A 72089-nucleotide genomic window follows, 5' to 3' on the forward strand; every position below is an offset into this window, starting at 1 on the left:
ATGTAAACCAGGTTTCAAATTTTGCGTTCATTTAATATTTCAAACAAAAGTTGTAAAATCTACAGGTAACAAATGAAGAGGCAAAAGTAACATAAAGATAAACTTGGATGCAACTAAATAAATAGTAAATTCTTCCCCTGTTATAAGATAGATACAAGAACAAACAGGCTGGAGAATGGTGGAAGAGAAGAGAATACTAATCCACAACTACAAAGCAGTTAAAATGACATTCTACTCTCTAATTTTGCTTATAAAACATTTAATAGAAGACTTACACAGCTAAACTGCCGTATGGGCTTTGTTGAAAACGTAGATGGGCTTTACACAAAAAATATTTCAATAATATTTTTACACCAGCACAATAATAACAGATTACTTTTATTTCTTAATAATAGAAATACAACTTATACATATATATAAGTGTTTACACACATTGCAATCTTTTTCCTCTCACAAGAGTTTCAGCTCTTTTCTTTCTCTCTGTGAACCTCACTATTGGTGTTGTATACAAGAATGCAGGAATGCCTTATTTATAGGCTCTGAGATGATGACCTAATTGCTTAAGTAATATTGTTGCTGACCTAATTGCTTACATAGACATACATTTAATACAAGCATATCAAATTTCAATATCTAGGTTCCTGCATCTGTGTTTTGTGCAATCTTCAACTCAGCCTACCTTATTTGCAGGGCTTCATTTAAGATCTTACAGATGACAAGCAGCTTCCATCCTTCTAGACAATATGAATAGTTTGACATCTTGCTGGACTCTTCCTCATTCAACTCTTATCCTGAAAATATATAGTTGTGCTGCTGCAATTACATTTCACGTACTCTTCCTTATTATCTGGTACACACAGCTGGATACTTATTTAATAGCTGACTTTTTATTTTGCAAATTCTAGATGCCAGCTTTTACTTATACATATGAGGGTTTGAATTCTAACACTCCCCCTCAAACCCGATTCTGCATTCTGAGTTTCTTTTTCATTTTCAGAAATATCTCTGGCTTCAATGGCTTTGTGAAAATATCGGCTAAATTTTCTTCTGTTCTGCAGTGCACCAATTCCACAATTTTATCGTTTACCTTTTCTCGAAGAAAATGATATTTAATATTAATGTGCTTGCTTCGACTGTGGGATACTGGATTTTTCGCGAGTGAAATAGCGGATTTATTATCCACATAAATAGTAACCGGATCAACCTTTGCAAGATTTAACTCGCCCAATATGTAGCCTAGCCACATAGCTTGACATGCGCATGCTGCTGCTGCCATATACTCCGCCTCACATGTTGAGAGAGCAACTGTTTGTTGCTTCTTTGATGACCATAAAAATATTGCTGAACCAATATGAAAAGCATAACCTGAAGTGCTTTTCCCGTCATCCAAATCTCCACCATAATCACTGTCTGAGTAGCCAACTAATTTTGAATCTTGAGAATGAGTGTAAAATAAACCATGATCAAGTGTACCTTTAATGTATCTCAAAATTCTTTTAGCTGCCATGAAGTGATCTTGCTTCGGCTTCTCCATGTATCTACTAACCAGTCCAACCGCATACATGATATCCGGACGAGTAAAAGTTAGGTACCTCAGACTTCCGACCAAACTTTTAAACAATGTCGGATTTACCGACTCCCTCGTTGAATCAATTCTGAGCTTTATGCTTGCTTCTGCTGGTGTGCTCACCGGCTTGCATTCCTCCATTTTGAACTTCTTTAAAATTTGCTCCGCATATTTTTTCTGAGACATAAAAATCCCATCTTTCTTTTGCTTCACCTCGACTCCAAGAAAGTATGACATTTGACCAATATCTGTCATCTCAAATTCGTTAGTCATAACTTTCTTAAAATCATCAAACATACCAGGGTTGTTTCCTGTAAAGATGATGTCATCCACGTACAAGCACACGATCATAATATCTCCCCCTGAATTTGTCTTTGTATAGAGGGCATGCTCGTATGGACTCTTCACGAAACCTTTTTTCTGAAAATATTCATCAACCCTTGTATTCCATGCTCGCGGAGCTTGCTTCAAACCATATAATGCTTTTCTCAGCCGATAGACTTTATCTTCCTTGCCTTTATGAACATATTCGGGAGGCTGCTCAATATAGACTTCTTCTTCAAGATAACCATTCAGAAATGCCGACTTCACGTCCATCTGAAAAATCTTCCATTGATTTTGAGCTGCAATTGCTGTAAGCAGTCTTATGGTATCAACTCTTGCAACTGGAGCAAATACCTCATCATAGTCAATGCCATATCGCTGCTTGTAGCCTTTAGCCACTAGCCTCGCCTTGTGCTTTTCCACTTCACCATCCTGATTTGTCTTTGTCTTGTAGACCCACTTGACACCAATTGCTTTGTGTCCTTCTGGAAGATCTGTGAGCTCCCATATATCATTTTTCTTGATTGCGCCAATTTCTTCATCCATGGCTTTATTCCATTTGCTTTCTTCAGAAGCTTCCTCAAATGTAACTGGATCACACTCAGCCATTAAGCAAAACAATGAATAATCAAAGGTAGTTTGTACCGGACTTGTTGCTTCATATATATTATCCAAACTTCGCATTTTCCTTGGCGCTCCCCCTGAACTGCTGCTTCCTCCCGTGGATGGTGTTGATCCAAAAGTTTGTTGATTTGGACTTGGTGGAGGAGTTTGATCATCGTCTCCGTCATCTTCAATGTTCCGGTTATCACCGTCATCGTCATCACCATTGAAAAATAAACCAGCAACTTTTCTTTCATCCTCACTCCATCTCCAGTAATCTGATTCATCGAACTCGACATCTCGAGAAATGATTAATATCTTCGTCAGGGGATTGTAGAGTCTGTACGCCTTGCTTCTTTTGTCATATCCGGTAAAAATACACTTTTCGCCTTTGTCATCCAGCTTCTTTCTTTTCTGATCAGGAACGTGGGCATAAGCAATACACCCAAAAATTCTGAGATGTCCAACTGATGGTTTGCTCCCGCTCCATGCTTCATTTGGAGTTTTATTTCTGACACTTTTTGTTGGACAGCGATTCAACAAATAAACTGCACATAGAACAGCTTCGGCCCAAAAAGTTCTCGGTATGTGCTTTGCTTTCACCATGCTCCTTGCCATGTCAAGAATAGTGCGATTCTTTCTTTCTGCAACGCCATTTTGTTGAGGAGTATAGGCCGTTGTCAACTGATGATTGATTCCATGTGTTTTACAAAAACTTCTGAACAGATTAGAAGTATACTCGCCTCCTCTATCTGATCTGAGTACCTTCAAATAATGACCACTTTGCTTTTCTGCCAGTGCTTTGAACTCCTTGAATTTATCAAGAGCTTCTGACTTTTCTTTGATGATATACACCCAACTTTTCCTGCTAAAATCATCAATAAAAGTTAGGTAATACCTATTACCTCCAAGTGATGGGATATCAAATGGACCAGCTATATCTGTGTGAACTATCTCCAATGGCCTCCTGGCTCTCCATGATTTTCCAACGGGAAAACTTTGTCTGTGTTGCTTCCCCTTAACACATGCTTCACACAAATTTTCTGGTTCATTGATTTCTGGCAAGCCGTCCACCATCTTCGTCTTTGACAATAATTTTAAACCAGAAAAACCAAGATGACCATATCTTAAATGCCATAACCACGAGTCATTTTTAATGACCGTCTTCAAACACCTCTGCATCTTCGTCTGTATATCAAGTGTAAACAAACGATTCTTTGACATCTCCACATCTGCAATTAATTCTTGATCCCGATTCCTGATGACGAGAGAATTATCCTGCATCTGTATATAATGTCCTTTCTCCACAAGTTGGCCAAGACTGATGATGTTACTTTTCAAAGCAGGTATATGGTAAACATCATTAATAAACTTTTTCTCACCATTCTTCAATACAATCGTAATTGTACCTTTACCTTTGACTGGAATCTTCGATGAATCACCAAACGTAACTTCTCCGCTGATGGTCTCGTCTATCTCCGTAAATAAATCCTTGTGGCCCGTCATGTGGTTGCTCGCACCAGAGTCAAGATACCAAACATTTTTCTTGCTCTCCTCGTCGCCTTTATAAGTGAGGAACATAGCAGTGCCAATATCTTTGTCTTCTTTTGCTACTGCAAAATGACTTCTTTCTTCCACTTTCGATGATCTGCATTCATAACTGAAATGGCCAAATTTATTGCAATTATAGCACTGAAATTGAGACTTGTCACCTCGTTGAAATCCTCCTCGTCCTCGTCCTCTAAAATTCTGACCATGGCCAGATGGACGATAACCTTCAGTGTTCTGGCTTCTGTTGAAGGACTGTCTTCCACGTCCTCTTCCACCACGGTAGCCACCTCTAAAGCCACCTCTTCCACGACCAGAACTGCTACTGCTTGAACTTTCACCAATGGACACCTTACTTTGCAACGCCTTTTCTAAATGGCTTGTATCATCATACTGGTTCATCCGCTGCTCATGCGCTTGAAGTGAACCAACTAGCTCATCAATGGAAATTGTGGACAAATCTTTTGACTCCTCGATAGAAGTAACCACGTAATCAAATTTTCTCATCAACGAACGGAGTAATTTTTCCATGACCCGAACATCATCGAGACTTTCTCCATTTCTCTTCATCTCATTTGTCACTGTTTTTAAACGAGTAACATATTCACCAATATTTTCTGAGGCCTTCATTTTAATATTTTCGAATTCGCCACGAAGAACTTGGAGCCGCACCTTTTTTACTTTCTCCACGCCTTGGAATGATTTCTGCAAAATCTCCCACGCATCTTTTGCTATTTTTGCTTCTGAAATTTTTTCAAAGGTAGATTCATCAACACCTTGAAAAATTGTGTACAACGCCTTTTTGTCCTTTTTACGGGACTCCTTTAACGCCGTCTTCTCGGCATTTGGAAGTGCTGCTTCAGCGGTTGCATCTGCGGGCTCATTAAACCCACTTTCGACAATATCCCAATTGTCGTAGGAACCGAGTAACACCTTTATTTGGATACTCCAATTCCCGTAATTTGTCGCCGTCAACTTCGGAATGTTGGGCTGCACCATATTCGCCATTTTCTTGAACGGAACGCTGGCTCTGATACCACTTGTTGAAAACGTAGATGGGCTTTACACAAAAAATATTTCAATAATATTTTTACACCAGCACAATAATAACAGATTACTTTTATTTCTTAATAATAGAAATACAACTTATACATATATATAAGTGTTTACACACACTGCAATCTTTTTCCTCTCACAAGAGCTTTAGCTCTTTTCTTTCTCTCTGTGAACCTCACTATTGGTGTTGTATACAAGAATGCAGGAATGCCTTATTTATAGGCTCTGAGATGATGACCTAATTGCTTAAGTAATATTGTTGCTGACCTAATTGCTTACATAGACATACATTTAATACAAGCATATCAAATTTCAATATCTAGGTTCCTGCATCTGTGTTTTGTGCAATCTTCAAATCAGCCTACCTTATTTGCAGGGCTTCATTTAAGATCTTACAGATGACAAGCAGCTTCCATCCTTCTAGACAATATGAATAGTTTGACATCTTGCTGGACTCTTCCTCATTCAACTCTTATCCTGAAAATATATAGTTGTGCTGCTGCAATTACATTTCACGTACTCTTCCTTATTATCTGGTACACACAGCTGGATACTTATTTAATAGCTGACTTTTTATTTTGCAAATTCTAGATGCCAGCTTTTACTTATACATATGAGGGTTTGAATTCTAACAGGCTTGTTCAAATGATCAATTTTCTAATGAATTGATCAATCACCGAGGAACTCTAGAGCATTGCCCAAAACCAAACTAGGGGTATATTTAAAGCAGCCTCGGACGGAAGTATTGGAAGCAGTTGTTGAAGTTGTACTAAGGCGCTTGATTGTATCCGTTTTGTTATCATAGCACAAAAACATTCCATCAGCATCATGAAAGACAATCTCACGCCATAAAATCCCTGTGACACCAACGAATGGCCCCAACGAAAATCGAGTGGTCCGACGCTGTAAATCTTACTCCAGACACAATATTCATCCTCCCCATTCAAAGAATATATATCAAGCATACACTTTGAAGAGTTTCGGTCATACACTATCAAATTAAGACAATCATTTATATCCACAGATTCATAACCAAATCCAAATATACCCAGTCTCTCTGTGCACCATTGAAGTCGTCACTTCCGGCATCAAACTTCACCAGAGCCAATGAAGTTATCATAAAAAGCACAATACCATTATTTCTATTTATAGCAAATGTAATAAATATCCAATACGGACAATCCTTTACAACAGTCATAGAATCTATTATGTGAGCCCTCTTTTTTGAAAGAAGCTGCACATTATTAGGAACCAATACATGAGTCCAAGAATCGGAATAAGAGTTGTAAACAGTAGCGGAACTCAAATCCCAGGGCAACACGACAACCTTGTAATTATGGGTTACATGATCATAGTGCTACATGATCATGTTCATAGTGCTTTTTAGCAATGAGACGGTCGTAGTCATTAGGGTTTTGAGTAGAGTTGTAAGCGAGGTGCTCTTTTTACAAACTGGGGGTTAGAGAATAGAGATAACCATGATTTAGATACGCATTTGAAACGTACCGCAGATTTGACAGGGAGTCGAGTGAGTATTTCCCCGCGGACTAGTTCTTCCGGCTGCTCCGCCGCCGCAGTTCTCTTTCTTTTTAATTTCTTCTACGGGATGAATTTAGTTGCAAAGATGTGTGTTTACAGAGATTGGGCGAGCTGATTTGCTGAACGAATATTACTTGCCAAAATTTTGTAGGTATTAGCTGAATATTAAGGAGCAATTTTTAACTTTTCGAGTAAATGGAGGTGAAATGATAAAACTGCATTGACATGTGTGCGTTTAAGGGTATTTTTCTTATCGTGCATTTTGATTGTTGGAGTTGTTTTAAATAGGTCCATCAATATTTATAATCAGAGTACCAATTAAAATATACCAAATTCATGGGAGTTAGTATATATTGTGTGTCGTTGGACACACATTAGAAAAATCGTTTTCTTATTTCACTCGTATCTTGACGTGTACCCTTTTAACGGTATTTTTAAATTTTATAAAATCAAAAAGAAATGGATCAAAATGTTACTTCTAAACATAAAATGGTCTAAAATGTCAATCAATTCTCAAAATAATGGCCCAAATGTTATTTCACCGTATACATCATGTAACGTCTGGAAAACAATTCAAAACCTTACATAATGTGGCGTTTTGTTCTTTTTTCTTTTAACTTTTTAGTAGTGATATCACGTTAGTTCATCTTACGTTTTGTATACTCTTATTTATTTTCTTATTTTGAACTTTGTTTGAGGTGTTGTTCAGCGACATAGAAACCTCTCGTAATATTACGTTTTTAATATTTCCTTTTCTTTAATATTTTTAAAATTTAGAATATATCATAATTCAATAATTTTTAACATTTAGTGTTTATCAATTCCCTTTTGAATTTTAGATTTATTAAAAAAGAAATTAATAAATATTACACCAATTTAAGATTTAGGATTTAGGACATTTAGACCCTAAATCCTAGAACCTATACCCTGATTAAAGGTAGGGCCCTAAACCCTAATAACCAAAAAATATAAATATCAAATTAAACGATTTGAAATTTAAGAGTGTATAACTTAATTCAATAATTTTTAATATTTTAGAGTTCACTAATCTCCTTTTGAGTCAAAGGTCACAAAATTTGGGAGATTCACCCTCTGCCGGAAGCATACTACCAAGAAGGTGAAGATTTGACATTTGACCTTAAAGCAATAGGGTGCTCCTCTATTGTTAATTTTGTGATCTATTTTACCACCACTGGAACACATCGTAAATAATGAATTGTAAAGACGATGGTTTAACTTGAAGTGGATTGTCCTGTCGCTTTCATATAGTTTTGATCTTAGTGGCTCAGGAGGTTGTTTCTCAGGTGGGAGATGAACCTGTCCATTCTTGCAGCATAGAGAAAATGTATGAGAACTATTTTTGTTGGATTTGTTGTTCTGTTCCATGTTCCACATACGGGCACCACACTTAACACATGTTGAGGTTGGTGGACCAATATTAACATAACCATCCCAAAGATCAATCCCAGGCAAATCCACGAGTTCAGCTTCTGCAGTAATACCAAAATAAAAAAGTGCATTAATTAAATATCATTTAATTACATGCGACAGACCTTCCTAGTTCTGAACAAAGTAAGCTCAAAAAATACCCTTCCACATGTGTTCCATCTTATGCGTCGTCAAAATTATTAATCAGGCTGGCAGCCGTGAGAAGGTAATCGGTTGTCGATCGTTTCGGAGTTCCGCCAAAGTGAAACATCTGCAATTAAATTGGAAAATCAGAATATAAATTCTCATGACCATTCCTGAAAATAAGATTAATCTGATAAAATTCAACTTCTCATACTCTGTGAAGCAGGATCAATATTCTCCTTAGTTTTTTCTTTGTTACGTAGTATTGTAGATATGCTAGGGCCTCTGTAACGTCTCTTCGATTCTATTGAAAAGACTTAAACATAATATATAAATTTATTCAAAAATATGTAAATTCGTCATAAATCCTTACCTCATATATCAGGTTTAAAAATGGAAGAACACCATTACCTGAAATGTCAGATTCAGCATGAGCCTTTGACGTTTGTTTTTGTGGAATATATGATTTGACACTTGAAGGCGGAGTGGTACCTAAAGAAATTAATTCATTATGCAAATATGTAGAGCATAATAATGGACTGCTACTGATCAAGGAATAAGAACTGATAACTTACGATTAAATAAACATGATATGTTTGGGCTGTTATTGAAAAGCGGTGTGTGATTCATTATCGCTTGACCAAAGTCTGAGCAAAATAAAATCAATTAAAACATCTAATAAAGTAGAAAACCAAACCCATGGTTAAATCAATTATCTTAAATCGAGGGCAAAAAATATGAATAAAGTTTGAAACCACATACAGGCGCTAACATTATGAGATCTCGATGACATAATTGGTGTATTATTGCTTGACGCGGGATATGCTGATATATTTTTTGTAGGAGTTGATCCTAAAAATATCAATTCGTAAACCATAACAGCAACTTAAGTATAATATATATATATATATATATATATATATATATATAATCTGGATAGAGAAATGATTAATAACTGAACACTCACGATTAGTTATACACGATAGTATTGGGCTGTTATTGCAATACGGACTATAATTCAGTTGAGCTTTACCAGAGCCTGAAATAAAGAAACAAAGTAGACACAAACAGTATAAATCAATGTAATTCTCTAAATGTTGACTACATGTTTGTCTACATAACTTACGGCTATTGGCAAGGTGAGATCTCGATGATATTATAGTAAAGTTCTACTAGATTTTGAATTTCTTCTTATATTACTTTGCTGAGAACCTGATAATTGATGAATGATATAAGATCAAAGATTAGTTGCATCAAATATTTATAGATTATATATGACAGGACAATGTCAGCAAGAAACGTACCAACACCATTTGAAGCAAAATTCTCTTTATCTGTAACTGCTGACTGAACTGCATAACAATGAATAAATATGGAAAATCAAACAAAAGACGATCAACTACGACGTAATATGTTAAGTTATGCTGCAAATACAGAATTCCTAGATTTCCCAGACCATTACGATTCATGTTGAGCAACCTATTACGTAGAAACCTGTCCAAATCTGACTCACGACATCGACAAACTGGGCTCAAAAAACTAATTTATACATTATTAAACACAATCATTCTAAGATACATCGTGACCTTTGACTCAAAAGGGGATTAGTGAACTTTAAAATATTAAAAATGATTGAATTAAGTTACCACTACAAGAAATCAGGCCATTACGATTTAAGTTAAGGAAGTTGTACAAATTTTCCTCACACATTTCTTAGAATGTGAACATGTAGGAGTGTTGTTGTTTGAATTGGTTACCTCATTAGTCTGTCATAAATTTAGCAAATCAAAATTAAAAGTTGAAAGCAGTTACCATATTTTTACTTTTTGCTGTTGAATAGAAATTGCATGTAATAATATATTTTCTTTCCTTGTCAACAGGGAGCTGAATGTGAGAACCGTCATAGTGAAGCTTCCGTGGTTAATTTGAATTTATTGTCATTTCTTGCTAGGGTGCATTTGTACAAATCTTTTTGTTTATCCCATGTTGTGTGGGAATGTATGATTTGTTATCCATTTAGTCATTTGAGCATATTGTAATATATATTTTGATGTTTTGATATGAGTTCTTCCACTAGTTTTGATTGTTTTTTTGTTTAGCATTGTATAGAATTTAAATTGGAAACGAAAAATGGTTGAAAACTGAAAAATCAGAATTTGGCTATTTCAGGAAATACAAACTTACGACGATATTCCGTTGTAAGTTACTAATTTAAGACGTATAGTTGCGTCGTAAATTTATGTTTTATTTTATCAATGGTGGGTCTCACAAGAAAATATACGACGTTTCCTCCGTCGTAAGTTACTAATTTAAGACGTATAGATGCGTCGTAAATTTATGTTTTATTTTATCAATTGTGGGTCTCACAAGAAAATATACGACGTTTCCTCCGTCGTAAGTAACTAACATACGATATTATTATTCGTCTTATGTTGATAACTTACGACGAAATATTCCGTCGTAAGTAGATTTATTATTTTATTGAGAATATAGTCCCCTACTTCCTAATTTCCGACGTAATTTTATTTTGTGACGAAAAATTGAACTTACTACTCGAGCAAAAACGACGAATTTTTTCTGTCATAAATGCCTCAATTACGACGATTCCAGTTCAAAAAAACCGTCATAAATGTCTTGATTTCTTGTAGTGGTAACTTAATTCAATAATTTTTAATATTTTAGAGTTCATTAATCCCCTTTTGAGTCAAAGGTCATGATGTAGCGTTTTGGACTTTTTGCCTAAATGCTACACGATATAGTGTTTTGAGGTGAATTTTGGGCAATTATTTTGAGAAGTGATATTTTGAACCATTTTTATCCCGAAAATGACATTTAGGGATACCAACCCATATTTGACTACATTGTGTTTAAAAGAGATTTCAAAATCTGACCATATTGGGTTTAAAATATTTAAAAATTTTAAGTGAGTTTCAAAAGATTCAAGGGTATTTAGTTTGGATTATTATTAAAATTAAGTATATCAATATTTGAGTGGTGTAAAAACTAATGAAAGATGTCCCAAATATCATTATTTTATGAAAATGACCCACAACTTCACTTTCACGTACTATTACCATAAATGTCACTCAACCAACTTTTAAAATCCCGTTTTTCTTATAGCGTTTTTGTTTATTTTTTCTTTTTTAATTAATTACATAATTTAAAGCCACCATTTTGAGTTTCATTAACAACATTTGATTTTACATTTTTAACAATAAAATATAAATTTAAAAATAGTATTTTTAATATTTATTAATATTTTAAATTTTTTTACATTTTTTCTTGGTTTTGAAAATATTAAAATTTTAAGTTAATTTTTTAGAATTCAAGGGTTGACCCTAATTTAATAATTTTAAATATTTTAGTGGTCAATAATTTCCCATCCTAATTAATCATTTTAGAAAGATTTTATAATTACTAATTCGTTTGATTGTACATGTCTACCGTTACACGGTGTGTGGTCACGATATGGGAACATTTCATGATCATGAAATGCAATTTCACATCCATCATAAAATCTTCGTGACATGACCCCAAGTACAAAATCTAGCGATATCATATTGTAAATTTTACTTCAACACATAAGGTATTGTCCCCGTACGAAAAATACTTAGCCTTTAAAAATTTACCGTAATATAATAGTGAAGTAAGAAATTATTATCAACATTTATTGATTATTATTGTAGTAGTATTTCGATCGTCTTTTTTACGAAATATCAAAGATTATTATTTTGTCAAAGATAACAGGGCTTGGTGAGTGTATGTTACTAGAAAAAAAGCAAGAAATTATTCAAATCAACAAATTTATAACTACAACTCAAACTATTGAAATTCAGACAACTTTAAATTATTACTTCTGGGTATCAAACTTCACAGCAATAATGTAAAGTGCAATAACTATTATATTTTGCGTTTATCTAAGAAATGTTAAAAAAAAAAAACCTTTTACTGGAGTTACAGCCATGACCAATTGTGAAAATTTTGAATTATAAGATATGCTTCTCAATTATAATAGCTGCTGATATCTGGTCCAGCATTGTTTGCTTTAGCATCCATCTCCCTATATATCTTCAAGAACTTCAAATGGCTTGCACTGTAGTTAAAACAAGAAGCTGCACCATATTGCAGCAAGACAGCAACAGAACTGCTCCTAGCCCTTCTAAACCAAGTATATGAACTAGCCATCGAGCAGATTTTTTAGAATCTCAATTTTGCATTCATTTAATTTCACAAAACCGAGGTTAATGTAAAAACACTAGTAACTGAAAACAAAATCATCTAAAACTAACAATCAATTTATTCTTTCCCTATTAGAAATAATGAAACCAACAAACCCAAAGTACAGAATGAAGAGAAGAATTTTAAATCACAAACTACAAAGCAGTCACAATGACATCTACTCTCCAATTCTTTTGACTAAAAGATTCAATGTAAAGACTTTTGCATAAGCTGAAATGCCAAATGATCTTAAGCAAAAAATCAATTTCTTTATGAATTGATTAATCTCCAGGGAGAGCATCAACCACTTGTACTGAGAGTTTCGTTTGCTAGATAAACATGCTTCATTCCTTCTAGAAAAACCAAACTAGGCGTATATCTCAAGGAGCAGCTTATGTAGGAAACATCTGCACTAATGCGCTTGTTGTATCTGTTCTATAATCATAACATGAAAACTTTCCCCAATCATGAAATACAATCTCAACACCATAAAATCCCTGCAACACAACAAAATCAAATCTAAAATCGAGTGGCCCAATAATCTACATCTTAATCCAAACACAGCATCCCTCTTCCCCGTCCAAAGAATATATATCAAACATACACCCTGAAGAGTTTTCATTATCACACACTATCAAACTAAGACAATCATTCATATCCACAAATTTATGTTTAAATAGGCGAGATGCTTTACGTACTTCTAAAACATAGTCAAGTTCAGGCAACAACTCGAACTCGTTACTTCCGGAATCAAACTTCAAAGAAGTCAAATAAACCTTTAAAAGCCCCATGTCCATTGGTTCTCGCACATATCTGCTAAATGACCAATAAGGGCAATCCTTTACAATAGTAATATAATTGTCTAGGGAATTTCCTCTTTCTTGAAAAAGATACACATTGCGAGGAACAGATACATCAATCCAAGAATCGGTATTAGAGTGGTAAACACTGTAAACGCTACTAGGCGTTAACTCACGTGACAAAACCACAACCTTGTAAACATCACTTGCACGATCAAAACTTAGTCCCATAACCCACATACGAGGAACACGACATTAACTTGGTGGAAGAGTGAATTCCTTAGATTGATGTATCGTGGGGTAAGTATCTCCTAACGTATTACTTCTTCCGGCAGCTCAGCCGCCGCTAAAATCTTCTTACTTTTTAACTTCTCCAACACTGCCATACTGATCGTGTGGAGAATAATTAAACGAAAGGGTTAAAATGGTTTTGTATTGTTGGACAAACTTAGTATTTTAGACTAAGTTGTGAATCATTTTGAAACTCTATATGAGTGAGACACATTATGTGTTAGTGGTGTGTATTTATTGAAACGTATTCTTCTCTTCGAGAGGATTCCAACGCATATTAACACGCTCAAAATGAGTAAAAGGTGAATGAGAACTGATGTTCCAAAATTTTACCTTTTAATATGAAAAGTGGTTTTGTACCACATCGAGAGTAACACAAACCTATTCCTTAGTTTTTCTTATAAATACCATGTACCACATCGAAAATAAAAACAAGTCATTTCAAGCCTCTCTTTATAAATAGAGTCTTAGGGCACCAGTTTTATTAAGTCAAGGAAATAAGAGTCATCTCTTTCATTTTTGGTCTCTTTAGTCTTAAATTTTTTCAATATTCCGGTGATAATTCTCGGGCTCAGTTCAAGTTCGCTGAGAGTATATTCGATCTATCGATTATACTAGTATCTCGTTTTATCCTGGGAAGTAGGTCGCTGAACACGGATGGTGCGGGGCGAAACTGCTTTAAGGAGACAGTTTTCTGGACTCGAGATTAAATTCAATCTCTGTTTGTTTTCTCAAACCATTCTCCTAATTTAATTGTTAATTCTTATATGCTTATGTGATTTAAGAATTAGCAATGTTCTTATGAATTAGTTATATATTCAATATATATATAATAATGTCTTTATCGTACAAGATTGATAACAATCTTAAAGCAGATTTCTTCAATTTTCATACTTTCTTGTGAGTAGACGCAAAAGTCAATTTGATTGTTTAAATTGGATTTATTTATGGGTATATGAGTGGCCATTATTTGCCTCATTAATTAAATTAAATTTAGTGCGTTAATTTCTTTGATCACTTGTTGCTATGTGCTTGAAATTAATATAAATTTGATTTTAAGTGGTGCTTTGTTTAAACATAACAGGTACGAGGCAAAAGTAAGCACAAAGTTGTTGGATAATTGGTTTCTTATAAGGCTATTGATGCTTTAATGGTTATTGATTTATGATCAACTTATATTCAAGTGGACATATTTGGTGACATCTCTCTCGGGTTGATCATTATAAATTGGTAGATTAAACCCAAATTTATAATTCGTCCATGTTTTCGCTATTAATGGATAGCTTATTATGTTTTGTTAACATGGTGATTGATTTCTTAATTCTGAATTGATTTTGGAATTATTAGTACACTGATACAAGAATCGTATATGCTATAGTTTACATGCGTGTTTGCAAGTTCATAACATGATATTGCTATGCAATTAAATGATATGGCTACATAAATGTGACCCTTCATGATGGAACTTGATTATTTGGTGATTAATTTTTTAATCATTGTTGAGTGATGATAAGGCATCAATTATTATTGTTTAATCTTTAATAATGGAGTTATATCACAAATTTGTAATACTGGATAGAATGCAGTAACATGTTTGTTGTTAAATAATTTGACGAGGTGGGCAGCTGAAGTGAACCAGATTTACAATTGCTCAGGATTCTCCACATTAAAAAACCTAATGGACCTGGAGTACAGGTTATGGGTCGGCACATAAATTATATTTTTCTGGTTGGATTTTTCCTCCAGTTAAATAGTAATTTCACGTGTTGGTGTCGGTCTGCTGCGGCAGTGACACACGAGCCTATTATAGTGATCCATATGATACTTTTACGGCGAATATTGATCTCAGTAGTTACGCTGAACTTCGGAGAGAATCCGAAAAGTTGTTAACCCTAACGCATCAGTTGATCAAGGATCACTGAATGTGGGGTTATTGAAGATTTATATTCTTCCTTGGGCCTTTTATGGTTGTACCAGTAGGTGAGCCAGAAATGTAGGTTCGTGTGAACCATGTAAATATTTTAGAGAAATTGGGTAATTGAATTTTTAATGATAAGAACCACGGGAAGTTCTTTAAACATGATATTAAAATCTTATAGGTTTTAATGAATGACGTAAAACCTGCTCAGATGAGAGGTAGTGACACGATACGTGTTTACTGTCTGGTTTGATAGTAAAACATTTATCACTCGTACTCGTAGTCGAGTCAATATTGAAGCTAAATAGAGAGATGTGTGCTCTATAAACTCAAGGGCAAATCCAACTTAATACAGATACTTAAGATGGTAGTGAATAAATTTGATGATGAATAATCACCGGGCAAATTCTGTTTGCAACGTGAATATTCATGAGGTCGTTGCACCTTACTCGCATTAAATAAATGGAGTAGATGCAGGCTTGAGTTGCGCTCTGAGAGAGATGCAAAACGATTGTGATCAGCTCAGACTATCACTGAATTTGAGGATATTAGTTACGAAGGGCTAATCGTTCCTTAAACATGATACCACAGAAGGAAATAATTAAATTTCCTATTAGTTTTGGAATATTTTCTGACATTCTGTAAAATATTAAAATTGTGGGGTATCTAAAATAGAAAATTATTGAATTTTCTATGAATAGTGGAATGTAATGAAACATTCTTGAAAATAATTGAAATGTGGGGGTATCTCGAAACTTGATACCAATACCTCTGTTGGCAGCATGAGATCCAAAATTAATTGAGATATTTTGGATGGATACATAGACAATGGTTGAGTCTAATAATATCCGATATATGAATCTAATTTTTGAGATTCGTAAGAATACTATTACAGAGTTTAGGAATGCTTATGCGATAAGCTAGTAGATCCTAGTAGATCTGTAATTAAAAGTCATCTAAATGAACTTACGAGTTATTGGATGAATGTGAGGATGAACCTGCAGAGAGCAAAAGACTTGGATAATTGCTAGTCCCGAATGTCTTGATAATTTGCTTGAAGGTGAACTCGTAAATTTAATAGAAGCAATGCGCTTCTCGTATAATTTCTTGATAAGTGAATATATCAAGAGAAAATTTGACTATTACTGAGAGTCAATAAATCAAGATTTTCTAGCACGTGTACTAGAAAATGGATTGTGCATGTTCTCTCTATGTTCTTTGTGGGGGAAAGGATGTTAAGAAATAGAGAGAGTGGTTCTGTTTGACAGAATCTTGTTTAAAAAATATATAGATCTTCTTACGAGATAGAAGCATTAGGACCCAAATGAATTTTTAAATTGGAAAAATATATCTGGGTCTGAAGGAAGTATAAGGTCAGACTGATACAAAAATATTACAGTCGAAAGTGATGACCTTATATAATTTATGAAATATTCTCGAGTTTTGAGAATAAGGTTCATTAAGATGATACTAAAATTATCGTATTGTGAAATTTAAAAGTGCATCAATGAACATTGAGATGGTCTTTCTAAATAGATATTTGGAGAAATATCTATTTACGTGAACCCGAGGGTTGCTCTAGATAAAGCAAGAGTAGAAAATCTGTATTTTCGGTGATCATGTTGAGTGAAACAACATTGACACGAAATAATGGCATATTAAATTTGATATTGCTATGATAATCAATGGCTTCAAATAAATGACATGGTTGCCATTTTGAGGACGCTCAAAAATTGGTTGCTATGTGAATAAGGATTGCTAGTTTAAGGACGCTTAAACTCGGTAATGATGCAAACTGAAATTGCTGGTTTTTGGGACGCTAAAAGCTGGTAATATCAATAACAAGTGAAGCCTTACGTAATAACTAGTAAAGTTATTTCATAAATGTGAAATATGTCAATATGAGATGTCAAACTGATTCAAAATCAGAGAATTGACAAGTGTGCATGTGTTATTTACACATGATATGCAAGTCATAATTGATTGCATGTGAGTGATCTGATCATTACGAGAAGTAATGACAAGAGGATCATCTCTGAAAATCTTGATGAGATTGAAAAGTTTTATTTGAAGATTACAATCTTCGTGACTTTAAAAGTTTTAGATGATACATGTCACATGTTGGTGATGTGAATTTTGAAGAGATCAACGAAGCTAAAGTTGTCATAGCTGGAATGGATTTATATTTATCCAAGCGTAGATGAACAAGGATCTCTCAAGAAGGATTGCAAGTCTGTTGTACTTTTTAAAATTGTACAAAATTAGACATAGGCTACACAGTTGGTAAATTGGGTAGATGCACGAGTACAATAGAAATTGGTCACTTGGAAGTGATTGCAATGAGATTTAAGGTGTATGATATGTGCTCGTGAGCTTGGACTGTAATACGAAATATATCTAATTGTACTATGTGAATATAGTATGTAAATTAGATATTTGACTTTAAGAACTTAAAAGTCATTCGAGAATACATTTCACACTTAGCAGTCGTGTCATGGAAATCCTAAACTTAGCTCGATTCATGATGGAATACGAGTCTGATGCATAAAATAAATGCAGTTAAAAGGCTGAGTAGCCACTTTGTAAGGATATTCCTAAATGACAAGGAAAATGTGTTTTCAATATGCATATATCGTGTAATCAATATGCAAATTGGGAGATCACATTATTGTGTATGAAAAGGTATGTCTCACATCTATGATGAGGACATAATACCATTAAACAACTATTCTCAACGAGAATTATCATGATTGACTATGTAAAGTCAAATGATAATGTTTGGATCCACTAACCAGATGGTTAAACTGAGCGAATTTGTTTAAGACAAGGGAATCTAGTTAGACCGAGAGATAGTTGTCAAATCATCGAGAGGAATGAGCCTTGCCTATTGCTTAACGGCGTCATGGTGGACACCCAACCTTGCTGACTGGAGATCCCAAGAACTTGGTTCAATGGGACAACTAAATCATGATGACCAAATCACTGTGGGGGTAACCCCTGGCCTATTTCTATGATGATGAAACAGTGAGATCCATAAGGTACGAGGTTAAGCTTTATGCTTTTAATGATCTTTGACGAATACAAGGATTCAAGTTTGAATACATAATATTCGGTTGAGTAAACGCGGGTTACTCTATAAGATAAAGATCACCTATGTAAGAGAGAAGTATGGCCGCTTCAAAGGAGAATTGCGAGGCACAATTCTTTAGAAACTCTTGCAGAACCAGGACGATGTTCCAGGGCCAAAATGGACATAATCATGAGAACTGAATGAGTCAGGAAAGATATAGTGATGAGTATGTCATCGTTTACACAAACGGTCGAACAGTTCAAGGACATCGCGTCATACTGTCTACCAGTAAAGTCGATATACTTATTCGAGCGAAGGTTCAAGGAGCATTCTCTACCTATCGTATGCTATATCTGACCGCCGGAACTATCACCAAGTCAAGCTCCGCGTCTGTCTGTCTATGTGGTGTCTATGTGGTGCGTGCTACTGGACCATCAATCTCATTTGTGGGGGATTGTTAGACAAACTTAGTATTTTAGACTAAGTTGTGAATCATTTTGAGACTCTATATGAGTGAGACACATTATGTGTTAGTGGTGTGTATTTATTGGAACGTATTCTTCTCTTCGAGAGGATTCCAACGCATATTAACACGCTCAAAATGAGTAAAAGGTGAATGAGAACTGATGTTCCAAAATTTTACCTTTTAATATGAAAAGTGGTTTTGTACCACATCGAGAGTAGCACAAACCTATTCCTTAGTTTTTCTTATAAATACCATGTACCACATCGAAAATAAAAACAAGTCCTTTCAAGCCTCTCTTTATAAATAGAGTCTTAGGGCACCAGTTTTATTAAGTCAAGCAAATAAGAGTCATCTCTTTCATTCTTGGTCTCTTTAGTCTTAAATTTTTTCAATATTCCGGTGATAGTTCTCGGGCTCAGTTCAAGTTCGCTGAGAGTATATTCGATCTATCGATTATACTAGTATCTCGTTTTATCCTGGGAAGCAGGTCGCTAAACACGGATGGTGCGGGGCGAAACTGCTTTAAGGAGACAGTTTTCTGGACTCGAGATTAAATCCAATCTCTGTTTGTTTTCTTAAACCCTTCTCCTAATTTAATTGTTAATTCTTATATGCTTCTGTGATTTAAGAATTAACAATGTTCTTATGAATTAGTTATATATTCAATATATATATAATAATGTCTTTATCGTACAAGATTGATAACATGTATAACCCTAGATAAATGTTTTAACTTCTCCAACACTGCCATACTGATCTTGATTTTGCATTCATTTCATATCTCAAAACAGAGGTTAGACAAACATGTTTAGCTAATAAAGGAGAAGGAATAAAACAAAAGCTACCATCTTGTTTTGCAAAACAAACTGCGTTGTTTCTAGTTTCAATACAACATCTTAATTATTCCGGTGGAGCAAGTTGATAATACTACATTGCAGTTGAGCAAAACTAAGAGAATTACAAATTCCCACTGGGCTTCTGAAACTTACCCGCTATTGACATCCAAATATCAACCCCATCATTGTTTCCTTTAGCTCTCTCTGCTTCCCGCTGTTCCAAAATCCTAGAATCACTAACAGATAACGCTATATTTAGAACTAGAAGCAAAACAGAATTAAACTTGAATGAAACTAACAAAATATCAATAAATGACTTACATAGGCTAAACTGTCCAATGAACTTGTGTGATTGATCATTTTTTTAATGAATTGATTAACCGACGAGGAACTCTAGAGCATAGACCAGTTGCATGACGAGTTTGGGTTGGTAGATAAACAGACTTCATTCCTTCAAGAAAAGCCAAACTAGGTGTATATCTAAAGCAACTGACAACAGAACCAGTTGTGGAAGTTGTGCTGACACGCTTGATTGTATCTGTTTTGTGATCATAACATGAAAACAGTCCGTGATTGTGGAGTAGAATCTCATCACCATCATGAAATCCCTGTGACACACACCCAAGTCCAAACTTGAGTGGTCCGAAAGTGTACATTTTACTCCAAACACCAAATCCCTCCTCCCCGTTCAAACTATATATGTCCAGCATAGACTTTGAAGAGTTCCAGTCATCCACTATTAAAGTAAGACAATCATTCATATCCACAAATTGATAACTAAATCCGTAAAAACCTTCCAACAAATTCAGATCAAAGTGAAATTCAGGCAACAAATTGAACTCATTACTTCCGGTGTCAAACTTCACAGCAGTCAAATAAAATGTTGTCGAAACTATCTGCCGTTGTTCGTCCGGATGCCTATTGTGCTTATATCTATGAAATGTCCAATAAGGACAATCCTTGATAGTAGTTATACAACTATTTGAGATCTTTCCTCTGTCTTGAAGAACATAGACGTTTTCAGGAACAAGTAAATTAATCCAAGAATCTGAATTAGAGTAGTAAACAGTAGCAGACCTTAAATTACGTGCCAAAACCACAACCTTGTAATTATCACTTAATGGATCAAAACCGAATCCCTTAAATTCCATTTGATCACCACAACAGCTTGGTGGAAGAGTGAATTCCTTAGATTGATGTATCGCGGGGTTCCATAACGACAACTTGTCACCATGACAAAGACAAACTAGGCCTCGAACGGAACCAACCAGATCGATACGAGCTGAAGGGAGTGCAAATGTTTCTTTGAAGCGAGAAAGAATGACCATATTGGTGTGCTTTCTAGCCACAAGACAGTCAAAGTCATTAGGATTCTGAGTGGAGTTGCGAGTGAGATGCTCTTTTACAAACTTGGGACCTGAGAATAAAGATAGCCATGATTTAGATACACATTTGAAGCGTACTGCAGATTTGATGGGGAGTCGCGTGAGTATTTCCCGGCGGACTAGTTCTTCAGGCAGCTCCGCCGTCGTCTTCTTCCTTTTTAATTTCTTACCCATTATCGTCATAATTTGTAACTGAAATGATTCTGGTACAGGGTGTTCTATTGGGACGAAATGAATTGTTTTGCCCTTGTTTGTGTCATCTCTTTGAATCATTCGTTGGTTCAAAATAGTCAAGTCCAAAACAGATTTGATCATAGTTGATTAGTTGTTACCAATGCAAATTTGTAATATTATAGTTATATTTAGAAATTTAAAAATACTGCCGTAGAACTTTGAAAAAAGAGCTATTTGATTATGCTTATTGTTGTCACCAAAATCTTGTATGGGACAGATTTAGGCCCATGAATTAGCCAGCAAGTATTTCACTATTCATAGCTACCAGATGACAGGCTTCCAGTGCAGCTCTGCAGAGAAACTATGAGATTAGTGTGTTATTTTGTTGATAATTCTTATCATCAATTTGATCTATCACCAAGAGACCAAATTATAAGGTTTGAGTTTTTTTCTTCAAATCAGCACTAATCCAAATTATATTTTTTATGCATCACATAAAACATGTAAAATGTTTTGTGAAATCCTTGTAAATTTAAACAAACGACTAAACTGAACAAGTTGTGAGTGTCTTCACGGTAATGTGGTGCTTCAAGGGTTATTCGTTGTCTTTTTTAATACCTGTCGGTCTCACTTTCTTAATTCTCTATAATCTTTGGCTGGCTCGTCCATTTAGCTCTGTTAATGGCTTGAACTTCTGCTGGCCTAGCCTATAGCCTCCACTCGCCTCTTGTGCTTGATGGTCGCATGTGATTGAGCTTGAACCTTGCCTGGGCTTGAAATTCTACTCGCGTACACTTAAGCTTGAAACGTAATGAGGGATCGCCTAGAATTTGGACACACTCTCAGCCACCATGCCCGTCATAGTTGTCAAAGTAGCATACGACTAGCATAATTAGATAAGGTTCTTAAATGAAATATATGAAAAATGAATGACAACATGGAGCTTTTATAGTTGCCCTATAGGCTATAGCACTGTTTTTATGCCCATCACATTTTGATTTTTTTGCTGATTTTCCCTAGGATGTAAGTTCTTTAGTTTTGAACTTATCACATCCCTTTGTATAAGTTGTTGCTGCTGTAATTTCCTTGTTCCATTTGTTTAATACCTGACTATATTTTTGGTTAACAAGTAGGACCAAAATATATTCCACAAAATACTAAAATGGACAATTTTTGGTAGCATTAAAAAAATGCGTAGGATACAACAAAAAATTAATTTATCTACCGAACACAAATTTAAAGATATATATTCGATATTTAATATGATTTTAGTGACTCAAATGATATCCGATTAAGATTAATGATAAGTTAACTTAAGTGACCAAAATATTTAACTCAATGAGATAAATATTGTCATTTTTAACAATTATCCAATCTAAATCTTTTCTCTCTCAAATTTTAAATTGAGATATGCGCCCACAAGTTTTAGCTCAGTTGGAGTAAATAATTATTTTCTTTGTCATAAGTTCAAATTCCACGGGAAGATAATTTATGACTATGTCTCTTGAGCCTTGTCGCTTAAATGCGGTTTATCTTGATTCAAGATTATTGCGTGAACCTATAGTGATTACCCAGTACACACTCAAAGTGTAGCGGCTGCGGGTTAACTACTAATAAAAAAATAAAATAAAATGAGAAATGTTAGAGTTCCCGAAACCATTTTTAAATGCTGAATATCGATTTGTTATTGGCTACTCTCCCAAAAATGAAGTACGCCCTTCATACATTAATATGAATCTCACAAATAAAAATATGACACGTGTCATTAGGAAAAAAATTTAAATGTTTTTCAGGAAAATATAGCATTACTCTTTTAAATTTAAAAATATTCATTAAGCATACAGTAGAATTAGATTTACCAATCTATTATTTTGCTCATCACTTTGAAATTAACAAGGTATAAAATAAGCCGCCTCCTTCCTCTCCTCTCCTCTCCTAGGGTTTGTTTATTTTCAAGTAAATCAAGGGGCTTCCGCTGGTTTTCACCGGTGGAAAGCCCCAACCCTTCATTCTCTTTTGTCCTTATTAATTTCCCTTCAATAAAATCCAATTTTTTGGGTGTTTGTGTGTCTCTCCTTTTGGAGTGTGTGTTTTGTCTCTCCTTTTGGAGTGCTTTGTTATGTTTTTGTTTAATTATGGTTGGGTTTATTTCGTGTTGAATCGGTTGAGAACGAGTTTATTGATATTCTTGGTGATCTGCAAAGTCTACGTCGAATCTGGAGCGGTGTTGATTATTGCAAGAGCTCACCTTTCACAACCAAAGATTGTTCATCTTTCACGTGTTTACACTTTCGGCATGTCTATAGCTGGTATCCGGCATGTAGATAGCTGAGATGTTTTCGGCATGTCTATAGCTGGTGTCCGGCAAGTAGATAGCTGTGGTGTCGTTTCTCCAATCTCAGTGATTGGTGTTTTTGAACATTGGGCTAACAATGATTTTTATGTGATATGGTCAATTGCGATGTTGCTATTTTCAGAGATGTTGGTACAATTTGGATTGCTCGGGATGTCTTTGATTTCGTTTTTAATTTCAAGAATTTTTAAATTCTATGTGTTAAACGATCAGGAAACAAATCATCTAATTGTTTTTAGTATGATATTTGTTTTACCACCTGATTGTATCGACAGTTGGGGGTTTGTCCCGACTGTATTATATTGAAGTTAATGAAAGTTTTCTGCATTTGTCAAAAAAAAAAAAGATTTACCAATCTATTAAATGCTTGATTTATATGTATGTAATTTGATGACATATAAACTATAATGAATATTCGATAAAAGAATAATCTTGATTGAATACAGAGGAAACCAAAAAAATAAAAAAAAAGCTTTTAAGATTCTTGTTTCTTGTTAATGGAGGATCACACTGCAGATTCTCTTGTGCAAGAAAGAGATGAACTCATGGTTCCACCCAGTGGTGGAAATGGAAACCCAATGCTTAGAAAAGCCCATTTTCTCAAACCCCTGTTAAGTAAAGAAACTGTTCATCTTCCTCCTCCACCTAGTCCAATGTTATATGCTGTGACACAAAAGCCCACTCTTCAAAATCTTAAAAAATGGAACTTGCATTGGTCTAAGGCATCCCCATCAGAAAGATGGAAGCTTTGGGTCAAAAATATGAAGCCCAAGTACCAAGAAATATGGAAGAAAAGTGGTATTTATCATGCAATCTTGGCTTCAACTTATAGTGTTCCAAGAGACAAGATGTTAATCTTGGGTCTTGCTGAGTATTGGTGTCCTCACGCAAATACATTTATTTTTTCTTGGGGTGAGGTAACTATTACTCTTGAAGATATTATGCATTTAGGGTGTTTTTCTGTTATAGGTTCCTCATGTTTAACTCCTTTGAGTGATGAATATATTGATGTTTTTAATTGTCTGAGACATTGTGCTGAGAAAGCTCAATCTGCTAGTGGTGGAAGTTTGACCGCTGGTCTTTTGATGAACCATTTTATGAGTAGTGGTATGGATCTAGAACATGAAGCATTTCTTTTGTTTTGGCTGTCTAAGTTTGTCTTTCCTCGCCCTCGGATACATGTATATGATTTTCATGTTGCTATTCATCTATCCCGTGGTATTAGGATTGCACTTGCACCTGTTGTGCTGGCTTGCATTTATAGAGATATGAGCGTGTTACACAATTTAATTGTTAAGACCGAATCAGAATTTTGAAATGTATTACAGTTTACGACATGGCACTATGATTTAGTATTTAGTGCAGATGTGGGTTTGGGAGAGGTTTGCTGAATTTAGGCCACGCCCCAATGTCATAGAAAGGGAAGAACCTAGATCAGCACGGTGGAATGCAGTCGCACAGTCGACAATTAGTAATGTCAGGATGGTCTTTGACACTGCCAAATTATCATTTTTGTGGCGCCCTTATGCTATGATTTTGAGCAACACTATGTTGAGCAACATGTACAAAGATAATGAACAATGTGTAGTGGTTGACTCTGATGCTGTAGAGTCATATGCTCGATGCTTGAGAGCTTCTAAATTAGTTGGATTAGGTCATATTGAACAGTATTCCCCCCATAGACTAGCTATGCAATTCGGATACGACCAAGATATTCCTCCCCCTGTTCTCAATCTTGCTTCAGACAGTTATTACAGGCCTATTAGAGGTGTACAACTATTTATACCACCTCGGCTTTTTGAATCTGATGTTTCTTCCCGATATGTGGCATGGTGGAGGGGCCTTGTGGCTGTCAATGAGAAAACGGTGGCCAACAACAACCATAGTAAAGAAATTTTACCATTGGTTTCTGGACAGAATAGAAATGCAGAATCATTAGGTTCTCCTAGTTCTCGGTCTGTTTGTGTTCAGGAAAGGCCAGAAAATGACGGACTTACGATTCGATCCAGAAGATCTGATAGCTTTGGTATAAGAAATGATCTTGACGATAATTCACTAATAGATAGTAATGATAATGTTGAAGAAGATAGTCTCACCATTGCACAACTTCTCAATCGATCTAGAAAGATAGATAATTTTGAGAATGAAACGGATGTCGGTGATGAACAGGTCACCAATACGGTTACTTCAAAATTGATGGCATCGGCAATGTGCATTGAAGCTACTAAAAAAATAAGCTACACAAGGAAAGCCGTTGAACCAAATGTGCTGATTATGCCTTCAAAGTTGTGTGAGGAGAGTAAATCTTCTGCTGAAAAACGTGGACCAAAAGAAGATGCAGTTGCGACTAGAGGTTTGAAGTTGTTAAATATATGATCCTATTGGGGCCTTCCTCTAACACCTTAAGGTTTTAGATGAGCTGGTTACTCAACATGGTATCAGAGCTTAGGCTGGCGGGAGATCTAAGGTTCGATTCCCAGCCACCCCCAATATTCTCACAATTTATTGTGGACACTAAAGGCAATTAATACCCCAAAGATGGGTGCCGGTGTTCCACTCTTCGACCCATAAATGGGCTTTCGAGTGAGGGGGAGTGTTAAATATTTCCAGGATCTTATATTATTCTAACAGAAGTTCAGTAGCGAACCTCTTGAAATGAGTGTGCATAGTACTATGCCTTCGTCTGACAATAGTAAGAAAAGGAAATCTTCTACTAAAAGGCAAACCGAAGTAGAAGATTGTGCAGTTCTGAGGATAACTTTGTGAAGCGTGGTATGCATTCTTCTCACAACAGTAAGAACAGGAAATTTTCTACAGAAAGGCAACCAGAAGTAGAAGAATATGCAAATGATAACATAATCAATCTTGAAGATAAAAGCTTTGACGATACTACATTGGAATCACAACCCCTAGGATTTAAGGCTCGTATTTGTAGGCTTGAAAAGATTTTTGATATGATTAAAGAAGCAAAAGGTGCTAGTTCTAAATAGTCGTAGTAACTATTATTTAGCATTCACAATTTATTCACGTGTATTCATCTCTTGGTGTAATCTACTTGTCACTGTCTGTCCGTTCTACAATATGGAACTCGTTTTGCAGCTTATTAAAAGGTTTTGTACTAAATTTTTATCTTCCCGGTACTTGAATTTTCTAGGTATTATCGAACGTAATTGCTCTTAAGTTTAAAGACAAGTTTTGGCATTGCTTCCATACATGATTATCCATGTCAGTTACTAAAATAGTTCAATCTTAGTTTGAGGTTTTGGCCTAGTCTGCATATTGTGCAGTTGTTGATTAATAGAATATTAGTATGCCAACTTACTTTAAAGTGGAGAGACGAGTAAGAGGGCTGCTTGAAGGATAACATACAAATTTTGGGCGGTGTAGGAGTTCAAAAGTTTTATTCAACATTCTGGACAATTATGAACACTTGCTTTCCTCTATGCCAGTAAAGGAATGAGCTCGAAGGCCCTTTCTATAAGGCGTATCCTTGCAAGAGATAATTCATCTGAATACCGGAGAGAGTCAGGTGGCTGATGCTTTATCAAGGAAATTTGATGATGTTCCTACAGGGAGGACTCACCATGAGGACATGGTGAATTTGAAGAAGGGGGTGATGTCAGGATAGCCATAGAAACATAGGAAGTAGAACATGGGACTGCTTAGCATCTATAGTATCATCTATGTATATATTATAATAATCAGAATGACGTATAATTTATTTTAATAGTTATTTCCTAATTTTGGTTATAAAAGAAAATAAATAAATAGTATTATATATCCGCTAAAATACTAAATTGTTAAACTACTAGATATAGTCTACTTATTCTACTAAACTACGACCACAACGTATTCTATTATCACTACAAGAAAAAAAGGCTAAATTCGACCGAAAAAAATCGGTCGAATTTAGCTTAATTCGACCGCGCGCGGTTGAATTAAGCTAAATTCGACCGATTTTGAATCGGTTGTAATAGAGGGAGTCGAATTTAGTAGTTCGGTCGTATTTAACTAAATTCAACCGTCTAATTACGACCGGAAAATTACAACCGTTTAAATTCGACCGGAAGAATTCGACCAAGGGCGGTCGAATTTGATTTTTGACAAAAAAATTGAATATCACGCCCAAATAGTTAAATTTTATGAAAAAATTTAAAAGTCCCGCCCAATAATTAAATTCAACCATATATGGTCGAAAATACAATCTTAAATTCGATGTCCTTCAGTCAAATTTAAAGAACACCATTTTAAAAAAAAAATCGCCGGAATTTGGAAAGTTTCCAAAAACCGGTGAGTTTTCCCACATTCCGGCAGCCCCAAGACTTGTACCAGTAGTTCCAAAAGATTTCTCAATCTCTTGCATCTTCTCAGAATGAAGAGTCTATAGATCTTGCAATTTAATTTGGGCGTCATCAGTATGAATTTGTAGATCTTGTAATTCACTTTTAGCGTCATCAATATGACAGCCAACTGAATTAAGCTCTGGTAAGGGCCGGGAAATGTGTAACAGGTAGTGTAGACGATTAACAAGCCAACTTATACTGAATCCCAATTTCTGCAGTTCAGCAAATATGTCTCTGTACTCAGCAATCACCTTAGCATCAACCTCAGTCAAAGGTTTTTTTGTGAAGTCAATCACCCAGTTGCACAACATGTTCAGCTTCAATTTATAAAATTTCTTGTTATTGGTTGTAAGGTGTTCAAAGGTGCGTGGGTATTTACTCATAATCTGATCAAGCAGACCAATAAACTCTGCTTCAACTTCATAGCCCCGCACCCCAGAGTAAATATTTGCCCTCGAAGCGCTCACCTGATCATTACATGTCCCTTCAACCAAAGCATCAACCTGAACTTCAGAATTCTGCACCACGTGCTCTTCTTGCACCCCCAACTTCTCAATCTTGGTTGGAAGTGATGGCCTCCTCAATCTCCACATTTTGAGATTTTACAGAAGCGGCCTCTGTATGAGGAATAATTTTCTGGAAAAAAAACCGCAACATTGGTAAAAATATATCTCAGGAAATAAAAAGAAATATGTCATTGATGAGCAGCTTGGTCTTGGATAATAATTTGAGCCATAAGTTCTACAGCAACAAGACCACCTGAAAAGCTCACAAGATCTGAACACTTAATGGGTTAAAAAATAGATCTGAAAAGTGAAAACTAAACAATTCATTCTCACTTACAGATCTCAGTTAAGTTACATGACATTACTTAGAAGATTTTAGGCGACCACTTTTCTCAAACATGGTGATGACGACTTCCAAAGGTGCCATTTCCATATTTATCCGTTTATTATCTACTACTCAGTACTCACTTTTCTACTTTACCTTACCTTTTGGGATTTTGATCGGACACTAGTTACACTTCGATTCAGGGCCTCTATCTTGAAGAACACCGGGAGCATGGCTTCGATTCAGAGTATATTCTCTGTTTTTTTCTGAAAAGAAGCAGGGGAGGGGTGGTACTGGTTTGTAATTTTTGGTCGTGTGTTGGTGAGGAATAAATGGTAGCTTGGCAGTAGCAAATTAGATACACTCACTCAGCCTCTCTCTCGCTCTGTAGCCGCCTCCCTCTCACTTGGCCGCCGTGGTCAATTTTATGCACTGCATCTAGTTTATGTATGTAAATAAACCCTAGTCACCTGTGTTTTTTTCTGGGTGATCAACTTGGGCTGGGTTTACTTTTTTCTAATTTCATGTATCACAAAATTACTTTGGCCCCCTACTTATAAATAAACTAAAATACGTTATCTCGAAAAACATAATTATTTTTTCAAGAACTAAATTTTAATATTTGGATAAATTTTATTCTCTACCATTCACATATTTTTCTTTAAAAAAAGTTTAAAATATAGTATGAAAAAATAAACTAAGTAAATATAATAATATATAAAAATATTTTGACTAGTACAACTACCTAGTGTTTAGTCCTGAATTGGTATTTCGATTTTTTTAAAAATATTTTTCATCGATCCAACCGTATGTATATCACTAGATATATATATAAAAGATATAACCAAAGTTTCATATCAAAATAATTTTATTTGGGTTGCCATTTTAAAAGTCAAACATCAGTTTGACTAGTACAACTAGTCCTGAATTGGTGTTTCGATTTTTTTAAAAATATTTTTCATCAATTCAACTGTAAGGATGTCAATAAATATATATATTAGTTTTATAACCAAAGTTTCAGACCAAAGTAATTGTATTTGGTTTGTCATTTTAAAAGTCAAGCATCAGTTTGACTAGTAAAACTAGCTAGTGTTCAGTCCTCAATTAGTGTTTTGATTTTTTCAAAAATATTTTTCATCGATCCAATTGTATTGTTGTTAATAGATATATATATATATATATTAAAGATATAACCAAAGTTTCAGATCAAAATAATTTTATTTGGTTTGCCATTTTAAAAGTCAAACATCAGTTTAACAAGTACAACTAGTCCTGAATTGGTGTTTCGAGTTTTTTAAAAATATATTTTATTGATCCAATTGTATGAATGTCAATATATATATATATATTAGTAATATAACCAAAGTTTTAGTTCAAAATAAATTTATTTGAATTGCCGTTTTACCGGTCAAACATTAGTTTGACTAGTACAGATTACTAATGTTCAGTCCTAAACTGGTGTTTTGAATTTTTTAAAAATATTTTTCATCGATCCAAACATATGGATGTCAATCGATATATATATTAGTGATAAGACCAAATTTTCATATCAAAATAATTTTATTTGGTTGCCATTTTAACAGGTAGGCATCAGTTTGAGTAGTACAACTAACTAGTGTTTATTCCTGAAGTGGTGTTTCGATTTATTTAAAAATATTTTTTCATTGATCCAACCGTATGGATATTAATAGATTTATTGATTAGTGATATAACTAAAGTTTTAGATCAAAATAAGTTTATTTGGATTGCCATTTTACCAGTCAAACATCATTTTGACTAGTACATATAACTAGTGTTCGGTCCTAAATCGGTGTTTCGAATTTTTGGAAAATATTTTTCATCGATCCAACCGTATGGATGTCAATAAATATATATTAGTGATATAATCAAAGTTTCAGATCAAAATAAATTTATTTTGATTGCCATTTTACCAGTCAAACATCATTTTAACTAGTACATATAACTAGTGTTCGGTCCTAAATTGGTATTTTGAATTTTTAAAAAATATTTTTTATCGATCCAACCATATGGATGTCAACAGATATATATATATATATATATATATTGGTGATATAACCAAATTTTCAGATCAAAATAATTTTATTTGGTTGCCATTTTAACAGTTAGGCATCAGTTTAACTCGTACAACTAACTAGTGTTTAGTCTCGAATTGGCGTTTTGATTTATTTAAAAATATTTTTCAATGATCCAACCGTATGGATCTTAATAAATTTATAAATTAGTGATATAACCAAAGTTTTAGATCAAAATAAATTTATTTGGATTGCCATTTTACTAGTCAAACATCATTTTGACTAGTACATATAACTAGTGTTGTGTCCTAAATCAAGCATCAATTTTATTTTTTATCAAATAAAGAAATTAGAAAATTCTTTTAGCGCACAATTTATTTTTTCAAGAATTACATTTTTTTATTTGGATAACGTTTATTCTCTCCCATATTCATAATTTCAAAATATTCACTAACATTTAAATAAGTTTTTTTAATAAAAAAAATAGATTTTAAAAAATCCTAAATACAACCGAATTCCATTGAAATATATTTTCAAAACGGGCGGGAAATTTCCCTCACTTTTTTCGAAAATTTAAAAAGTGTGTGTAAATTTCCCGCCATTTTTAAATATAAAATTTGACTGAAATCGGTTGAATTTAGGAGGGCCAAATAAATTACTTTGTTGGAAAATTCCCTCCACTTTTTTATTAGGGCTAAATTCGACCGAAAAAAAATTCGGTCGAATTTAGGGGTTAAATTCGACCGATATAGTTTCGACCGTTTTAATTTCAACCGTTTTTGGTTAAAATTGGTTGTAAATACGACCGTTTAAATACGACCGTTCGAATTCGACCGAGGCCGGTCGAATTTAGCCGTGTCTAAGGGATTTGACCGCCAGCAGTCGAATTTAACCCCGGTCGAATTTAAATCAGTTGTATTTAACCTTGTTTTCTTGTAGTGTATTAAAAAATAAATAAATAGTGTTGCATATCCGCTAAACTACTAAATCCTTAAATCACTAGACGAAGTCTACTTATTCTACTAAAATTATTCTATTATTTTTATTATAAATTTATAATTATAAATATATATTAATAATTAATAATAAAAACACCCAATATTATTATTAGGCTATAATTTGGTGCAACGGTTATTTTCTAATTTTTGTTACTAAAGAAAATAAATAAATAGTGTTATATATCCGCTAAATTACTAAATTGTTAAATTTCTAGATATCCTACTAAACTACGACCGTATCCTATTATTTAAAAAAATAAATAAATAGTGTTATATATCCGCTAAACTAATAAATTATTAAACCACTAGATGGAGTCTACTTAGTTTACTAAAGTTATCCTATTATTTTTATTATAAATTTATAATTAATATATATTTATAAAAGTATTTTAAAAATTAGAATATGACGGGATAAATAATTTTTTTTAATATTGACGGGAACCGTGCATCGCACGGGATTTAAGCTAGTATTAGTAAGAGTAGGGAGGTCTTTCTACTTAAGTCAGTTAGTTGGTGAACTACTATAAATAATAGAAGAGTCTGTAATATTACTGTCCCGTTTGTGATTTCTTAAAAAACGTAACTTATGACTTGAAAAGTGTCATATAAGTGATATGAATATCGTAACTTATAAGTTAGTTAGGTGTGGATAATTTTAGTGATAGTGATTGATGGATAGTAATTTATAAGGTAAAATATTTTTTTAATTATTTATTAAATATCATTCACATTAAATCCATATATTTAAATTAAAAATTATTAAAAAAATATATATTAGAATATAAATTCAAAATAAACTACGATAAATTTCAGAACTATTAATAATTTATTGCTAATTTGAAATTATATTGGCTGACAATGTTTATTATTTATTAGTTTTATTAGTTTAACATTCGTGCAATCACTACAAGAAAAATGGCCAATTCTTACCGGCGTTTTGGTAGGAAATGGCGCAAATCTGGTAGGAAAATGGGTCAATTCCTACCAACGAGCTTGGTGGAAATTGCTCAGGTCGTAATTGCTCCTTGGTAGGAATTGGTGCTTGTATCTCAAATGGCCCCCACTTGACAAGTGGCTGCCCATGTGGCATGCCACATGGTCGGCCACATCACCTGTCACGTCAGCTGTCACGTCACACAATTGGGGACCCAGTTGATGAGTTGGCTTGTGAGACCTAGTCACGTGTCATGCCATGTGTCATGTCACGTGACAATTTACACAATCAGGTCCTTTTTCCTACCAGAATTGGTAGGTTTTGATTGAGTATTTCCTACCAGAATCAGTAGGTTTTGATTAAGAAATGGTAGGTTTTATGATAGAAGTCATGAAAATGGACATTTCCTACCAGTCATTTCCTACAATCGTTTAGCTTGAATGGGGTAGGAAATAGCTTGAATGTGGTAGGAAATAGATTGAATGTGGTAGGAAATGTTGGACCTTTTAAAAAAAATAATATTGTATTGATATAAATGTAGAACAAATTGTACATAAATAATATCTACATTATAAGCATACAACAATAACTAAAATTGAAAAATTCACTATAAAGCACAATCCGGGAACATGTCATTATCATAATATAAAAAGTTAAAATTACATCTTCATAACAATTGTTCAATATTAGAAATAATAATTGCAATAATTAATAGATGTTTAAAAGGTTTAGACTAATCATCTTCAAGTTCTCATCATCGTTAAATCCTTTTTCTTCATTCTTTGTAATGTCTTCATTTTCGTCATTGTTTTTCCATTTTCTTGGCCTCAAATGAATAAAATCTACATAAAAAAGTAAATAAATGTTAGTAGTTGTTAACACACATGAACAATTAATACATGTAGTAAAAAAAATTGAGAAGTAATTACATTAAACTATAAATCAATCAAGATTATAAAATATTTTATGAAGATTCAAATGCATACATATATAAGAGATGGTTAATATGAAAAAAATGAAGATATTTATCAAAAGAGAAGAAGAAGATGAAGAAATTATGAAATGAATTTTTGGTAGAGTAGATGAAAATGGAAGTGAAAAGAGAAAGATAATAGTTTATAGGTTCAATTCACCTATTTCCTACCAATATTGGTAGGTTATGGCTTCGGGCGCAATTTTTAAATTTTTTGATTTTGTTTTGGCTCCATATTTGAAATTTTCATTTTTGGTTTTGGCTCCATGTTTGAAATTCTTGTCAAATTATGGTTCATTTCCTACCAATATTGGTAGGTATTGAATTCGGCAAAATTTTTGAATTTCAGATTTTGCCTCCATATTTGAAATTTTTTTATTTGGCTCCATGTTTGAAATTTTCGTGAAACCAAGGTTTATTTCCTACCAATATTGGTAGGTTTTGAGTTTGACAAAATTTTTGAATTTTTGGTTTTGGCTCTATGTTTAAAATTTTGGTTTTGGCTCCATGTTTAAAATTTCTTGAAAATAAGGTTTATTCCTTCCAATATCGATAGGCAACGATGTTCACGACTGATCCGAGTTTTAATCGAATCGAGCCGAGCTTTAAATTTTTTTTGACGAGTAGAGTCGAGCGAAGCTTTTTTATTGAATAAAAAAAACCGTGTTACAGCTCGAACTCGTTAACTAATGAGCCAAATCGAGTGAATCCGAATACGAGTTTCCTCCGTCAATACGAGCCAGGTCGAGCTGAAGTAAAAAATTCTGGTCAAATTACTGATTGACTGTTAAAATAGCAAACTAAATATACTTTTTCTAAAAGTTTTATGATATCGCTTATATATATACATATTGACATCCGTATGGTTAGATAATTCATAAATATTTAAAAAAATCGACATCAATATTGGACTGATCGCTAATAAGAAGAACTAGTCAAACCATTTGTTAATTGTTAAAATAACAAACAAAATAAATTTATTTTTTCTAAAATTTTTGTCATATCACCAAAATATATAAATCTTGATATCCGCACAGTTGGATCATTCATAAATATTTTAAACAAATTGAAATATCAGTATGAAACTAAACACTAGTTAAAAATACTATTCAAAAAAGTGGTTAATTGTTAAAATAACAAACAAAATAAATTTGTTTTTTTCTAAAATTTTTATCATGTCACTAAAACATATAGATCGTGACATGTATATGGTTGGATCATTTATAATTTTTTTTAGAAAAATTGAAACATCAATATGGGACTAAACGATAGTCTGAAGAACTGGTCAAACTACTGGCTGGCTGTTATAATAGCAACTTGAATACCTTTATTTTTTTTTCTAATAATCTTATCACATCATTAAAATATATAGATCTTGACGTCCATAGGGTTGGATCATTCATAAATAATTTAAAAAAAATAAATTAAAACATGAATATATGATTAAACACTAGTTAGAAGTACTATTCGAACAATTGGTTGATTGTTAATATAACAAAAAAAAATTATTTTTTCTTAATTTTTTTTCCTGTCACTAAAACATATAGATCTTAACATCCGTACGGTTATATCATTTTTAAATATTTTTTAGAAAGTCGAAACATCAATATGGTACTAAACGCTATTTAGAATAATTGGTCATACTAGTGGTTGACTGTTAAAATAACAAAACAAATACATTTCTTTTTTTTTTCTTATGAATTTATCATATTACTAAAATATAAAGATCTTGACATTGTTACAGTTGGACCATTCATAAATCTATATTATATTATAATAGCCGGAATAGAGATAATTTGGTTCAATGGTTTGGTTCAACGATAATTCCCTAATTTTAATTATTACAAAAATAGATAAATAGTGTTATATATCTAATAAACTACTAAATTATTAAACTACTACTAAATATAGTATACTTATCCTACTAAACTACGAATACAACTTATCCTATTATTAAAAGATATAAATAATAGTGTTACATATCTGATGAACTACTAAAAAATAGTCTATTTATTCTACTAAATTACGACCACATGTTATTCTATTATTTTTATTATAAATTTATAATCATTATATATTTATATAAATATTTTAAAAATATAATATAACTTGATAAATAAAAATTTAAAATATTAATAAAAACCCGTGCATCGCACGGGATTTATGCTAGTACTTTTATAAAAATCGAAACATGAATATAGGACTTAACACTAGTTAGAAGTACTATCACAACAATTGATTGATTGTTAAAATAACAAGTAAAATAAATTTTTTTTGCTATTTTTTTTTTCATATCACTAAAATATATGGATCTTGACATCCTTACGGTTGGATCATTCATAAATATTTTTTTAGAAAATGAAATATCAATAGGGGACTAAACACTAGTAACAAGCGGTGATCAAACTACTGGTTGATTGTTAAAATAGCAAATCAAATATATTTGTTTTTTCTAATATTTTTATTATATCACTAAAATATATAGATCTCGATATCTGTACTGTTGGATCATCCATAAATATTTAAAAAAAAATCAAAACTTTAATACGGGACTAAACGCTAGTAAGACGAACTGGTCAAACTACTTGTTGACTATTTAATTAGCAAATCGAATACATTTATTTTTTTCTAATAATTTTATCATATGAATAAAATATATAGATCTTGACATCCGTTTGGTTGGATCATTCAAAAATATTTTAGAAAAAACCGAAGCATTTTTATGAGACTAAACACCACTTAGAAGTAATATTCAAAATAAATATTCCTTTTTCTAAAAATTTTGTCATGTCACTGAAACATATAGATCTTAACATCTGTACGGTTTGATCACTTTGAAATATTTTTAAAAAAATTGAAACATCATTATGGTACTAAAACGCTAGTAAGAAGAACTTGTCAAACTACTGGTTGACAACTAAAATAATAAATAGAATACATTTTTTTCTAATAAATTTATCAAATCACTAAAATATATAGATCATCACATCTGTACGATTGGATCATCCATAAATATATTTCTTTTCTAAATTTTTTTCCGAGTTTCCTTTCGCTATAAAATGACTTTCCACTTTTGAAATTATATTTTATCGAAACGTTTCGATATTTATTATTTTTTTTCAAAATAATTGTTGTTTATCTAAATATAAGAGAAACACGAGAATGTAAGTATAATCAACTATATTTTTGAATTTCACTACTAAAATGAATACATCTTTATGTCTTTAGAGTTTGTTCAACAAAAATGTGACAAACGATCAATAAAAAACACGAAAATGAACATTTTTCTTTGTTTTTGGTTATTGCCTACCAATACTGGTAGGAATTGAAAATTTTATTTTATAGATTTATTATAAAAATATATGAGCTTAATTTTAAAAAATCCAATATTTTACATACATATTAAAAATCAATATGTCTAATCATCCGTACGGCTGGATTAGTGGAAAAAAAATTAAAATGTATAACACCTAAACAATCCATAAATTTTGAAACCTAACTCAAACTTCGAACAATTTCGCTGCTTCGTTTTCTAAACAATTTTATTGTTTATAAATCTTTTTTTTTCCAATGTTTTTTCCTAGTTTCCTTTCACTATAAAATGACTTTCCGCTTTTGAAGTTAGATTTTATCGAAACATTTCGATATTTATTATTTTTTTAAAAATAATTATAATTTATCTAAATATAAGAGAAATACGAGAATGTAAATATAATCAACTAATGTTTTTGAATTTCACTACTAAAATGAATACATCTTTATGTCTTTACAGTTTGTTCAACAAAAATGTGACAAACGATCAATAAAAAATATGAAAATGCAAATTTTTCTTTGTTTTGGTCATTGCCTACCAATACTGGTAGGAATTGAACATTTTATTTTATAGATTTATTATAAAAACTTATGAGCTTAATTTTAAAAAATCCAATATTTTACATACATATCGAAAATCAATATGTCTAATTATCCGTACAGTTGGATTACTGAAAAAAATTAAAATATATAACCCCTATACAATCCATAAATTTTGATTATAAAACCTAACTCAAACTTCGAACATTTTCGCTCATTCGTTTTCTAAACAATTTTATTATTTATAAATATTTTTATTTCCAATTTTTTTTCCTACTTTCCTTTTCCTATAAAATGACTTTCCACTTTTAAAATTATATTTTATCAAAATGTTTGATATTTATTATTTTTTTCGTAATAATTATAATTTATCTAAATGTAAGAGAAACATGAGAATGTAAGTATAATCAACTATTTTCTTGAATTTCACTACTAAAATGAATACATTTTTAGGTCTTTTGAGTTTGTTCAACAAAAATGTGACAAACGATCAACAAAAAATACAAAAATGTATATTTTTTTCTTTGTTTTTGGTCATTGCCTACCAATATTGGTAGGAATTGAACGTTTTGTTTTAACAAAGTTCACTTTACCTACAATAAATAACAATGAGAAAATTTCTTCTTTTTCTTCTTACTCTTCCTTCTTTATTTTCTTCTTCTTTATTTTTTTTATCTTATCTTCAATACATTAAAACCACACAATACAAAAGCAAAAGGTGGTAGGTCCATTTTTAAATCTGGACATTTTTTCCTACCAAATTTGGCAGGAAACACCTTTCAGCCGGCGTACCTCTTTTCCAACCAATATCGGTAGGAAAAAATCCTGAATTATTAAAAAGCTTCCAACGTCAAAAAATAATATTTATTTTATATAATAGGTGGACTGCTGATATGGAGGGTGGGGTCATATCCATATAAAGATTTCATCATTTCCTACCAATATCGGTAGGTTTTAAGTTCTTACCAAATATGGTAGGAAATATCTCTAAAATGATTAATTTTAAAATGAAGTTTAATTAATTTAAAAAGGTGAGAGCTGATGACATGGATGGTGGGGTCATTTTAATATCATTTTTCGATTAAAACCTACCAATATTGGTAGGAACTGATGTTCCTATCAATATTGGTAGGTTTTAGTGCTTGCGTGTACAAGATCTGGGCACCACTGGGAGCAATTCCTACCAGATTTCGACCTGGTAGGAAATATTGGAGCAATTCCTACCAGAATTCCTTGGTAGGAAAATCTTGGTAGGAAACGGCCATTTTTCTTGTAGTGAATGCTGCGGGTATGACACGTGCTAGGTTTGAAAAATAAGTTTGATAGAAAATGAGAATGTACATTATCTTTAACTTTCAAGATATGTGAAGATTTGGGGTATAAATGACGTTCCCTTTTGAATGCCAAACAGTCTGTATTGTAAGATCTTAAGACTTAGCTTTCCTCATTTATATAAGTTATGTTTTATGAGAAGCCAAACAGCCCCTAAGTATGTTTGAACTATTATCAGAAAATGAATTATCTTTTCTACCAAGTTTCTTTCTCTTTCTCTCTCTCCATAACTGAATTGCTTCTTCCCTGAGCTTTCTCTGTATTCATGTCTTCTTTTAAATCTAGCTATTCTCGGCGAGATTCTGCTATTCTCTACTAATCTAGCCTATCTCTACTGATTTCTGCACTTGAAACACACAAAAAACACAAAAACATTTACATTTCTGCATATTCGGTTTAGAGTTCCTGACATAATGTTTCTAGGAAACTTCAGAACTATGAATACTCCAACATATAGTTGAAGCATTTTGTAAATACATACCAGTGCCAGTTTTAGAACAAATACAAGACTTAGTTTTAGAACATATACCAGTACAACGACATATAGTTAAAGCATGTTGATCAATTCCTGTGACTTGTAACATTATTTACTTCTTTTTATATAACCAGAAATACACGACTCTGAGTTCCTGTATTCAGCAAACTGAGTTTTACAACAAATACATACCACTACCAGTATGTTTCTTAAGCAATAATTTCAAAAAGTATAGATGTAGTTGTTTACATATTATCATTATCTTTCTAGGTTTCTTAAAAAACTCATTTATTTAAAGTCATTGCACTGGAAATTAATGATCAGTATTTTGTTGTCTTGTCACATGTTACAATAATACGATTAAGCTCAAGCTGCACTTAATGAAGAGACCGACCTTCCTGAAGTCATCTTTTGACAAACTTGCGACCATATCTTAACCTCCTGACAGAAACCCTCCCTCATCCCAGAGGACTATAGGTAACAATCCCGATGCCTAATTCTCAGAATAATACAAAACCAGGATTCGTATAACATATAGTTTAAAGCATTTTGCAAATTTCCAACATTGACAATCAATGTCCGGAAGAGCAACTACAATGGTCGGCACCCCTCAAAGGGTGCCAACTTCGCCACATAATCAAAAATATTATATTTTAAATTCTCTCTGTTCCATATCATTTTTAGCACTTATCTTTTAAAAACACTTTCATGATTGACACCCCAAAATGTCAACTTCATTAATTTAATAAAAAAATGCTTAATAAAAATATATTAGAAAAATGATATTTTATATAGCATTGGGACTGCATTGAGATCATAAATGAAGTTGGCACCCTACTTTATGGGATGCCAATTTTTGGCACCCCAAGTTAACACCCCATACCAACTCATTTGGCACCCCTCTTGACACCCTTCATTGGAGTTGCTCTAACATGTTTGACATCAATTACTTCATTTTGTATGACTATCAGTACAATACAAGGAGTACCTGAATTGCAGCAACCAAAGTTGTTAAACTAATAATACTGGGTTATGTTTCTTCATGAAATAGTCTCGTAAAGTTAGGTTGTGTTTACAGATTTAACTTTTCTTACTAGCATTGCATACAAAAAACTAATTTAATTAAGAAAAACGTCAATTTCAAAAAAAAAGAAAAAGAAAAACGTCAATGCACTAGAAAATATACAATCAGTTACATGTTACATTATTAGATTTAATTTAGAAACTTGCCTTCCTCAAGTCATCTTTTGACAAGTTCGCGACCATATTTAAACCCCCTGACAAAAATCCTCGTCCCAGAGGACTTAATGCAACAATCTTGATGCCTGATTCTCCGAGTAATTGCAAACGACTTAACGTTGTCTTTGTATATATTTTATTATAATCAATAATCTGTTGGAACATTCTTAAACAGAAACCAAACCTGCAAGTAGGAATTTTTTCTTCCTCCACGTCCCTTGACCACAAAATCGAGTTGTCTGCTCTTGTACATCTTAGTACAAACACAAAATCCCTCTTTCCCTTGCAAAGTATCTATCAAACTTACGCTTTGAAGAGTTTCGAAGACACCTTCAGCGCAAGACAATCATTCATATCCACAAACTCATTATTAAAAGATCTGTACCTCTCTCTATATAAGTGAAATTCAGGCAACAACTTGAACTCGTTAGTTTCAGTATCAAACTTTACCAGAGTGAAATATCCTTTTCCTTCGCAGATCTCCTATATGTCCCAATGAGGACAATCTTTTACAATAGTCATGTATCTTGTTAAGAGATATCCTCTGTTACAAAGAAAATACACATTTTCAGGAACATATATGTCAATCCAAAAACCGACATCATAGTAGTAAACACTAAAAGACCAACTTACATGAAATAACGACAACCTTGTAAATATCACTTGCATGATCAAAACTGAATCCCACCATAGATATCCGAACACCACAACGGCTTGGTGAAGAGTGAATTCCTTTGATTGATGTATCGCCCGGTTCCATAACGACGCCTTTTCGTCATAATAAAACTAGGCCACAAATAGAGCCTACCAGATCAATCATTAGGGTTTAGGGGTTCTGAGTAGATATTTCATTGTAGCATTAAAGAATGACGATTTTGTTATCCTTTTTAGCCATGAGACAATTTCCGTCAATAGGGTTTTGAGTGGTCTTACGACTTAAAAGTGAGGTGTTTATTTTGTAGCACTGATTATCTTAACCATCCCTGCAGAGCAAGTGAACTATACATGGCAATTCAAAAAACATAATGGATAATATTTTTTGGGAAAATTAAAAAACAAGGCCGGACCTAATCATTAAGCCATTCCCTCACAATCCGCTTCTGGAATTTACCCACTATTGATATCCAATCCATCACTATTTCTTTTAGCCCCCCCCCCCAAACACCCTTCCATCACTAGTTAAAACTAGAAGCTGCACCATTTGCAGCACCAAAACTGCAGCTAATCCTTTATCTACAAAGTATGTATACTAGACTTCGAGCAGATTTTAACAATCATATTATTTGATATCTCAGAATAGGAGTGAAAAAACAAGTAAAAGTAAAGGTAATGAAGGATAAGGCAAACACAAATTAAAAAAAAAGAACGACTAAACTAATAAATAATAAGTTTAAAAACGAACAAAACAGAGTACCGAGAAAGAGGCAGCCATAATCAGAAAGCAATACAAATAATATCCTCTCATTCTTTTAAGTACACATATGATCAAAGGCTTATACAGGCTACAGTTTGAAACGGCCTCAAGCAACTTAATAATTTCTTAATGAATTGATTAATCGCCGAGGAACTCTAGAGCATGGAGCAGTTGTACGACGAGTTTGGGCTGCTAGATAAACAGACTTCATTCCTTGAAGCGAAACCAAACTAGGGGTATATCTACAACAGCTTATTACAGAAACAGTTGTTAGGCGCTTGATTGTATCTGTTTTGCGATCATAACAGTAGAACATTTTGCGATCATGAAATACAATCTCACCACCATAAAATCAAATCAAATTTCAAATCAGGTGATAAAACCACAACCTTATAATTATCACTTATAGGATCAAAACCAAAGCCGATAGGATACCACGAATGACGAGGGCGTCGCGGTGGAATAGAGAATTCCTTAGATTGATGTATTGCGGGGTTCCACAACGAAAAGTTGTTGCCATAAGAAAGACAAACGAGACCTCGAACAGAACCAATCAAACCGAAACGACTAACGGAAAGGAGGGCAGATGTTTCTTTGTAGCGGGAAAGAATGACGATTTTGTCGTTCTTTTGAACAATCAGACAATCATAGTCATCAGGGTTTTGAGTGGTGCTGAGATTGAGGTGTTGTTTTACAAATTGGGGGTCGGAGATTAGAGATAGCCAAGACTTAGATACGCATTTGAAACGTCCAACAGATTTGATTGGGAGTCGAGTAAGTATTTCCCGGAGGACTACTTCTTCCGGCAGCTCCGCCGCCGCGGGCTTCTTCCGTTTTGATTTCTCACCGACTACCATAGTGTTGTTATGTTACTGGGTTAAGTCGTTAAGAAATAAAATCGAAAGAGGTCAGTTAGTACTTGGGGCTCTAAATGAGTCTAATTTGGGTCGTCCTCTGCCCCCCATACTTGTTTAAATGGGCTCAGGATAGATAGGCTTATCGAAAAGTATCAAACTTAGACGAATAATGTCAAGAAGAAGCAAGAGTTTACATTCATTGTTTGTGTTATTTTCGCTAATGATGAACATGATTCTTGGCGCAGTTGGACAGGAAGCCGTGATTGAGGATGGAGGTTACTTTTCTAAATCTGATTAAAGCACTGAATGGTTGTTGTTTGCAGATGGTTTTGGTTTGCTCTGTAGTTGCGCCATGCACAATTTAGTAACTCCAATTTAGTTGTATATTGTTGGTGTTCTTGTTTAGGTACAATATACTAGGTGGTTTCTTTCAACAATGTAAGGGTGCTTTGGTTGATGTAATATTAGACTTTGATTGGAAAATATGTTTGGTAATTATTTTTGTTACGTTAAGTTTGAAGCACTTATAGATCAATCGACAATGCACATTGTAAGACTATATGATTAATATCCGACAAATAATATAAACAACATATTGTATGATATTAATGAGCGACAAATACAATATAAGCAAAAACCCATAAGATATTAAGCATTAAGAAAATGGTGACAATACATTATGAGCACCGTACCAAAAGTTTAACATTTTAATGTTATCGACCTCCAAAATATTCCACCAAGCAACTACATAAAGCAACATACATCATGTGGACAATAGGGTAAACAAAGCATCCTAATACCAAGTTCAAATAGACTATGATAATACTCAAATTTTCCAGACATGGTGCTTGCTTAAATTAGCCTCCATTTGCCTCCTCCTTGCCTCAATATGTGCCATAGTAGTTGTGGTTCCCTGACCTTGAACATTTGTATGCTGTGCCTCAATATGAAGTGGAGTTTTTTGAACCTTTGCCCTTCTACTCTTGTTTTGTAATACCCCACCCTGAGTGCCTTCAGCAATGGTCCTTTTACTCACCCCAGAAGCTGTTTCATTTGTTGTCCCACCTCCATCAGCTTCAGTGGAAGCATCCTGGCCTTCAACAGTCATTTGTGGCTTCTTAGGGGTTTTAGTCCTAACCTTGACCACATTCTTACATCCATTTGCTCTATCATGTGCCTGTGTTAGTGCATTGTTCCTAGTATCAATGTCTTAACAAAATAATCAACAACAATATTGAACATAAATAGGCTTACCCTAGCAAGACAAGTCCTTATATTATGATTGGCCTTCGTACAGTAGGTACACTTTATTTTGATATTGTGTCTTTTAAGCTTTGTTCCAGATGCATCAGCTATATCATTCATCTTGCTCCTCTGCTTCTTTGGCCTCTAAGGTTGAACCTTTTTTTCTGGGGGCAAGGGCCTTGGATATGGTGTTTCAGTCCATTCTGTCTCTCCTACTATTGGCTCAACAATGTTTGAATAACATTCTAAAAACATGTCTTTGCTGTATGACATGTGAATAAAAGGCTCATATGGTTTCTTGCTCCATGATATGCATGCACAAGCATGGTAACAAGGAATACCAGACATGCCCCACTTCTTACATGCACAATTATGAACCTCCAAATCTACTACCATCTCATAACCACCAGTAGACATTGTCACTAAATACCTAGCACCTCCAATCCAAGTCACATGACAACCTTTACTCTAATCTATTGCCCTACAAGTAAGAACAAAATCATAGTTATCAACATCTCAGGTATGAATCCAAAGGTACCTAAAGAAAGTTATTTGACTTACTTGTTCAGCCTCCTCATAGCATTATGAGACAATGGATTGAGGGCATAGCTGTTCAACATTTTGTCTCTTCTCTTCTGAATTCTCACCATAACATCATTATGAATGGCCTTTAGCATAAATATAATAGGTAGATCCCTATATTTCCTGATTGTGCTGTTAAAAACCTCACAATGGTTATTAACAAACATGTCACTCCTGCAAAGATTCCTGAATGCACTCCGGGACCACTGACTTCTAGATTTTTCACTAAGCCATTCAAAACACTTCCTTGACAACTGTTGGACAAAAATGTAAATATCAGGGTATAGTTAGTGAAATGTAATTACACTTTATATAAAAAAATGTAAAATTTGACAAACTTTTTTCATCTCTTGCATATGTTTGTTAAATGTATAATCAGTGGTGACCCTAGAAGCCAACCACAAATACATCCTCACACCAATGCCTTTATGCTCCTTCCACATATTCCTATATAGATGCATGACACATAACCTGTGTTCAACATTAGGGAATACAGCTTCCAAAGCATTTATCAGGCCCTGCCAAAGCACCAACCAATCATTAACTACTATTATATATAAAAGTATTATTATTATTCAAATCTTTTACCTTTTGTATGTCACTTATGAAAGTGAATGCACCATCATTTTCTATCCTCATGTCAGACTTGAGGCTCTCTAGAAACCAGTTCCAACTGTCATTATTTTCAGTTTCTACAACTGCCCAGACAAGGGGATACATTCCATCATTTGCATCTGTTGCCACAGCTGCAAGCAACTGGCCACCATATGGGCCCTTCAAATGACATCCATCCAGTCCAAGCAATGGCCTACAACCATTTTTGAATCCCATTTTTAATGGACCAAGGCATATGTACATTCTCTTAAATCTCTTCCTACCACCTGCTAGTTCTAGATCTTCTGTCATAATTTGAACTGTTGACTGAGGCATCACCTTCAAAATCTGCTCCCCATACTCCCATACTCTCCCATACTGATCCACATATTTACCATTTATATTGTCCAAAGCTTTCTTCTTTGCCCTTGCAATTGCATATACACTAACATGACAATGCCAATCATTAACAACTTTTTTCAAAAAAGCAGCTAGTGGCCATGTTGGATTTATCCTGATTTCATCTTCATAATGCTCAGCAATCCACCTTGAATTAATTTGTTTATGATAAAAAGTAGCTGTGCAGGTATGTTTAGGGTTGTATACCTTGATCTGATAGGTATTGGTTGAGTTCATCTTTGAAGCATAAATCTTCCATTCACATGGCTTCTCATAAATAAACCTCACCCTGATATCATAGTTCCTGCATATCTTAATAGGTCTTCTGTGCATAATTGCTTGCTTTCTCACTGCAGCTCTGAAGATTTTAGCATTTGGAAACAACATACCAAGCTGAAACTCTGGGTCCTTCATGTCAGTTATGGGATTGAAGACTGGAAATGTGACTTCCTCTTCATCAGTTGAATTACATGCCATCCTCTCTTCATCACTAGATGCATAGTTAGTAGAGGCATCACTAACATTTCCTCCTTCATCTCCACTACAACTTTTGTCATCTTCCAATTTTTCATTCTCAGGAACTGTGTCCTTTTCTGCAGGCTGCTGAACAATGTTTGCTCTATCATTTGGTTTCTTTTTCCCTTTCCCTTGGGTTTCTCTTTCTTTTTCTTATCCCTCAAAATCTTGTGATTACAAACCTCATCATCAGTTGAATCCATGTTTGAAGCATCCGAGTAAAAACTACAATCACTCAGAACATCTCTATCCTCCACTGGGTTGTAGTCCTCATCAGATTCATCATCACTAAACCCCCCTTACATTGTCACTAATATCTCCTTCATGATCTTCCATCATATCAGCAATGTTTACTCCCACCTGCTCTCATCAATATACTCCATATTTTCAACTAGTGAGGGGGCAAACTCCTGAGTGGGCACCCCATCAGCATCAACTACAGCAATAGGATCAGTTGTGATGACATACACATATATAACCTTTGATGGTGGAAACAACTCACACATTAATACAATATCGCAATCTCTGTCCAAGGTATGCAAGCCTCTTGTCATATCAGTCTTTGGCCACTTATAGAATAAGGTGTACACTCCTATTTCCCCACACTCTTTTAACATGCTAATCAACTCCAGTATACTCATTGTATCTGACTCACACAAATAAAAATAGTCATAGGACCCCCCAACATATTAAATGCCTAAATCTGTCTCACTAAACTTGCCCCATAATGCATTTTAATAGTGAACATGTCTTCATAAGCTGCAACAACCAAATTTTACCTTGTAAAATAACTTTACCCATGCTTTACTAAACAACAAATTGACACTACAGAGCACTCCATTATAGCAATTACACATTTTAAAAAAAACAACACATTTACCCATTCTATACTGAACAACACATTGTCAGAAAAATAGTAAAAACACTCTTTTTTAGCAATTACACATTTCTACAAATTTCGAATGTTATAACAAATCGATGACAACATGCACATGGATCGACAACAATATATTGATTTTAACAAATGCACTTAACACTCGTACATGGATAAAACCCAATTTAACAAATCATAGGAACAAATCATGAGCAGAACAAACCCTAGGTCTCTAACTCAGGGTAAAAACTTAATTAAAAACAAACCCTAAGTACACAAAACCGAGTGTAAGTTCTTACCATCATAATCACGACCTTCGTCTGGTTTGTAGATGTCTTTGTCACTAGCTTTTCTCCGAAACCACCCCATTCTTGGTCGAATGAGCAGAGGCAAGAGCAAAATTGGCGGGAGGAAAGACAAAGACGAAGTGATGAAATGAAAAGGGTAAAGTAATTTGGGGGTTTTAACTGTATATGTTTATTGACAAAACTGCCCCCACCAAAAGTAACGGTGTTAGTTCTATTTGACGAAAATACACTAACCACAAAAACGGGCAGAGTTCATGTACACGAAATGAGAGTTTTTAAAGTATGATACCTAAAGTGGTCTGACACACAAAGTGCACGTACACAAAGTGCACTTTACTCTTTTTTTAATTTAAATAGTCGGCTAGAATTTTAAAGGATATTTTTGGATTTTTGAAATCAAGAGCTATTCAATTTGAATTTGAATTTTTTTTTTGAAATATGATGATATTCAATATAGATTAAAAAGAGTCTTTTAAAATCTGAGTGTATTCAATTTAGATTTTAAAAAGTCTACTGAAATCTGACGGTATTCAATTTGAATTTTTAAAAGTCCATCAAAATCTGATGGTATTCAAAAATCGGTGGATTTTTTTTTTAACAAAAAGCTGTGGATTTTAATAATGGATTTGCTAGTTCATCATTAATCATTTGAAATCTCTTTAAAATACATGAGATTTTGAATGATTTGTGGAAAATTTAACAAAATCACCAAGACTCCGCAAGATTTTTCCATCAACTCCGTCAAATTCCATGAACAATTAAAATCAACGAAAATCTTCCAAAATCCATGAATTATTATCGATCCTTTAAAATCTGAAATAAAAACACCCCTCTCAGTCAGTCTCGATTAAATGTAAAATTGAATGAGTCGGTTCATTCAACTTTGTAAAATTGGTTTATTTTTAGTTAAATAAACAAGTCAGCCCGATTCAATTAATCTTGTCTCGAAATACACCATATTCAAAATATAGCTTATTCGACCCGAATTACAGCCCTACTGGCCGAAAGTTTGCTGTTTGGATTGAAAAAAATTGGCAAGAGTTGGGTTGGTTTTGTTAACGAGTCAAATATGATCACACTTTTACGAATTCGTTAATAAATAAGTTAAATTTTTGATTAGTAAATGAGCTAAATTTGAGCACAATATGGTCCAAGAATTATAGCACAACCATCTTCTACTTGGCACCAAGAAATTCTAACACTTATTATTTTTTTCTTATAACTTTAGCTAAACTTATTTTTGATACAATGTCAAATTTTATTTTATATAAATATCAAAATTTAAATAACACTATCAAATAATACAAGTTCTCCGTTAAACAAGAAGAGAATAAGGAAAAGACAACATCTTCCTGTTTTCAATTAGCATTCCATGATGACAAGGGTGGGGTGTCTGAATTTAAGTAAGTTGATGCCTGGGACGAGTATCTGTCCCCCCTGACAGAATCAGCAATCGATTCAAGTTCAGCTATTTCCTCAGTTGTTAAGTTCACATGTAAAGCTCCAATGTTTTGGCTGAGATTTTCCATTTTGGTAGTTCCAGGAATGGGACACACATCTGTTCCCTGGTGATGAACCCAAGCCAGTGCTAGCTGCGAAGGAGTACACCCTTTCTTCAATGCAATCTCATTCACTCGATGGAACAACTTCTTATTATGCTCCAGATTTTCTGCTTGGAACCTTGGTAAATACTAAACAGTAAGGAAGAAAAAAAAAACCTCGGTCAATTTAATACTTCTTTCAAAGTACATTTATTCAAACTTCAGAACTCTGAAATCTGAATACTACAGCAATATTGAGTTGAGGCGTGCTTAATGAAGAGACCGACCTTCCTGAAGTCATCTTTTGACAAGCTCACAACCATATTTGAACCTCCTGACAAAAATCCTCGTCCCAGAGGACTATACGCAACAATCCCAATGCCTAATTCTCTAAATAATAACAAAGTAACTTAGTCTTTGAATGCATTTTTAATTTAATAATCAGTTGGCATTTTTTAAATGGATAGCAAACCTGCAAGTGGGAATCACGTCTTCCTCCACATCCCTTGACCACAAAGACCACTCCAGCTGCACAGCAGTAATCGGATGAACAGCATGAGCTCTTCGGATGGTAGATGCAGAGGCCTCAGATAATCCTACATACTTAATCTTACCCTCTTCAACCAGTTTCTTCATTTCTCCCATCTGCCAAACAGATAAACATTGTTCAAAGCACGACAGGAAAAATAAAGAATTTTATTAATATTACTGATCACATTAGTAGAAATTCTAAGAAGCAAAGAATCTCAGGTATAGAATCTAATATTGTAGACAGAAGATGCCAGAAAATTTTGGCTTGTGGTTCAGCATTTTAACAAACTAGTTATAATGGTGATTGGTGAGCGCTTTGGGAGGTGGCTTTCTGGTGACCTCATCTCAGGTTAAAGATACTAGTTGTCAGTTGTCACCCATAGGCATGTGAGTATTTATAATTGACCTCACCCCAAAAAACGCTTAAGATTTCTTGATTGTTCAGATTGAGGAACTCTGATCTTGACATTGATACGGGAACTAAATGTTTAAAAAGTAGTACAACCTAACAATTGGAAGAAAAGAACAAAAGTGTCAAATAATATACCGTGACTTCAATGGGAACCCGAGTGTCAACGCGATGCTGGTAGTACAAATCAATACAATCAAGCTGAAGCCTCTTTAAGCTAGCCTCACAGGCTGCCCGAACATATTCTGGATCCCCTCTGATTTCTCTGATTTGGCCACCCCAACTGATCCCAAACTTGGTGGCCAGTTCAACTCTGTCTCTGACCCCATCCTTCAAAGCCTACAATCTCATTCGATCAATTAATCATCATCAAAATATAAAATTGAAATCTCCTACACAAACATAAACCAGAACTTTGTACACAAACTAGTGTATCAAAAATCCTAAAAATGAACATATTAGTAGGATTTGATTGGTACACAACTTCATATGTAAAAAAAAAATTGTATAGTAATTCGTAATTTTAGTATTTTTATATAAAAAATTTTGTTATAATCTCACATGGGAGTATAACCATAAAAAACGACACTTATACAGGAACAAAGACAGTATATGATATGAAGTTACCATAGAAAGCAGAATTTCATTGGTGTGAGGTCCGTAGACATCAGAAGTATCGAGAAAAGTGACACCGATTTTAATAGCATGGTGAATGAGATTGATCATATCAGCATCAGGTTTAGGAGGGCCGTAGAAAGCAGACATGCCCATGCAACCAAGACCCTGAGCTGATACCTCCAGACCCTGTGATCCTAACTTCATTCTCGGGACTACTGCACCTCCACTGGCCATTTCTAGCAGTAATTTTTTGTTTGTAATTCAAAGGGTTGTGCTGATCAGATTATAAAGAATGTGTGTGTTAGTGACCAATTTATAGGCCAAAAAATCAAACAAGGGTGACGGGAATGTGTTGACTGATCTGTTTTTTAATTGTACCGTAAGTGAACGGTAAACATACAATATTTCCAATCGTTCCAAAATTAAAGTTAATTTTGTATACAAACAACGTAAGGAATGACGACGTTGTTTTCTTATCTGAATTGACTACTACAGGCACTAACTATATGTACTTCACAAATTGCTATTTTGTCTCCGTTTCTATATATATTAGTATGCTTGCTCTATTTTTGCTCTTTTTATAATCTATGTATTTTGTGTTCAATTTTTTAATTAGTTATGGACAAGTTCATTATTAGAGAAAGACCAATTGTTGTAGAACAACCAATTAAAAATGATGCTAATACAAGAGAAGAGCCAAGATCTTCAAAACAATCTCAAATAGAAATTAATTTAAATGATCTTCATTCCGATCCCGGGTTAAGAAAAAGAATTTATGAATTTCATCCAAATGATCAAGATAAGATTCGGAGATTTTACCTACAAAAAGGTCCATATCAACCAAAAGATCATGATTTTTCTAAAAAATGTGGGATCAATATTAAGACGATTTGTTTCTCTTGGTTTATAGCACTTGGTTGAAATATAGCATTTCGAAATATGCAGCATTTTGTCTATGTTGTTATCTATATAAACCAAATGGGGGAGGAGATTGTTTTGTTTTTGATGGATTTACAAATTGGAAAAAGAAAGAAAGATTTGATGCTCACATTGAAAAACATAATTGAAAAACATAATTGAAAGACTTTATGAAATAAGAACAACACATTGAAGTAGCCTTTGAGACACATTCAATTCAAACCGGAAAAGAATATCGAATACGTCTAATAGAAACTATTGATTGTATTCGATTTCTTTTACATCAAGGACTAGCTTTTCGAGGGAATGATGAGTCCGAAGATTCAATTAATCAATGAAACTTTCTACAAGTATTAGAGTTTCTTTCGGAGCATAACGAAACAATTAAACAAGTTGGTTTTAGAAAATTCTCCGGGTAACTCCAAACTAACTTCTTCTCAAATTCAAAGGGATATGGTGCCAGTTGCTTCGGTAGAAACCACTAAAGTGATATATACATTAAAATACCAAAAACTAAAACAAGTAAAATGAATCACATCTAAATAACCACAACTTTCACTATTATTATCAAACTAATGCAAAGTATTCCAATATGCATCATTGACAAAATCAAAAACATAATTCTCAAATCTAAACATTATCAAGTCAAAATGAAATTTTCCTACTAGTCTTCTATGTTGAAGAATATCATATTCCACAGCCTGTTACTGGATTATATGCAGACTATTCCATAGCAACCCATTAGAGCATATCATATTTTAGAGCAGTATATGCGCCTGTTATATATAATGCTTTGGGGGCTTCACATTTCAAGTTTGCCCTAAGGAGTAACGCCTGCTTGTCATAGAGGTCATCAAGTGTTACTATATATTGTATGCAAATAAGCATGCATTAAGGACTGGACATTAAGGTAGGATCCCTCTTTGAAATAAGCATGCGAGTATGCAACACTTTATCAGTCTTCGCACATTAAATATGCAACTCTTGTTACTAATCTATATGTATATGCAGTTTATTTGTTAGTTTAAAGATAATACCAAGATAAAACGGACAAGATGGCTGCTCAGTGGAGCTGACATGTGAAGCCTGTGCATGTTCTATTGAACCTGTGTATTGAACGTCAACTACGAAAAGCATATGACAAGCCTCTTCCTGTATTATTAGAATATCAAATATTATAAGATACCAGTACAAAATGGCCTCACGCTACTCTTATTTTTTTAAATCTTAATATTGATTTTTTATTATTAGTTTTAGGTTAAAATTCATATTTGAAGTTAAAATAAAAAAAAGAGAGTATCAAAACACTGTATTTATCCTCCATCCCATCAGTCCTGAAATGCATAATAATGGCATCCAGTTTACACGGAAATCCAATAGGATACAACATGGACAAATTCACATCGCAGTATTAGATTTTTAAATTCATACTTGACAATCCGCATTTTTAATATATGTTGAACAAAGGAATCACAGATTTGACAAAAATCAGCATATGTCATGTGATTTGGCACCCTAAGCACACAGACAAGAGGTTTCCTTTCAACCTTGCATAACAGAAATATACGTGAAGACCTTGTTAACTAATTAATTACTCAAATATTATCACATGGAAAAATATTTACACTGTCAAAACAGAGAAAACAGAGATCAAATATTTACATAATCCATTAAAACTACTATGTATTATTAGGTTACGTCTCCTCAAATTGTGCTTATGAATTATGATGAGGCATGAATACACAAAGGAGGACGGACTTCTTGTACTTCAAGAAAAATAGAATTGATGTTAACTAACCTCAGTATCAGATATGATACCAGCACATGCAGGAATTAATATTCCGATGTGAAACTGCCAAGGACCTAAAAGGAGTTGATTTAGTTGCACAACTCTTATGGATTTAGAATGTACATGTATGGCAGGCATCAAATTAGAACATGGGTAAAATCTGGACTAGTTAGAGAGTGAGCTATGCATTCCATGCTCAAACTTTCTGTGTAGGCTGTAGAACATGTCACACAGAGGATAAATTCACATCCATAGTGAGATTAAATTCGTACACCAGAGCCTATATCCAACATGATCCCTTACTACCTTTACTCCAATTGAATTAAATTCGTTTAGAAAAAAAATATCGATTATTATGCCAAAAGTTATGGTTGTAAAGTTTCTAACAACTATATCATGAAAAAAATTGAAAAAGAAATAAATTAACTATGCTAGTTAGAGATAATATATCAAACAATATAGTGCAACATTGTAGTACATCATTGTGCTATGTTAGACAATCCTCTTCAACTCAAACCCTTGCTTAGGCTTAGCTGACTCAAAAGCTCCTGTAATAAAATCGACTTCTTCTTGAGCCATATTCTGATCAGTTTGAAGAGATTTGATCATTATTGTAAAAGTTTTAATATGCACAATAAGTTCAGGATTCCTGATCCCTTTTTCAGCTATTTCAATCATGAGCAATAATAACAAAAAAAGTCATTTTAGGATGTCTCCATTGATATCTCCATTCATGAGATCCAAACTGACCTGGAAGATTTGCATTTCTTTTACCTTGTATTTTTTGTATTTCCTCAATAGATATGTCATCGGGAAATACAACATGATTTCCATAAAAGACATGTAAGCGAGAAATATAACATGAGTGAGATCCTCATTATCATGTAGTCCTGTAGAAATCTTTGCCAATTCTTCATTAGCAACAAAATTAAAGATAGACTTATATCGCAATTCAGTATGGTAGCCAACATCAACTTCAGAATCTTGTGAAGGAAAAATATCAAAAGGAACATCCATTTCAGCACCATTCATGATTTTTACCTCAACTCCTTCTATAATTGGTAAAATTTAGATGTTGGCTTCTGTTATGCCCGCTTTCGGCCATGGGCCCTAAACAGGTCCCTGTGGGAGTACTAAATAGCTGGACTCTCGTGTGTGGGCTAGAACCATGGATTTATGTGACTTGGGCCAGCACATGCGGGCTGGGCTCGTAACATGCGAGCTGGGTTCACATGCGGGCTGGGCTCGTAACATGCGAGCTGGGTTCACATGCGAGCTGGGCTCATGACATGAGAGCTGGGCTCAAACATGCGAGCTGGGCTCAAGTGATGACATGAGAGCTGGGCTCAAACACGCGAGCTGGGCTCAAGTGAGGACATGCGAGCTGGGCTCACACATGTAAGGTGAGCTCACATTTGTCATTCGGGCTCTCATATGCGAGCTAAGCTCGGTTGTGCCCACGCGAGGTGGGCTTAGCTGCCCACACACGGGCTGAGCTCATGAGCCCACATCTTATAGAAACAGAGGTAACATTATATTTATTGTTTGAAGGCGGTGCGGGCCGAGGTGACCAGGCCGGGCCGCATCGAAAGACTTTGTGTGCAACATGGAAAGTGACTCATAGATGACTGAGTTGCTCGTAGATTTCGGGGTCGACACGGGTTGTTCCTACAATCACGGGAAGGATTGCGGAGATGCCGCGAGATTGTAGGAAGCGTGTGGAGCCGATCGAGATTTACGTGACTAATTGGCTGAAGGCCTGACTTTATCGTGGGCTTGGGCTGCACGGGCTGAAGAGTCCTAACCCTAGCCTACGTGACTTGTTCCCCAAGAACTACGTGAGGCTTGATCCCTATAAATAGGGTACGTAGGCACTTGTATGAGACATGAGTCGACACTTGACAGAGAATAACAAACCCTATTCTTTCTTAAGGAGTCCACATACAAGCTCAGCCACCACCAAACAACCTTCCTCCGCCCTCAAACACCGTCCTTGATCTTTGTTCCGCCCATTAACCTCCATAACATTGTTATACGAAATTCTCCCTATAACATTTGGCGCTAGAAGGAGGGGCAGTTTATCTTAGGGAGAAAGATGACCAAAGAAAGCAAGCAAGCGACGACACCAGGGAGCGGAGGAAAGAAGGACCCTACTTTCGAACACACGCCCCCAGAGAATCAGGCGCCACCTCCACCAATTGCAACCGTGGACGGGCAGGCTGTGATGACGTACCTCGAAGGGCTGGCCGATCAGATGAATCAGATCAACGCCCGAATGTCAAAGGTAGAAAGAAGCTCGGTCCGGAATGCCAAGCGTAAGGCGCGCCGCCTCAAGGTCTCACAGCGTAGCTGGAAGGGCAAAGGCCCTCAGAAGAAGCTGATCCACGATTTTGATGACGTGGCAACCGAGACCAAACAGAAGAAAGAAACATCACGCGAAAAGGAAGATATACCCCGAGGCCATGATGAGCGGGGCAGCCAGATCTCTACGAGATCGGGGCCGAAGCCAGCTTCATCTGAGGCAAGGTCAACTAGCGTGCTAGACCGAGTAGGTAGAAAACTAAGCGAGCATGACCTCAGGCTCAAATTGGAGAATTGTAAGAAGGAGAGAGAAGAGAAAGAGCCCGTGGATAAAAGAGGCTCGAAAAGGGAGCGGGCAACTACCCCTCCGGAAAGACGTCAACACACCTCACCCAGGAGGGAGGAGCGACATAGACGCAGAGACAATCGTGAAGAGGAGTCACAGGACCGAGCTGGAAGAGGGGGACGCCGCGAACGACCTCAGGGCTCACACCATTCGAGTAATGCGGGTGGTGACAGAGAAGGAGAAGTTGTTAGAGTAAGGGACCTGAGAAGGATCTTAGATGAGATGGAGCAAGAGAAGAGAGGGCCCCCTGCCTCGGCTGCCCCCTCTCCGTTTACGGCTGCTATCCGATCATCCCCCCTACCTCGGGTGTTTAGGCACAACCCCGACCTTCTATTCAACGGCGAAGCCGACCCGGCGGAGTACCTTATTCAATTTAACACTGAGATGGAAGTCTATCAGGTGCCGGAGATGACCCGTTGCAGACTCTTCGCGGCATCACTCAGAGGTAGTGCCTAACAATGGTTCTCCAAGTTGGGACCGGCTAGCATAAGAACGTGGAGGCAATTGGAGGACTTGTTCGTCAGACAATTTCAGTCGACCCTCCACTATTCGCCTCCTGTGGCCACGCTAGCCAACATCAAGCAAAGGGAGGGGGAGCCCTTGGCAGAATACTTTCGTCGGTTCAACGCCGAGGTCCCCAAGGTGAGAGGAGCCAGTGAGGAGACTATCAAAAATTTCTTGATAGCAGGGCTGAAAGAAGGATCGAAATTTTGGAAAAGCCTCCAAGCGAGTGAGCCGAGGACCTTGGCCGAGTTCTATGAGCAAGCCGAACCCTTCAAGAGGGTAGAGAAATCGATGAGAGAGCTGAAAATCAGCGAAAGCTATCGAGACAAGAGGGACTGATCCTCAAGCCCTGACGAAAGGAGGAAAACGTATCGGCGTAGTTCGAGCCCGAAAAAGTCTGCCCGTGGCAAAGAGACCACTAAAGATTCGGGAAGGCCTTATACAAGCAAATGGCAGACACACACCCCTCTGGTAGCCTCTATCGACCACATATATGCTACATATGTGGGGAAAGGGGTATTCAGGAAGGCAACTCCTCTCACAGACTACAATAAAAGAGACACTTCGAAGTATTGTGCATACCATGAGGCCACCGGACACGATACAGCTGATTGTAGACAACTAAAGGATGAGATCGAGACTTTGATTAGACAAGAGAAGCTTACGGAGTGGGTTGTCAAGGAGGTTCGAAGACACAGGACGGATTATCATACCGTCGCTCCTCCACCCCCAGAAGATAAAGAAAGGGTCCCTCGGGCTGGTAGTATTCATATTATTCTAGGCGGGTCTCACATTGGTGGAGACAGCCGGAAGGCGATGGACAGATATGCCCGGGAAGCAAAGGACAAGCTGCTCACCAACGTCAATCATCTAAACCAAAGGCCCCCGGAGCTCTTTGAAAGGGAGGTCGATGATATCGTGTTTAAAGAGAACGATGCAAAATGGGTGCATTACCCTCATACCGATGCCCTAGTCATAAAAATGAAGATTGGGACGGTGAATGTTCACCGAGCAATAGTGGACACCGGGAGCTCGGCTGATGTTTTGACTTATGATGCCTACAAAAAACTGGGATTATTGGATAGAGAATTAACCTCAACAGGTGGGCACCTGTACGGGTTCACGGGAGACTCGATCGGAGTGAAAGGGACAATTCGGCTCCCGGTGACCATAGGAGAGGAGCCCCATGTGGCCACCCAGATCGCTATGTTTACAGTTGTAGACCAGCCTTGTGCCTACAATGTTATAGTGAGCAGACCCCTTATGAGGGCGATGAGGATGGTGACCTCGATCCATCATATGACGATAAAATTCCCAACCCCCACGGGGGTAGGCATCTTGAAGAGCTGTCAATACGAATCCAGGGTCTGCTACAACCAGGCACTCAAAGTGGCCGAGTCAAGAAACGCCTCAAGGGAGATAGCTGAAGCAGGTGAGGGCGACGTCCCCATGGAAGAGGCAGAGGGCAGGAAAAGAATACGTCCTGAGGGCCACGAGACTTGTAATTTGATTTCAATTGAGGAGTTGCCCGAGAACTACTTCGAGCACATGGGAATTCATGTGGAACCACGCCCATGGGCCTTACTAATGGAAGCATCTCAGCCCATCATGTTGATACAAGAGGGGATTGTAGAGGAAGCAAGTGATGAAGAAAAGAGCCCAGAACAAATCACTACAAGACTTAGGAGAGGGATGTGGGCACACAAAGAAACAACAATCACTATGGACCCACCCTACGGAATCACTCGAACTGTAACTGCAACCTCTGAATGCTTGATAAACCTGACCCAAGCTCACCAGACCGAGCTCAAGGATGCGGAAGGTTTGGCAATCACGGAAATAGAAAAAACTAGCAAGGCTCGAGCAGATTTGGACCCGAGAATGCCCCCAATGGTCGAGAGGGCCGGGGCCGCAGAGGACACAATCCCGATCTTGGTAGACCCAAATGATCCCTCCAAGGTACTCAGAATAGGCTCTAACCTAAATCCTGACTTGAGAGAGGATCTAGCCCGCTTCCTAAAGGAGAATTTGGATGTCTTTGCATGGTCACACTCCGATATGATAGGGATTGACCCAAATGTCATGTGCCACCGGCTCAACTTGGACCCGAAAAAGAAGGGGGTTAGGCAAAAGAGACGGCCGATTAGTGGAGAGAGGGCAGAGGCCCTCAGAGAAGAAGTGGATAGATTAATGGAGGCAGGACTTGTGAGAGAAGCCTTTTACCCCGTGTGGCTGGCCAACCCCGTGCTTGTCAAGAAGCCCAATGGCAAGTGGAGGACATGTGTAGACTTCACCGACCTGAACAAAGCTTGCCCGAAGGACAGCTTTCCACTACCCCGCATCGACCAGCTGGTTGATTCTACGGCTGGACACGCGCTACTTAGTTTTATGGATGCTTATTCGGGATATAACCAAATCCCCATGTATGGGCCAGATCAGGAGCACACCTCCTTTATTACTGATCGGGGCCTTTACTGTTACATCGGGATGCCCTTCGGGCTCCTTAATGCGGGGGCAACCTATCAGAGGCTGGTGAATAAGATGTTCAAACATCAATCGGGGAAGACTATGGAGGCCTATGTAGATGACATGCTGGTGAAATCGAAAGAAGCGAGGGATCATGTCCGCCACCTGGCAGAAATGTTCCAGATCCTAAGGGAGTACAGAATGAAGCTCAACCCCCAGAAATGTGTGTTTGGGGTTGAATCGGGGAAGTTTTTGGGATTTATTGTCAACTATAGAGGCATTGAGGCCAACCCAGCCAAGATACAAGCCCTACTCGAGATGAGATCCCCTCGACGGGTGAAGGATGTTCAAAGCTTAACAGGACGAGTGGCTGCCTTAAACCGCTTCGTCTCAAAATCCTCCGATAAATGCCAAGAGTTCTTCAAAGCAATCAAAGGAGTGGGGAGGAACTTTAAGTGGACCGAAGAATGTGAGGAAGCCTTTCAGAACATAAAGAAGCATCTCAGTAGCCCTCCAATGTTGTCCAACCCAAAGGCAGGAGAAACTTTGATCCTATACTTGGCCGTCTCCGACTTTGCAATAAGTGCAGTGTTAGTCCGAGAGGAGGATGTTGTCCAGCTCCCGGTATATTATGTGAGTAAAAGGCTAGCCGATGCCGAGACTCGATACACAAGCCTCGAAAAGCTAGCGTATGCTCTGATTCTGGCCTCCCGAAAACTCAGGCCCTATTTTCAGGCACATAAGATAGAAGTGCGAACCTCCTACCCCCTCAGACAAGTGATGCATAGACCAGAGTCTTCTGGTCGAATGTTGAAGTGGACGGTTGAGCTCGGCCAATTCGAGGTGGATTATAAGCCAAGGACTGCGATCAAAGGCCAAGCCCTGGCCGATTTTGTGCTAGAATTTCCCCCACATCAAGAATTGGAGCCGGGAGCCCTTGTTGTTCTACCTAGCACAGAAGAAGTTGGACTGGAGAGATAAAATAGTGCCCCATGGTGGAGCCTATATGTGGATGGTGCCTCTAACGGTGATGGAGCAGGAGCTGGAATTGAGCTAATCAGCCCAGAGGCTCACAAGATCAGACGTGCGACCCATCTGGCCTTTCATGCAACCAACAATGATGCTGAGTATGAGGCCCTGATCAACGGTCTCAAGCTAGCTTTGGAAATGAAGGTCGAGAATTTGAATGTGTTTAGTGACTCCATGATTGTGGTCTATCAGATAAATGGGGGGTATCAAGCTAAGGGGCCGAGAACAGAGCTTTACCTGAAGTGCGCACAGAGGGTAATCGCAAGATTTAACGAGGTGAGGCTGGAACTAATCCCGCGTGGGCAGAATGAAGGCGCGGACGAGCTAGCTAAGCTCGGCTCACGCCGCGAGAGCACTTTGCTAGGGACCGTGCCCCTTGATATACAGAGGCAACCCAGTGTGCCCGAGCACGAGGTGGGCAGCCTCAGTAATGAGCTTGGCCCCACGTGGATGACATCTATTCTAGCATACATAAGAGAAGGTTCACTTCCGAACGAAAAGAACGAGGCAAGGAGAATAAAATATAAAGCAGCCCGCTATGTGATATACGACGAGATTCTATACAGAAGAGGGTTCAGTGTTCCTCTTCTCAAATGCATACATGGGGAGGAATGCAACTACATCCTAAGGGAGGTACACGAGGGTATTTGTGGCAATCACTCGGGGGGTAGCTCTCTAGCTCAGAAAATCCTCCGTCAAGGCTACTACTGGCCAACGCTGAAAAAAGACGCCTTTGAATTCTCCCGAACTTGTGATAAGTGTCAGCGATATGCCAATTATTACAACAACCCCGTGGCCTCTCTCACATCCCTCATGAGCCCCTGGCCCTTCTCCATATGGGGAATTGATCTGATTGGGGAACTCCCGAAGGCCAGGGGAGGCGTCAAGTATGCGGTAGTTGCGGTAGACTATTTCACTAAGTGGGCAGAGGCCGAGCCCCTAGCCACTATCACAGCGAGAAAGCTCAGGGAATTTGTATACAGGGCTATTGTATGTCGCTATGGCATCCCTTACAAGCTGATATCTGACAATGGGAAACAATTTGATAGCAAGGAGATGCGAGAGTTTTGTGAGCAGCTGGGGATTCAGAAGAGCTTTAGCGCAGTCTGCCACCCCCAGAGTAACGGGCAGATAGAGGCTGTTAATAAAATCATTAAGCATACCTTAAAGGCAAAGCTTGAAGAGAAGAAAGGAGCATGGCCAGAAGAACTCGCCCAGGTCCTATGGTCTTACAACACTACACCCCGAACCACAACTGGAGAGACCCCTTTCTCTCTGGTGTATGGGTGTGAAGCTATGATGCCCGTTGAAGTGGGAGCAGGATCTTTTCGAAGGGACAACTATGACTCAGAGGCAAACGAGGTCAATCATCGGCTCTATTTGGATATGATCGAAGAAACTCGAGAAGAGGCTCAGATCAGGATTGCGGCATATCAGCAGAGGACAGCTAGGCATTACAACAGTAAGGTTCGAGCCCGAACTTTCAAGGTGGGAGATTTAGTTCTGCGCCGGATCATGCCAAATACCAAGGTGGTGAGTCACGGAGTCTTGGGAGCAAATTGGGAAGGCCCTTACAAGATAAAATCGGTGCTCTGAGAGGGAACCTACCACCTCAATGATATGCAAGACAAGTTGATCCCAAGAGCCTGGAACGCGGAACACCTTCGCAAGTATTATCAGTAATATTATTCTTTTCAGACTTAGTATTATCTTCAAATATTCCTAAGTCTCGGGGGGTAGTGCCATATTGGTGCCTCCCTGAGACCACAAGCATGTATTCCTTTCACTTCCCATTATCTATGAATAAACGATTGATCTCTATTTGTGCACTTGATATTTTAACTTCTGTTAATAGATTAAATACCCAGCAGGGGACCCCATCCTTGGGAACCCATGCGAGGACAGAACAATTGTTTTATTAACATGTTAAATCAAGCTGGGCCCCGACCCGCTTGATGCCAAGAACATGAAATGAGCCGGGCCACGGCCCGCTTAGACAAATACGAACACATAGTAGATAAAAGATGTGGATAGAGATATAGGCCCGCGATGCGAGCTCATACCCTGGCCCTCAAAACCATAAATGCGACCCAGGGGGCCCAACCCTCCATCAAACATACTCAAAGTCGCATGATGCGAGGAGAAGACACATGCGAGCTCCTAGTGCGAGCACACCTACAACACCTGCGAGTCGATGCGGGCTTGTTCCACTTGGCATTCTCTTTCAATGGTTGTTTGATTAAAAAAAAAATGACACGAGCTGAATAAATTGGGCTCGCAATGAAGGGGTAACGCTCGCCATAAGCGGCCAGAGTTATGATTACTTTTTGGTCAGTAGAAGCATGGTAAAAAAAAAAAAAAAAAAACCAGCTAGCACTGTAAAGACATACGCGGGCACAAAAAACTTAGACATTTTATACAAACAAAAGTTAAATAAGTTATGCCCCGAGGCAGAATATTTCAAATACAAACGCGAGGCGAGAGGGGTGCCCGCTTACCCAGTCAAAAGTCTAGTTCTAATCAAAATTACATTAAGGGTTATCAGCCTCTGCTCCCTCATGATTTTCACCAGCGACCTGGGCCTTCTCGGCCGCGAGCCGAGCCTCCTCAGCAATTTGGGCATCCCTCTCCATCTCCAGCTTCAACTTGTCAGCATGCCTCGCTGTGCTCGCACCCAGAGCCGCCCAATCGAAGTCAGGAACCTTCTTCATAAAGACTTTCATGAAATTCCTGGCCCCCAGGTTCCTAGCATCAGCGAGGGCGGCCTCACGGCCCTCGGTCAGGGCAGAGACTGATCCCTCCAGCTCGAGCACCCTCTCCTCGAGGGCATCCTTCTCCTTCTTACATGCCTCAGCAGCCAGGTCATGAGCCTCCTTCTGCTCCCTTAGGGCCTTGTCGTGAGCAGCGTTCAGGTTAACTATCTTCTGATTATAGTTGTTCACCAGCGTAACTTTCTCTTGCCCGTGCTCAGCGACCTTACTCTGAAGGGACTTGACTTTAGCCTCGAGCTTTGTGTTGGTCTGGCTGAGGGCTCGCATCTCTCGAGCCTTAGATAACTGACGATAGTATACTTCGGCCGCGGCTCGGGAGAGTGCATCCTGGTTAACCTCGAGAGCAGAAGAAGACCAATCCTTTAAATCCTGCTCGATGATGTGACCTTGGGCGAGCCGGCCGAATGTGGTCGCAACCATATTGGCAGAAGAAGAAGAGGGAAGAGGAGCATCAGAGGGAGCAGCTTTCTTTGGCTCAGGCTCGCCAGTTTTTCCTTCTTTACCTCTGTGCCTCTTTAGTCGAGGAGAGGGCCCTGAATCCTTGAGATGCTCGGAGAGAGTAGTCATGCAGGCCGGAGGATTGGCCTGAGAGCGAGCCCTTGTGCTCGCAGCTGCGGGCTGAGCTGGGCCCGAGGCCGCAGCCTGCTCAGCCTCTTCCATGAAGGGGATAGGAGAGATGGCCATTTCTGAAAAAGAAAACAACAAAGCAATAGATTAGTCACAGCAAGATGCAAAGGAAAGAAGTAATGCGAGCAGGTGAAAAATACGGAGAATTAAAGTGCGATGTGAAACGAGATGCATGCAGGAAAAGTGAGCACGCGAGCACACAAGCTCGCGCATGCGAGCATCCAGGCCCGGACGTGCGGGCCCGATATTCTTACCCTTTCTGGATCTCTTCCTAGATTTCTTCTGAGGAGTCAGCCTCACTCCTTCCTTCAAAAACCCACATGCGACCAGATTGGTGGTCGTTATGAGTTTTCGGATGTCCCGGTCCGCCTTAGGAAGGTTTAGAAGACTGTCCGCGTTTATCTTTTCCTGTCCCACAAGGACAGTGCGAGGCGGGGTGGCTGGAGATAAAAGAAATTCTTGTTAAAAGGAAAGAGCTATGGTAGAAGAGACGAGAGCGGGCAGGAGAAAACTTACATGGATTATAATAAAAATGAGTCTGGACTCGAGGCACCTCGTGGATATAGAAGTAAGGGCTCTTCCACTTCCCTGAGTTGCTCGGCCCGTTGTGGATGAGGTTCTTCTTGTTGAAGCACGGCCAGACAGAGAAGTAGAAATACCCAAAGTCGTTAGGAGAATGCTTCAAATGGAGGAAGTAACCCAGCTGCCTCGCGGTTAGAGAAGGGTACCCGCATTTGTGGTACATGATGTACAATGCGAGGGCGGCCCGGTATCCGTTTGGATTGATCTGAAGGGGTGCGAGCTGGAAGTACTCGCAAACATCTTTGATGAAGGGATGAAGAGGAGAGGAGATTCCCAGCCTTAATAGGAAGGTGGACAAGACCATGCGAGGCACCCTGCCTCCATTCTCCGAGTGATTGAATCTATAGCATCTCATATGAGGTAGGGGCAAGACAATATGGCCCTCGAGCTGAAACTGCTCAATGTGCTCGGCCAGATGTTTCTGAGTCAGCGAGGTAGGCAGGTCGCGGCAAGCGAGCACCTTAACCTCCTCGTTTGCAGTTGAGCTCTCCTCCCCATCAGGAATGATCTGCCTTCTGAAAACAATCTCACCCTCGAGCTCAGGCTGGGCAGGAGGCACATAAGGCTCAGGAGAGGCTGCGGGGGCATAATTATAGTTACAAATCTTGTACTGACTTGTAACATCTGCCACCTCCTCGCTCTGAGGAGAGTCATAGGACCAATGCGAGCCGTCCTCTTCACCCTTGAGTCCCAGGATGGGATATTCAGCAGCTACAGGCTCTTTTCCTTTCTTCCTGGTGTCATAGTATGCACTCCCCAGGTCGCTGTCAGTTGATTCTGAGTCAAGGTGAATGGGGTCGAGGTGGTTAGCTGCTACTTGCCTCAGACGGGCTGCCCTCTCTTCAGCCATTTCTCTTAAAATCTCCTCGGCTCGGTCTTTATCCAAGGGAGCAGGCTCGCGGTTTAGCAGCTCTTCTACCCCAAGGGAGGCTGAAATATGAGAGAGGTCCACGGGCCTATTTCTCCAATTATATATATTCTTCTCCCAGGTGAAATCCTCAGGGTTCGGGTCGAGGTGAATATCAAGCGAGCCGGATCCAGCTGCTCGCATCGAGTTCTCAACTCTGGCAATGTACAGAGCCCCTTGAGGGGTGATAGCTGAGCCGAGAGAGATAGGTTGGCTAAGACGACCAGAAAGAGAGGTCAGCTCGCGTTGGAAGTCCTTGGAGCCTCGCTGCTCAGGAGGGTATTGGTTTAATGGAGATGGAGTAGCTGAAGAGCAAGTTGGGCTAGCAGAGGTGCGAGCCGGGCTCGAGGAAGAGCGAGATGATCCATAGGAGCGGGCTGAAGACGCACTCGACATCTGTAAAAGATGGTGAAAATTAGTGTGTGGCCCTAAAAAGAAAACAAAAAAAATAAGTATGGGATCGCACCTAAGTGTCCTCACATCTCACACGGGATCGCACCTAAGTATCTAAACGAGCGAAAGGGCTCGCATCGCGCGTTGTGGTTGTGTGTGAACTCGCATCGAACAGGTGGTGTGTGCTCGCATGGTGTGCGTGAATAAAGCATGAATAAAGAACGGGCTCGAATCGAAGAGTACCTGTGGGAGAGGTGTATGAAGATCCTGATGAATCTGGTCCCGGAGAATATCGCCGCCGGTAGACGGTTCTTGTTGAAATGATAATCTTCGCCGTGGTAGATCCTTGAGCAAATTGAGCAGCAATTCAGGAAGTGTTTTTGGAAATGTGAGAAATGAATTGAAATCTCACATATTTATAGGAGATAGGAGAGAGAAAGGAGGAGGCGACACGTGTCGTCATCTCATAAGATGACACGAATCCCCACGCCAGCTGTCCAACGGCTGTCAAAATGAATACAAAGATGAAAGGCATGCGAGGCGAGACACGCGAGGCGGTTTGGTGCGGCCTGGTGGGCTCACACTTGCGAGGCCATAAAAAGATTAGAAAATACCTAGCCTCAAGATGCGACCAGGAATTTTGGGGGGTAGTTGTTATGCCCGCTTTCGGCCATGGGCCCTAAACAGGTCCCTGTGGGTGTACTAAATAGCTGGACTCTCGTGTGTGGGCTAGAACCATGGATTTATGTGACTTGGGCCAGCACATGCGGGCTGGGCTCGTAACATGCGAGCTGGGTTCACATGCGGGCTGGGCTCGTAACATGCGAGCTGGGTTCACATGCGAGCTGGGCTCATGACATGAGAGCTGGGCTCAAACATGCGAGCTGGGCTCAGTGATGACATGAGAGCTGGGCTCAAACATGCGAGCTGGGCTCAAGTGATGACATGAGAGCTGGGCTCAAACACGCGAGCTGGGCTCAAGTGAGGACATGCGAGCTGGGCTCACACATGTAAGGTGAGCTCACATTTGTCATTTGGGCTCTCATATGCGAGCTGAGCTCGGTTGTGCCACGCGAGGTGGGCTTAGCTGCCCACACACGGGCTGAGCTCATGAGCCCACATCTTATAGAAACAGAGGTAACATTATATTTATTGTTTGAAGGCGGTGCGGGCCGAGGTGACCAGGCCGGGCCGCATCGAAAGACTTTGTGTGCAACATGGAAAGTGACTCATAGATGACTGAGTTACTCGTAGATTTCGGGGTCGACACGGGTTGTTCCTACAATCACGGGAAGGATTGCGGAGATGCCGCGAGATTGTAGGAAGCGTGTGGAGCCGATCGAGATTTACGTGACTAATTGGCTGAAGGCCTGACTTTATCGTGGGCTTGGGCTGCACGGGCTGAAGAGTCCTAACCCTAGCCTACGTGACTTGTTCCCCAAGAACTACGTGAGGCTTGATCCCTATAAATAGGGTACGTAGGCACTTGTATGAGACATGAGTCGACACTTGACAGAGAATAACAAACCCTATTCTTTCTTAAGGAGTCCACATACAAGCTCAGCCACCACCAAACAACCTTCCTCCGCCCTCAAACACCGTTCTTGATCTTTGTTCCGCCCATTAACCTCCACAACATTGTTATACGAAATTCTCCCTATAACAGCTTCAATATATATTGTATTCCTTGCTTGCAGTGCCTCTTCATCTACATCTACTGAAGCATCAACATTTAGTGATGTAATAGGTATATCACTATCTACTGGAAGATCAAAGTTTAAAATAGACTATTTTCCAACTTCATCTTCAATATTAACAAGGATTGTAGAGGAAGAAAAAGTTGAAGATGGAGCGGACTGCAGGGTAATATCAGTGTTTGTGCTTGCAAGGGTTAAATCAGCACTTACACAAGGTGCATCAAATTTTAGAACATTAGCTTCAAAAGATGAGCATCCGAGCTTGTATTAGTATTTCTCTTAGCACCTACAAAATTAAAAAAGAGATAACTTAAATCTTTATGCTCTTTCAAAGTGGTGTCAGCACTTCTCACTCTACTCATCTCATGATTTTTGAGAGTCGGAGTTTCCTCATTAGGGTTAACTACACCATGTCCCTCATTTACCTCTCCGTTTTTTAAGATATGAAATGCCTCTCAAAATTTCTGTATTCTCTAGAACTTTTGTTACATTTTAACAAAAAAATAACAATAAATGTTTTCTTATAAAAAATAAGAGGTGGCTGAGAAGAGATTTCGGAGCTTCAACATCAAGGCCTGCATGACCTCTTTGAGTTGATGATTCTTGTGCAACCTAGGGAATCTAGACTACCGAATCCTTTGAGATTCAGGGTCTTGTATGTCCAGCTCATCATATTATTCTTCTTCATGCATAGTTAGAAGTTTTATTCCAGCGTGAGTATTCTTTGAATGGGCCTTTAAATAGAATCCAACAAGACTTTGGAAAGAAAAGTAGTTAAAATGATATTAATATCTAATTGTATAGATTACATTTTTCATTTTGAGAATAAAAATATGTTTGAACAATTGACACTAAGCTCATATCTATAATTTGCTATGCTTGTTCTACAAAATCTTCTTTGTCACAGTTTAATCATAGAAGTGTATTATTAAAAAGAAAGAGAATACTATTTTAACTATATTCATAAATTTGTCATTATAAATGTTTTTAGTTAGCTAATTTTAATTTTTCCCCTTAATTTAAATTAATTTAAATTAGTCATTCACCCAAATCTTAACTCATCCTAGCTAACTCCTCGGTTCACATCAATTTTATTACTTTTCGTCTTTGATCTAGACTTGGATCGAACCATGGATTGTCATTTTCCCTAATTAGTGTTTAAATACAAATGAGATAATCATGACCATAGTATGAACATTAGGAGATAATTATGACAATAATATGAACATGTTGTGTGTCTTGTTTTAGTATTGGTATAAGTGACAAAATTACAATTCAACTGAATTTGTTTACACAAAAATAATGATTATAGAGCCTAAGTTCATATAAGGCCAAATTTATAAGTTACAAAAGTTCAATTGAATTAAATTTGTTTACACCAAAATTATCGAATATAGTGCCAAAAGTTGTGGGTGTAAAGTTCGTAACAATTACATCATGAAAGTTGTGGTTGTAAAGTTGGTAACAATTACATCAGCTTCTGCGTGATTCTTGGTACATTCCATATATGTTACCACAGTAGCTCTAGTGTTAATGAAATTTTAGTGATCACCATTTCCTCTTGGATTTATCCTTTTCATTGTTACCTGAGTTGTTGACAAAAAAATGAAGTGAGTACAATGTATATAAAAGTAATTGATGGTGATACTTAACATCAAATAAACTGTGGGAGTGAAGGTAAGAGTTGAAAAATGAGTTAGCAAATACTTACCCTTTGAACTGTACAAGTGATTGCTATGTCAAATAAAATGTTCATTTCAGTTTGTCTGCATTGTATTTATAGGAGGGAGGGGAGAATAAGTACATCCATTGAACTGTAAGATGAGAATGTTACCAAAAAAAGAATGTGTAACGTACGTATGCACACAGTTGTCTTCCACTTCACTAGCATGGTGTTGTTCAATTGTTCATTTTTTTTATATGTTAACATATGTATACTCTTCTATTATAAATTGCTTAAATCCCTCCAAACAAAGTTTAAACAAATTTAATTTATTTTAAAAAAAATTAAATAGCGTATCTAATATTACTACAAATTTTATAAATTATTATTCAACTTATATTCTAACAGCACTAACTTCTTTCCTAGCTTTTTGTACCTAGAAAAGCATACACTTCCAAAATTAATTTTAGTAATTCAAATTATAATATAAAAAATTATTAATAAAGTAAGAAAAAAATAAAAAAAGCAATATTAAAATGAAATGCGAAATCACCCACAACACTACTCTTATTCAAAACTCCCACTTTACTCTGGGGCCAACCATATGTATGCATTGCATTGAATTTTAACTATTTAACTATCTAAATTTTGGATTCCAAAATATCGTAATATGGACATGTGTGCTTGCATATTTAGAACTATATTTATTTTATATATATAAAATAATTTTGTAGAATCAAATCTAAGATATTTCAACAAATTTTATATTTACGACATAAATTAAAGAATTTAGACGGATAAAAATTATAATTTATACTTTACAAATTATTTGTCTACCAGTTCATATAATGTTTTTTTATTTTGACATAGATCCGTGACTAAAAAATATATTATTTATTTTTTAAAAAAAGTTAAATTTATATTCTAAATTACTATAATATAATAATAGGAATGGAGTATATTTTGTTCAACGGTTATCCCATATTTTAATTATTAAATAAATAAATAAATAATATTATATACATGTTAAACTACTAAATTACTAAAATACTAAATTTAATTTTATTATCCCTCTAAACTACTACCAAAACTTATTCTACTAAACTACTAGGATCACAACTTATTCCGAATTTTTATATTATTTTATTTATTAAGAATTATAAATAAACAATATTATTATATACATGTTAAACTACTAAATTACTAAACTAGTACATAGAGTTTGGCTAAACTAGACCAAAACTCATACTACTAAACTCCGACCACAGTTTCTTCCTAATTATTTTATTATAAATCAATATTTATAATATATTTATATAAATATATTAAATTTATTATATGATTGTATAAATACAATTTTAGAATAAGGTCAAAAAACATTTAGTTCAACATTGAGAGCATAGTAAACAAAGTTTTTCGAGTAATTAAATAATTAATCATTTGATTGTTCAAGAAAAATTAATGGTTTTCTAACGTTATAATACCCATAGTGCGATCAGTCATAATGTCTTAAGTATCATCCCTCTGATACCATAACCCGAGCACGACTACCACCATTCATTTTCCTACCACCATTCATTTTCCTACCACAAATGTGTTACCATTTTCACCACCGGTAAATTTAAGTCAAATATTATATTTGAAGTAACGGATAATTATTTATGTCGCTTCATCGTTTTACCTATCTAAATCATGTTGACCACTTTCGATTTGAGATTACATATTCTTGGAAGAATATTCAACAACCTTGATACATGAGTTTTTATTTGTACACGCCTTACAAATATAAATTACTTTGCTTAGAAAATGAGCGAACTGAAAATCAAGAAATTAACAATTTAAAGACATACAAATATCGTTTGGTTATTAATGAGTGTAACCATCTCGAACAACGACTTTGGTCGACTATCAAAAATATATAAATGGTAAAGTAAAAACAAAGAAAATAAACTCTTCAAATACAAATTTATTTCTCTTTATGAACTTGATTAATCTTTCAATGATTTAGAATATCTAATTGAGTATCACGAATAATTTTAATCTCATAAAATCCTAAAATTTATTCTTTATCCGAAAGATGAATAATTTATCGAAGATTAACAATAATAATTAAAATCAAATAAATGAATTTAATCAATATTAATGATAATATTCTTAATTAACCTAATAAAGGAGTATTTCCCTATGCGAAATATATTAAAAAGTAGACTAGAACATCGAGTACAACAAGAGTTGGATAATAAACTTATACGCATTAAGGAATTAGAATTTAAAATTGTTTAATTAATAACCATTCCATAAATTTACATAAATAATTAAATATTCTCAAAACAACATTCAAATAAATTGCCAATAATCGTTTAAACTAACTGAATATATCAAAGAGTCAAGGTAGTAGAACTTGCGTCGTCCAACCTTCAAGCTAGGAAACCCCGTCCTCACCATGTAATTCCAATCTGGTTCCAAGATATAACTGAAACTTTTCAAATAACAAAGTACGAACTATTAATCACGAAAATAACATTTATAATAATAACTTCTATAACTAACTCTCATATTTATTCTATAATCAAAAAATATCTCCAACTCGACCGAAAAAAATATTTAAATATAATTTTTTTAATGTTTATGCTCTTTTAATATCCGACAAAAGGATTAAAAATAATGCAAGTCACATTATAACTTTCAAAGATTCCATTAACTCTTATCATTACATATCCAAATAAATCTTACAAAAATTCTATTACCACTTGCACACTCCATATAATTCTACTTTTAATCATTGTTTTTCACTTACAAATCTCATATTTCTTTTAAATTATAAATTTTATATCTATGTTCTTAATTTAGAATTTTAATTTAATTAGTCCACAAAGTTAACTTAGCCAACTCTTTTAAACATTAAATTAAATTAAATTAAATCCCCCAAATATTCTATTCTAACTAATCTCCGTTCTCTATCTTCACCATCATCTCTCCGACCATAGTGGTTGCCCACCGGTAGCAATGATGGCACCGACAGCAGCACCACCGATTGTCATCATCTCTCTCTCTCTCTCCCCCTCCCTCCTTCCCCGTTCGTCTCTCTACAACTATCTTTGTCTTTCTTCCTCTCTCCCACTTCATCTCCCATTTTCTACCAAACTCACATTCTCTCTTCGCTACTCTCTGTCAATTAGGAAAGATGTCCAACAACTCATCATTTCACTACTTGATATTTTGTTATGATTGGTTCCCATCATATATCATGAATATCAAAGATGGAACCAACGCACTCTAGGTCATATGTAAAAGATAGAAGAATGTGTTTTAACTAATCTAACTTATAATTGCAATGACTTCTTTACTTAATAATTATCATATATATATATATTCTATATATCCCACACGAGTATATTATGATAATCAAGCAGCCATACATATAACTAAAAATTTATTTTCCCACGAAAAAACCAAACACACTAAAATAAAGTGCAAC

The 72089-nt window shown here is 36.2% G+C and overlaps 5 protein-coding genes and 1 long non-coding RNA gene across 6 annotated transcripts; 2 read left to right on the plus strand and 4 right to left on the minus strand.

Moving 5' to 3' along the window:
- Nucleotides 1–19859: 19859 nt before the first annotated feature.
- On the minus strand, nucleotides 19860–21461 carry LOC141705342 (putative F-box protein At1g19160). The gene is made up of 2 exons (XM_074508344.1): nucleotides 20130–21461; nucleotides 19860–20044 (listed from the first exon to the last, which is right to left on the minus strand). Exon 1 carries the CDS (start codon nucleotides 21374–21376, stop codon nucleotides 20165–20167), a length of 1212 nt encoding a protein of 403 aa, XP_074364445.1. The 5' UTR covers nucleotides 21377–21461; the 3' UTR covers nucleotides 19860–20044; nucleotides 20130–20164.
- Nucleotides 21462–24217: 2756 nt separating this feature from the next.
- LOC141705339 (uncharacterized) lies at nucleotides 24218–25036 on the plus strand. The gene has a single exon (XM_074508341.1). It carries the CDS (start codon nucleotides 24218–24220, stop codon nucleotides 25034–25036), a length of 819 nt encoding a protein of 272 aa, XP_074364442.1.
- Nucleotides 25037–25085: 49 nt separating this feature from the next.
- On the plus strand, nucleotides 25086–26096 carry LOC141705340 (uncharacterized). Its single transcript, XM_074508342.1, has one exon. It carries the CDS (start codon nucleotides 25086–25088, stop codon nucleotides 26094–26096), a length of 1011 nt encoding a protein of 336 aa, XP_074364443.1.
- A 1752-nt stretch (nucleotides 26097–27848) lies between these two features.
- Nucleotides 27849–29410, minus strand: LOC141705332 (uncharacterized). Its single transcript, XR_012568299.1, has 2 exons — nucleotides 29056–29410; nucleotides 27849–28699 (listed from the first exon to the last, which is right to left on the minus strand). It is a non-coding gene; the product is annotated as an uncharacterized LOC141705332 (long non-coding RNA).
- Nucleotides 29411–42482: 13072 nt separating this feature from the next.
- LOC141705341 (putative F-box protein At1g47790) lies at nucleotides 42483–43001 on the minus strand. The gene has a single exon (XM_074508343.1). The coding sequence runs from the start codon at nucleotides 42999–43001 to the stop codon at nucleotides 42483–42485; it is 519 nt and encodes a 172-aa protein (XP_074364444.1).
- Nucleotides 43002–48674: 5673 nt separating this feature from the next.
- Nucleotides 48675–50887, minus strand: LOC141705343 (auxin-induced protein PCNT115-like). The gene is made up of 5 exons (XM_074508345.1): nucleotides 50628–50887; nucleotides 50139–50339; nucleotides 49533–49705; nucleotides 49348–49450; nucleotides 48675–49210 (listed from the first exon to the last, which is right to left on the minus strand). Exons 1-5 carry the CDS (start codon nucleotides 50850–50852, stop codon nucleotides 48878–48880), a joined length of 1035 nt encoding a protein of 344 aa, XP_074364446.1. The 5' UTR covers nucleotides 50853–50887; the 3' UTR covers nucleotides 48675–48877.
- Between the last annotated feature and the right edge of the window lie 21202 nt (nucleotides 50888–72089).

The sequence above is a fragment of the Apium graveolens genome, unplaced genomic scaffold (genome assembly GCF_009905375.1).
Source record: "Apium graveolens cultivar Ventura unplaced genomic scaffold, ASM990537v1 ctg8786, whole genome shotgun sequence".
NCBI lineage: Eukaryota > Viridiplantae > Streptophyta > Magnoliopsida > Apiales > Apiaceae > Apium > Apium graveolens.

Coding starts and splice junctions, on each gene's coding strand:
- LOC141705342 (XM_074508344.1), bottom strand. CDS start 21,376: ATGACGATAATGGGTAAGAAATTAAAAAGGAAGAAGACGACGGCGGAG.
- LOC141705339 (XM_074508341.1), top strand. CDS start 24,218: ATGGAGGATCACACTGCAGATTCTCTTGTGCAAGAAAGAGATGAACTC.
- LOC141705340 (XM_074508342.1), top strand. CDS start 25,086: ATGTGGGTTTGGGAGAGGTTTGCTGAATTTAGGCCACGCCCCAATGTC.
- LOC141705341 (XM_074508343.1), bottom strand. CDS start 43,001: ATGGTAGTCGGTGAGAAATCAAAACGGAAGAAGCCCGCGGCGGCGGAG.
- LOC141705343 (XM_074508345.1), bottom strand. CDS start 50,852: ATGGCCAGTGGAGGTGCAGTAGTCCCGAGAATGAAGTTAGGATCACAG. Junction 49,451..49,532: donor GACGTGATTCCCACTTGCAG/GTTTGCTATCCA, acceptor GTTATTATTTAG/AGAATTAGGCATTGGGATTG. Junction 49,211..49,347: donor CAAAAGATGACTTCAGGAAG/GTCGGTCTCTTC, acceptor CTTACTGTTTAG/TATTTACCAAGGTTCCAAGC.